We start from the raw sequence: 72,089 nt of genomic DNA, 5'->3' as shown, positions 1-72,089 counted from the left end.
GCTGTATCAATTTACATTCCCACCAACAGTGCAAGAGGGTTCCCTTTTCTCCACACCCTCTCCAGCATTTGTTGTTTGTAGATTTTCTGATGATGCCCATTCTAAATGGTGTCAGGTGATACTTCATTGTAGTTTTGATTTTCATTTCTCTAATAATTAGTGATGTTGACCAGCTTTTCATGTGCCTCTTGGCCATCTGTATGTCTTCCTTGGAGAAACGTTTATTTAGGATTTCTACCCATTTTGGGATTGGGTTGTTTGTTTCTTTAATATTGAGCTGCATGAGCTGTTTATATATTTTGGAGATTAATCATTTGCCTGTTGATTTGTTGGCAAATATTTTCTGCCATTTTGAGGGTTGTCTTTTCGACTTGTTTATGGTTTCCTTTGCTTTGCAAAAGCTTTTAAGTTTCATTACATTCCATTTATTTTTGTTTTTATTTCCATTACTGTAGGAGGTGGATCAAAAAATACCTTGCAGTGATTTATGTCAAAGAGTGTTCTTCCTATGTTTTCCTCTAAGAGTTTTACAGTTCCCAGTCTTACATTTAGGTCTCCAATTCATTTTGAGTTTATTTTTGTGTATGGTGTTAGGGAGTGTTCTAATTTCATTCTTTTATATGTAGCTGTCCAGTTTTCCCAGCCCAACTTATTGAAGAGATTGTCTTTTCTCCATTGTGTATCCTTGCCTCCTTTGTCATAGATTAGTTGACCAAAGGTTTGTGGGTTTATTTCTGGGCTTTATATCTTGTTCCATAGATCTATATTTCTGTTTTTATGCCAGTACCACACTATTTTGATACTGTAGCTTTGTAGTATAGTCTGAAGTCAAGGAGTCTGATTCCTCCAGCTCCATTTTTTCCCCTCAAGACTGCTTTTGTTATTTGGGGTCTTTTGTGTCTCCATACAAATTTTAAGATTTTTTGTTCTAGTTCCATAAAAAATGCCATTGGTAATTTGATAGGAATTGCATTGAATCTGTAGATTGCTTTGGGTAGTATAGGCATTTTCACAATGTTGATACTTCCAATGCCAGAACATGATCTATCTCTCCATCTGTTGGTATCATCTTTAATTTCTTTAATCAGTGTCTTATTGTTTCCTACATACAGGCCTTTTGTCTCCCTAGGTAGTTTTATTCCCAGGTATTTTATTCTTTTTGTTGCAATGGTAAATGGGAGTGTTTCCTTACTTTCTCTTTCAGATTTTTCATCATTAGTATATAGGAATGCAAGATATTTCTGTGCCTTAATTTTGTATCCTGCAACTTTACCAAATTCATTGATTAGCTCCAGTAGTTTTCTGGTAGCATCTTTAGGATTTTCTATGTATAGTATCATGTCATCTGCAAACAGTGACAGTTTTACTTCTTTTTGAATTTGTATTCCTATTATTTTTTTTCCTTCTCTGATACCTGTGGCCAGGACTTCCGAAATTATGTTGAATAATAGTGATGAGAGTGGACATCCTTGTGTTGTTCCTGATCTTAAAGGAAATGGTTTCAGTTTTTCCCTATTGAGAATGATGTTTGCTGTGGGTTTGTTGTATACCACCTTTATTATGTTGAGGGAGGTTCCCTCTATGCCCACCTTCTGGAGAGTTTTATCATAACTTGGTGTTGAATTGTGTCAAAAGCTTTTTCTGCATCTATTGAGATGATCATATAGTTTTTATTCTTCAATTTGTTAATATGGTGTACCACATTGATAGATTTGTGTATATTGAAGAATCCTTGCATCCCTGGGATAAATCCCATTTGATTATGTTGTATGATCCTTTTAATATGTTGTTGGATTGTGTTTGCTAGTATTTTTTTTGAGGATTGTTGCATCTATATTCAGTGATATTGTTCTGTAATTTTCTTTTTTTTGTAATATCTTTGTCTGGTTTTGGTATCAGGGTGATGGTGGCCTCATAGAATGTGTTTGGGAGTGTTCCTTACTTTGCAAATTTTGAGAGAGTTTGAGAAGGATGGGTGTTAGCTCTTCTCCAAATGTTTGATAGAATTCACCTGTGAAGTCATCTGGTCCTGGAGTTTTGTTTGTTGGAAGATTTTAAATCACAGTTTCAATTTCGTTACTTGTGATTGGTCTGTTCATATTTTTTATTTCTTCCTGGTTCAGTGTTGGAAGATTACACCTTTCTAAGAACTTGTCAGTTTCTTCCAGGTTGTCCATTTTCTTGGCATAGAATTGCTTGTAGTAGTCTCTTAGGATGCTTTGTATTTCTGCATGCCCATTGTAACTTCTCCTTTTTCATTTCTAATTTTACTGATTTGAGTCCTCTCCCTCTTTTTCTGGATGAGTCTGGCTAATTGTTTATTAATTTTGTTTATCTTCTCAAAGAACCAGTTTTTAGTTTTATTGTTCCTTTCTATTCTTTTCTTTATTTATATTTCATTTATTTCTTCTCTGATTTTTACGATTTCTTTTCATCTGTTAACTTTGGATTTTGTTTGTTCTTTTCTCTAGTTCCTTTAAGTGTAAGGTTAGATTTTTCATTTGAGATTTTTCTTGTTTCTTGAGGTAGGCTTGTATAGCTATAAATTTCTCTCTTAGAACTGCTTTTCCTTCATCCCCTAGTTTTTGAATCATCGTGTTTTCATTGTCATTTGTCACTAGGCATTTTTTTATTTCCTCTTTGATTTCTTCAGTGATCTCTTGGTTATTTAGTAACATATTGTTTAGCTTCCATGTGTTTATGTATTTTACTTTTTTCCCCCCTGTTATTAATTTCTAATCTCATAGCATTGTGGTCAGAAAAGATGCTTGATATGATTTCAATTTTCTCAAATTTACTGAGGCTTGATTTGTGAACCAAGATATGATCTCTCCTGGAGAATGTTCCAAGCGTGAGAAGAAAGTGTAATCTGCTGTTTTGGGATGGAATGTCCTATATATATCAATTAAATCTGCCTCGTCTTTTATGTCTTTTAAAGCTTGTGTTTCCTTATTGATTTTCTGTTTGGATGATCTGTCCATTGGTGTAAGTGAGGTAGTAAAGTCTCCCACTATTATTGTGTTACTGTCTGTTTCCTCTTTTATAGCTGCTGGCTGTTGCCTTATGTATTGAGGTACCCCTATGTTGGGTGCATATATATTTATAATTGTTATATCTTCTTCTGGGATTGATCCCTTGATCATTATGTAGTGTCCATCCTTGTCTCTTGTAACATTCTTATTTTAAAGTCTATCTTATCTTATATGAGCATTGCTACTCCAGCTTTCTTTTGATTTCGATCTGCATGGAATATATTTTTCCAACCCCACACTTTCAGTCTGTCTTGTCCCTTGGTCTGAATTGACTCTCTTGTAGACAACATATATATGGGTCTTGTTTTTGTATCCATTCAGCAAGCCTGTGTCTTTTGGTTGGAGCATTTTATCCATTCACATTTAAGGTAATTTTCCATATGTATGTTCATATTATAATTTTCTTAATTGTTTTGGTTTGGTTTTGCAGGTCCTTTTCTTGTCTTGTGTTTCCCACTTAGAGAAGTGCCTTTAGCATTTGTTGTAGAGCTGGTTTGGTGGTGCTGAATTCTCTTAGCTTTTGCTTGTCTGTAAAGCTTTTGATTTCTCCATCAAATCTGAATGAGATCCTTGCTGGGTAGAGGAATCTTGGTTGTAGGTTCTTCCCTTTCATCACTTTAATTATATCATGTCATTCCCTTCTGGCTTGTAAAGTTTCTGTTGAGAAATCAGCTGTTAACCTTATGGGAGTTCCCTTGTATATTATTTGTCATTTTTCCCTTGCTGTCCTCAATAATTTTTCTTTGTCTTTAATTTTTGCCAATTCGATTACTATGTGTTTGGGCATGTTTCTCCTTGGGTTTATCCTGTATGGCCTCTCTGTGCTTCCTGGACTTTGGTGACTATTTCCTTTCCCATGTTAGGGAAGTTTATAACTATAACCTCTTCAAATGTTTTCTTGGTTCCTTTCTCTCTCTCTTCTACTTCTGGAACCCCTATAATGTGAATGTTGTTATGTTTAACGTTGTCCCAGAGGTCTCTTAGGCTGTCTTCATTTATTTTCATTCTTTTTTCTTTAGTCTGTTCTGCAGCATTGAATTCCACCATTCTGTCTTCCAGATCACTTATTCATTCTTCTGCCTCAGTTATTCTGGTACTGGTTCCTTCTAGTGTGTTTTTCATTTCAGTTATTATATCATTCATCTCTGTTTGTTTGTTCTTTAATTCTTCTAATTCTTTGTTAAATTTTCTTGCATCTTCTCAATCATTGCCTCCATTATTTTTCTGAAGTCCTGGATCAACTTCAGTATCATTATTCTGAATTATTTTTCTGGAAGGTTGCCTATCTCCATTTCATTTAGTTGTTTTTCTAGGGTTTTATCTTGTTCCTTCATCTGGTACAAAACCCTCTGCCTTTTTATCTTCTCTATCTTTCTGTGAATGCATGTTTTTCCCCACAGGCTGCAGGATTATAGTTCTTCTACCACCAGGATGCTTTTAAACCATGAAGCAATTATTTTTAAATTGTTTATCCAATTACACATTTAAAAATTTATTTATACTACTTTTAAAAAAAGGCTTATTTCTCAAATGTAAAATAATGTCTTTGAATCACCACTATTCATTAGAATTTGGTTTGCTTGTATGTCATGGAAAAAGACTCATCAGTTTTTTCACTGTTCAACTCAACAGAGGCTGGAGAAAGACTTGAGTAAAGAAGAGACTGCTTTTACAATAATAAATATAATCAGTACCAGAATACCTGACCCGAGGCTGTAAAATAATGTATGCATAATGTGTGAAAGAAACCTCGGTACAGCTGAGATTGCTAACAGTAATTCCTGACCTCAGTGGAATTCTTTAGCACTTATAAAACAATGCTTACTTAATCCTGACTGTAGCAGAATGTCAGAACAAGTACCTCAAATGAAAAAAGTGGACAACTTAGATCAACAACTTGGTGCCCAGGTTCAAGAAGTGATCAAGACTGAGAATAGAAATAAAACCAAGATTTCTGGTTGGCAATAATGATGTTATTTCCATTGCCTGTACCATTTCCCTAAGTGATAGAATTAACATCTTTCTAAATTTATTTCAGAGGTTTAGGTATTCAAAGCATTTCTAAAAATAAAAGAAAGGGCTTTGTTTTTCAAATCTATTTAAGAAATATTAGTTATACTCTAATCTTTTAATTTCAAGTTTATATTATTTTCTTCAGAAAAACATTCCCTTACCCTTTCTTGCAAACTTTGGTCAACTTGTCTCTACTTTGATCATGGCATAATGGATATGTGTATACTACTGTACTTTTGTGATTGATGGACTGTGCAAATTCCATTTTTTATGCTCCACTTGTTTTTACTTTCACTATTTCAATTTCCTAAATTGTATTTAGTTTAGTAATATAGCATATTGTTTACTGTTCCTATGCCTTCTATTAGTTTTTCAACATTGTAACATTTGATTGTTTCCTCAGCTCTCATTTGGCTGGTTTCATCCTTGAAAAAGGAATTGCAGTTTCTGCAAATACTATATTAGAAACATAAAAAGATTGAAATTTTCACATAAATACCATATTTAGAGACAATATTTAAGAAAATAATAAAACAGTATAACAGTCTCATGGAGATTAAATTTACAGTCTACAATTATATTTGTATTAACTGTATGTATATTACTAAGTTCTACAAAACATAAGGATTGTTATTTAGTAATTTTTGCCATAGATGTTTAGTGACTACTTAACCAGTTGTAGGAAGCAAGAAAGGAGTTCTCTTAGAAGGTTTAGAGGTATTCAAACTGAACTTCAAAAGAGAAGGGGATATTAGACAGTAGAAGGCAGGAAATATTACAAGTAGAGAAGACCGCTTGAACAAAACATAGATATGGAAATTACAAGCCTCAGTCTTTAAAAAAAATAAATTTATTTAAAATATCTTTTTAAAAAGTAAAGTAATATCTTTTTGCCTCAGTTTCTTCATCTATGAAATAAGAATTATGATAGTCTGTAATATTATTGTCATGAATACTAAATAAGGCATTACATATAAACAACACAGAACAATGTTGGGTACATGAAAATTACTAAATAATTGTTGACTTTTATGTTGTCAGATCAAATGTATACAGATATTGCTATAATATCTCACATCAATTCCTGAAAAGAATTGTGTACAATCAAGTGCCAAAAATAACAGTGCTGATAGGAAAAATAGGGTTAGTGTAGAACCACTCTATACTTATGGACTTAGTAACAAAACAACACTATGCTAATAAAACAGAAGTGGAAGTTAAAATCTCCACTGACACTTGCATCCAGCATCCTAATCAGTAGGCCTTTGAATCCTTGATAAAAAGAGAGCTCTTGATTCTCTCTTTAAAAATGGTCAGCAAATACACTTGCTTCTTATATAAAGACAAATAAAATTTTAAATAAAATTAAAAATTTATTCTATCAACTTAAACTTGGACATGGATACAGGAAAAATAATACATATTCACTCTCATAGAGCTGAGAGTTAATGTAGTGGAAACTGTAGTTGATCTTAAAGCCACTAAATCAAACTTATATTATAAAATAACAGTACTATGAGATTTTCTTCTTTTTTTTCAAAATGTTGTTATGTATTTGTAAAATTCATAACAACTTTTAATTGTGAGGGAAAAAATCACCCCTAATCACTACAAAATAGTACATTGTGGGAAAATTGCGTATGAATCAACATAAGTTATGTATTACACACATATTATTCCATTTCTTATGAATAGGATGAGAGTCAATGTGCATTGAAGAAACATATCTTGTAGGAGAATAGACTGTACTTCCAAACTTAGATCTGTACTACCAGCAGATATTTATTACCTTAAATATTCAAAAGAGTTGACTATAATTATTTCTCCTATTCACTCTTCAACGCTGTGCAAACTGAAATACAAGCTTGATCTTACTAAAGTCATAATTAAACTCCATGCTCTTTAATCCAATGGATATATTTCACTCCTGCTCTTAAGGACTGTAGTAGCATTGGATATTGCTTACCTCTTCTTCTTTTATGATGCTTTGTCTTTTCAAGGCATCCATGATACAGTACTTAATTTATTTTATTTCTACATGACTAATTGCTCCTTCTTCATCTCCTTTGAAATTCTATATTATTTTATAAATTTTTCAAGTTTTAGAGTTCTTCAAAGACTTTCTTCTGTTGACCCCCTTTTCTTTCAATAAGATATTTCATAGGAAATAAGGCTTCAAAGTAGCAAATGTACAAGGATTTCCCAAAAAAGTGTGTGTGTGCATGCATATTTCAGACTTTCACCATGAAAATTAGACAATTAATTGTTCCTTAAAGCCTATTAATGGTTGGTCACTAGACCTCTGCTCAGCCTTACAGCATCTCATCTTCCCTCTCTCACTCCACAATGGCAGTCCTTGTACAGTCTATATACACTTTCTCAAGTCAAAGCATATTTATATTAGTTTTTCTCCATCTCTATAAGTTATATTTTAAGGAAAAATTACACAAAGACAAACATATAGTAAAGTTAGTAGAGCAACCACTTATTAGCTTTAGAAGAAATGATAAAATATACAAAAGTAGTAAAATAATTTATATTCACCGTGAGAAGATAAAAAAATATGTGAAACAAAATGATGTAAAATATGATATAAAAAACATTATACATTGGAAAAGATTAAAATGCAGAATTTTTAGAATGCCTTAGAAGTTAAGGGTACATCCACTTTAAATAATCATATTTATGGCTATATATAAACTTCATGGAAACCACAAACCAAAAGTCTATAATAGACACACACACACAAAAGAAAAATAAATCCAAACACATCACTAAGGATAATCATCAAATTACAAGGGAAGAAAGCAAAAGAAGAAGAAAAGAACAAAGAATGACTACATAAACAACCAGAAAATCAAATTTTTAAATGACAATAAATACATACTTCTCAATAATTATTTTAAATGTAAGTGGACTAAAATTTTGATCAAAAAGCACAATGTAGCTGAGTGGATAAAAATAATAGACCCATATATATGCTGCCTACAAAGGACTCATTTCAGATCTCAAGTCACACAGAGACTGAAAGTGAGGGATAGAGAAAAGTATTTCATGCAAATGTAAATGAAAAGAAAGCTGAGGTGGCAATACTTATGTCAGACAAAACAGACTTTAAAACAAAGACTGTAACAAGAGACAAAAAAGGACATTACATAAGGATTAAGGGATCAACATAACAAGAAGGTATAACAATTGTAAATATATGTGAACCCAAAGTAGAAGCAGTTAAATACGTAAAGCAAAGAATAACAAGCATAAGTGGAGAAATGTACAGTAACACAATAATAGGAGGGGAATTTAATCCCCCACTTAAATCAATGAACAAATTATTCAGAGAGAAAGTCAATAAGGAAATGCTGGTCTTACATAACACATTAGATCAGTTGAATGATCCATCCAAAAGCAGCAGAATAGACATTCTTGTAAAGTACATGTAGAACATTCTCCAGGATAGATCACAAGCTAGGCCACAAAATAACTCTCAATAAATTTTAGGAGGTTGAAATCATATTGAGCATATTTTCTGACCACAAAAGTATGAGACTATAATTTAACTACAAGAAAAAAAGCTGCAAAAAGTACAAACATGTGCAAGCTAAACAACAAAACTAAATCAGATACATAGATCAATGGAACAGAATAGGGAGTCCAAAAATAAACACACAATTACATGGTTAATTAATCTATGACAAAGGAAGAAAGACTACATAATGGGGAAATGACAGACTCTTCAAAAAATAATGTTGGGAAAACAGGACAGCTACATGAAAAAGAACCAAACTGGACTACTTTCTCACACCATATGCACAAATAAACTAAAAATGAATTTAAGCCTTAACTGTAATACCTGAAACCATAAAACTCCCAGAAGAAAACAGGCAGTTTTCTTTGACATTAATCTTAGTAATTTTTTTTGGATCTGTCTCCTCAGGCAAGGGGAAAAAAAGCAAAAATAAACAAATGGGAGTAAATCAACCTAAAAAAACCTTACACAGCAAAGGAAATTATCAACAAAATGAAAAGTTCACCCAATGAATTGCAAAATATATCTGCAAAAGATATATCTGATAAGGGGTTAAAATTTAAAACATACAAAGAACTCCTACAAATAAACATCAAAAAAAAAAAAAGAAAAGAAAAGAAAAAATGAAGAACTTAATAGACATTTTTCCAAGAAAGATACACAGATGGCCACCAGACTCATTAAGGGATGCTCTACTTCTCTAATCATGAGGAAAATTCAAATCAAAACCACAATGAGACATCACCTCACACCTCTCAGAATGACTATCATTAAAATGACAAGAGAAAAAAAAAGTGTTGGTAAGGATGTGGGAAGAATCTCTCTTGTACTGTTGATGGAAATATAAATTACTGTAATCACTATGGAAAATAATATGGGGGTTCCTCATAAAATGAAAAATAGAACTTCTACATGATCCAGCAATTCTATTTCTGTGTATTTTTTCAAAGAAAACAAAAAATATAATTTGAAAAGATATATGTATCCTTACAGTCATTCAACATTATTTACAATAGCCAAGATATGGAAGCAACCTATATGTCCATTGACAGATGAATGGTATATACACACACACACACACACACACACACACAATGGTATATTACTCAACCATTAAAAAGAATGAACTCTTGCTATTAGTGAAAATATGGATGGACCTAGAGGGTATTATGTTAAGTGAAATAAATCATACAAAGAAAACTACTTTATAATTTCACTTATATGTGGAATTTAAAAACATAATAAAACAGAAGCAGACTCATTGATACAGAGAACAATTGTGATTGAAGAGGGAAGAGGGGTGGAGGAATGCAAAGGAAAAAAGGCAAGTATGTAAGGTAATGAACGCTAATTAGCTTGATTGTGGTGATCACTTCACAATGTATATTCATATGAAATGATTGTGTTGTGTGACTAAAATATATACAATTTTTGTCAATTATATCTCAATAAAACCCACAAAGTCTTGTGCTGCTACACAACTTAAAGTCCTCACCAGCAATATATATGAGGGTTTTAATTTCTTCACAACCTGGGCAACTGTTGTTTGTTTTTTTTTGTTTGCTTTTTTTTTAATCTTCCAGATGGATGTGAAGTGTTATCACATTATGGCTTGATTTGCTTCTCTAAGTGAGGAGCTCTGCAAATGAGAATGCTTGTGGAGGAAGCCTGGAAGTGAAGTGCCATTGTTGAGTGACATGCAAAGGGAGGGGTTGCCATTGCAGCCCCTCCCCTCATTTGCTGGCCTTTACCACCACAGGCACTAGGGAGGGTTCCTGTTGTAGCAAGCACGCACACCACTGTCATCACCTCCTCTGCCCCTCTCAAGCCTGGGTGACATGCTCACACTGATCACTGCCTGATGGGCTCATGCATTCCAATTGCTACCCTGGCAACCTCCTGCCTGGGTGCCTTGCTTGCAATGATTGCTGCCTTGGCTTCTTCCTGCATGACTGGCTTGTGTACTCTGGAAAATTCTGGAGCAGACTCAAGTGAGAGAAACACATGGAGAGGTGGGACTGAAACCACTCTTGAGCCCCAGGGCCCATGTTACTAAGGAAGTATAGCTAATATCTCTCCTTGTGGCTGTGCAAACTGTGGAGTTACACCATCATTGATATCTTACTAAGTCCAGCACCTGAAAAACATCTGAAAGGCAAACAGGTGCTCCTGCAGCTGGGACATGTCTGGCTTTAGCAGCTGTGAGCTTTGTGAGCACATACACATGGGGGTTGGGCCAGGCCAGAGTCTGAGCTGCATCCATAACTTCCACAGCAGATCCAAGTGCACAACTACTGCAGTTCTGGGACCTGACCCCAGTGGATCTGCACCAGTGGCCTGGTGAAAACAATGCCTGAGAGTCACCAAGGCCAACTGCCAGCATACACACAGTTAAGGAAGTAATGAGAGCAGTGCCAACAAGAATGTACTTTGTCAGCCCACAAAATGGGTGAAAGGGGACACAACAGAGCACATTCACAGGTGAACACCTCCAGAGAAAGAATACTCAGTGACTTCTCTCTCAGTGAGAGTGCTCCAATCCTGTCTACCTTAACTGTAGATCAGAAACACAGTTAAGAAACAGATCTGGGAGCCTCTACTGCAACAAATAGGGAGCCAACCCCACCCCTGACAGTGCAGTGAAAACCACAGAGCAAAGGGGAGACCCCACTCAATATCCAGGGCAGAAACGAGAACACAAACACAGTAAGTTTGAAAAAAAGGAGATGATAAAGAAATATGTGGCAGACAACAGAACAAGATAAAAAAATATAAACAAATTAATGGAGGGGAGATAGGCAATCTACGTAAAAATAATTCAGAGTAATAATAACAAGGATGATACAAGATCTTGGAAAAAGAATGGAGGCATGGATCAAAAAGATAAAAGAAATGTTTAAAAAAGAAGTAGAAGAACTAAAGAACAAACAGTGATGAACAATAAAATAACTGAAATGAAAAATACACAAGAATGAAGCAGTAGCAGAATAACTGAGGTGAAGAACAGATAAGTGCCCTGGAAGACAGAATGTTGGAAATCACTGCCACAGAACAGAATAAAGAAAATAGAATGAAAAGAAATGAGAACAGTCTCAGAGACCTCTGGGACAGCATTAAATGCATCAACATTTGAATGATAAGTGTCCTAGAAGAAGAAGAAAAAAAGAAAGTGTCTGAGAAATTATTTGAAGAGATTATAGTCAAAATCTTCCCTAACATGGAAAAGGAAACACGCAAGTCTAGGAAACACAGAGAATCCCATACAGGATGAACCCAAAGAGGAATGTGTGAAGACACATGTTAATGAAACTAACAAAAATAAATACAAAGAAAAAATGTTAGGGGACTCCCTGGTGGTGCAGTGGTTAAGAAACCTGCCAATGCAGGGGACACAGGTTCGATCCCTGGTCCAGAATATCCCACAGGCCGTGGAGTAACTAAGCCTGTGTGCCACTACTGAAGCTGTGCTCTATAACCCACGTGCCTAGAGCCTGTGCTCCACAACAAGAGAAGCCACCCCAATGAGAAGTCCGTGCACCACAATGGAGAGTAGCCTCAACTCGCCACACCTAACCCACAAGCAGCAATGAAGACCTAATGCAGCGAAAAATAGATAAATAAATAAAAAGATAGATAAATAAATAAATGTTAAAAGCAGCAAGGGGAAAGCAACAAATAACATAAAAGGGAATCCCCATAAGGTTATCAGCTGATTTTTCAGCAGAAACTCTGCAGGCCAAAATGGAGTGGCATGATATTTTTATAGAGATGGAAAGGGAAAATCTACAACCAGGAATGTTCTACCCAGCAAGGCTCTCTTTCAGATTTGATGGAGAAATCAAAAGATTTACAGAGAAGCAAAGACTAAGAGAATTCATCACTGCCAAACCAGCTTTACAACAAATGATTAAGGAACTTACCTAGGCAGGAAACACAAGAAAAATGAATAAAAGAGGAAGGGAAGAAAAAAGACCTACAAAAACAAACCCAAAACAATTAAGAAAATGGCAATAGGAACATACCTATTGAGAATTTACCTTAAGTGTAAATGTATTAAATGTTCCCAAGAAAAGACATAGACTGGCAGAATGGATACAAAAACAAGAACAATATATAGGCCGTCTACAAGAGACCCACTTCAGACCTAGGGACACATACAGATTGAAAGTGAGTGGATGGAAAAAGATACTCCATGCAAATGGAAATCAAAAGAAAGCTGGAGTAGTAATACTCATATGAGGCAAAATAGACTTTAAAATAAAGACTGCTACAAGAGGCAAAGAAGGACATTACATAATGATAAAGTGATCAATCCAAGAAGATATAATAATTTTAAATATATATGCACCCAACATAGGAGAAATGCAATACATAAGGCAACTGCTAACAATGATAAAAGAGGAAATTGACAGTAACACAATAATAGTGGGAGACTTTAACACACTTACACCAATGGACAGATCATCCAGACAGAAAATTAATAAGGAAACACAAGCCTTAAATGATTCATTAGGCCAGATAGACGTAAATGATATTTATAGGACATTCCATCTGAAAGCAGCAGAACACACTTTCTTCTCAAGTACACATGGAACATTCTCCAGGATAGATCACATCTTGGGTCACAATCAAGTCTCAGTAAATTTAAGAAAATTGAAATCATATCAAGCATCTTTTCTGAACACAATGCTATGAGATTAGAAACTGATTACAGGAAATAAAAAAAACTGTAAAAAGCACAAATACATGGAGGCTAAACAACATGTCACTAAATAACCAGTGGATAACTGAAGAAATTAAAGAGGAAATAAAAAAGTACCTAGAGAGAAATGAAAACCAAAACATGATGATTCAAAACCTATGGGATGCAGCAATAGCAGCTCTAAGAGGGAAGTTCATAGGAATACAATCCTACTTCAAAAGCAAGAAAACTTTCAAATAAACAACCTAACTTTACATGTAGAGCAGCTAGAGAAAGAAGAGCAAACCAAACCCAAAGTTAGTAGAAGGAAAGAAATCATAAAGATCACAGCAGAAATAAATGAAATCAAGACAAAGAAAACATAACAAAGATCAATGAAACTAAAACCTGGTTCTTTAAGAAGATAAACAAAATTGATAAACGTTTTTAGCCAGATTTATTTAAAAAAAAAGGGAGAGGAATCAAATCAACAAAATTTGAAAGGAAAAAGAAGTTACCATAGACACCACAGGAATACAAAGGATCATAAGCAATTACTACAAACAACTGTACTCGAATAAATGGACAACGTGGAACAAATGGAAAAATACTTAGAAAGGTACAACCTTCCAAGACTGAACTAGAAAGAAATAGAAAATATGAACAGACCAACCACAAGTACTGAAAGTGAAACTGTGATTAAAAATCTTCCAACAGATAAAAAGTCCAAGATCAGAGGTCTTCACAGGTGAATTCTATGAAACATTTAGAGAAGAGCTAATACCTATCCTTCTCAAACTTTTCCAAAATATTGCAAAGGGAGGAGAACTCCAAAGCTCATTCTATAAGGCCACCATCACCCTGATACCAAAACCAGACAAAGACATCACAAAAAAAGAATATTAGAGGTCAATATCACTGATGAACATAGATGCAGAAATCCTCAACAAAATATTAACAAACTAAATCCAACAACACATTAAAAGGATCATACACTATGATCAAACAGGATTTACCCCAGGGATGCAAGGATTCTTCAATATATGCAAATCACTCAACATGGTATATCACATACACCAATTGAAGAATAAAAACAATATGATCATCTCAATAGATGAAAAAAAATCCTTTGACAAAATTCAACACCTGTTTATGATAAAAACTGTCCAGAAATTGGGCATAGAGGGAACCTACCTCAACATAAAGCCACAACAAATATCATTCTCAATGGTGAAAAACTGAAAGCATTTCCTTGAAAAACAGGAATAAGACAAGGACGTCCACTCTAGCTGCTTTTATTCTAAATAATTTTGAAAGTCCTGGCCACGAAAATCAGAGAAGAAATAAAAAGGATCCAAATTGCAAAAGAAGTAGTAAAACTGTCACTTTTTGCAGGTGACATGATACTATACATAGAAAATGCTAAAGATACCACCAGAAGACACCTAGAGCTGATCAGTGAATTTGGTAAAGTTGCAGATTACAAAATTAATGCACAGAAATCTCTTGCATTCCTGTACACTAACAACAAAAGATCAGAAAGAGAGATTAATGCAATCCCTATCAAACTACCAATGATATTTTTCACAGAATTAGAACCAAAAATTGTACACTTTGTATGGAAACACAAAGAAAGAGTCAAATGCAATCTTGAGAAAGAAAAACAGAGCTGGAGGAATCAGGGTCCCAGACTTCAGACTATATTACAAAGCTACGGTCATCAAGACATTATGGTAGTTATATTTTTAGTTTTTTAAGGAACCTCAATACTGTTCTCCATAGTGGCTGTATCAATTTACATTCCCACCAACACTGCAAGAGTGTTCCCTTTTCTCCACACCCTCTCCAGCATTTATTGTTTCTAGATTTTTTGATGATGGCCATTCTGACCGGTGTGAGATGATATCTTATTGTAGTTTTGATTTGCATTTCTCTAATGATTAATGATGTTGAGCATTCTTTAATGTGTTTGTTGGCAATCTGTATATTTTCTTTGGAGAAGAACTACCATACGACCCAGCAATCCCACTACTGGGCATATACCCTGAGAAAAACACAATTCAAAAAGAGTCATGTACCAAAATGTTCATTGCAGCTCTATTTACAATAGCCAGGACATGGAAACAACCTAAGTGTCCATCAACAGATGAATGGATAAAGAAGGTGTGGCACATATATGCAATGGAATATTACTCAGCCATAAAAAGAAACAAAATTGAGTTATTTGCAGTGAGGTTGATGGACCTAGAGTGTGTCATACAGAGTGAAGTAAGTCAGAAAGACAAAACAAAATACTGTATGCTAACACATATATATGAAATTTAAGAAAAAAAAAAGGCCATGAAGAACCTAGGGGTAAGATGGGAATAAAGACACAGACCTACTAGATAATGGATATGGGAAGGGGGAAGGGTAAGCTGTGACAAACTGAGAGAGTGGCATGGGCATAAATTTACTACCAAACGTAAAATAGATAGCTAGCGGGAAGCAGCAGTATAGCACAGGGAGATCAGCTCAGTGCTTTGTGACCACCTGGAGAGCTGGGATAGGGAGGGATGAGAGGGAGGGAGATGCAAGAGGGAAGAGATATGGGAACATATGTATATGTATAACTGATACACTTTGTTACAAAGCAGAAACTAACACACCATTGTAAAGCAATTATACTCCAATAAAGATGTTAAAATAAAAAAGACAGTATAGTACTGGCACAAAGACAGAAATATAGATCAATAGAACAGGATAGAAAACCCAGAGACAAACTCATACACCCATGGTCCCCTAATCTTTGACAAATGAGTCAAGAATATACAATGGAGAAAAGACAGTCTCTTCAATAAGTGATGCTGGGAAAATTGGACAGCTACATGTAAAAGAATGAAATTAGAATACTCCCTAACAGCATACAGAAAAGTAAACTCAAAGTGGATTAAAGACCTAAATGTAAGATGGGACAGTGTAAAACTCTTAGAGGAAAACATAAGAAAAACAGACTCTGACATAAACCACAGCAAGATCTTTATTGACCCACATCCTAGAGTAATGAAAATACAAACAAAAATAAACATATGGGACCTAATGAAACTTAAAAGCTTTTGGACAGCAAAGGAAACCATAAGCAAGATGAAAATACAACCCTTAGAATGGGAGAAAGTACTTGAAAATAAAGCAACGGACAAAGGATTAATCTCCAAAATATACAAACACCTCATGCAGCTTGATATCAAAAAAACAAACAACCGAATCAAAAAATGGGCAGAAGACGTAAATAGACATTTCTCCAAAGAATAAATACAGATGACCAACAAACAAATGAAAAGATGCTCAACGTCACTAATTATTAGAGAAACACAGTTCAAAACTGTAATGAGGTATCACCTCACACCAGTCAGAATGGCCATGATCAAAATATCTACAAACCATACATGCTGGAGAGGGTGTGGAGAAAAGGGAACACTCTTACACTGTTGGTGGGAATGTATATTGACACAGCCACTATGGAAAACAGTAAGAAGGTCCCTTTCCAATCTAAAAATCAAACCACAATATGACCCAATAATACTACTCCTGGGCATATACCCAGAGAAAACCATAATTCAAAAACATACATGAACCCCAATGTTCATTGCAGCACTATTTACAATAACCATGACATGGAAGCAACATAAATGTCCATCAACAGAGGAATGGATAAAGAAGATGTGCTACATATATATAATGGATTATTACTTAGTCTTAAAAAAGAATGAAATTGTGCCACTTGCAGAGGTGTGGATGAACCTACATACTGTCATACAGATTGAAGTTAGAAAGAGAAAAACAAATATCGTATGTTAACACATATATGTGGAATCTAGAAAAATGGTATAGATGAACTTATTTTCAAAGCAGAAATAGAAACAAAGACACAGAGAACAAACGTATGGATACCAAGATGGAAAGGGTGGGGTGGGATGGGTTGGGGGACTGGGATTGACATAAATACATTACTATGTATAAAATAGACAACTAATGAGAACAGACTGTATTTGACAGGGAACTCTACTCAATGCTCTGTGGTGACCTAAATGTGAAGTAAATCCAAGGAAGATGGGATATATGTATACTTGTGGCTGATTCACTTTGCTGTACAGCAGAAACTAACACAATATTGTAAAGCAACTATACTCCAATTAAAAAAAAATAGTAATGAATCTGCACATAACACATTTTTTTTCTTGTTTTTGCTGCAAGAATATCAGGTAAGTATGTTGATACCAGAGATAAAGAGAAAAAGATACAGAAAGAGATATGAGAGATGTATAAACAAATTAATAATGCATTATTAAATATGGTAATAATAAATCAATTTTCAAGCAACAGAAACAAAATCAATAAAATGTTTGTTGGCAATTTTGAAATCACTACAAATTAAAAAAATATTTTTTCCAATAATTAGATTTCTGATAATTAGATTATAGACTCAGAAACTTTTTGGCTGGTCCACTTATTAAAATTCCAAAATAACTCTAAAATATTTTTTAAGTAAGTAATTAATCTGGCAACAGTGATAACACAAAGGTTGAAACCAGGCACAAAAAAAGTAACATTCTTAAGTTGTCAGACATCTTTTGGTGTTAAATATTTGTCATGTTCACTTCCCATTCTGAAGTAGTTATTTCTGGAGATTCTCCATGTTAGAAAAAATAAATAAATAAATAAGGATCTATTTCCTATTTATCTTTGACTAGGTGATTGTGAACGGAACTCAGGTGACCTATTATAGTTCAAACAAAGCTTACTTTTGAAATAAAGAGAACATTTCAGAGAATCCTGGCTGGTCTCCCAGAGTACTGCATTACCTTGTTCAGTACAACACAGTCTAAAATCGGCCCTTAGTTTAAAGGCTAAGAAACCTGCTTTGCCATCAATTGGCCCTGGATTGTGAATCTGTCTGTGAGGGATGGATTCACGTTAGCTAAACTTACATGAAGGGGAATATTTCCTCAAGGGTGAGAAATACAGCTGACGTCAGGATTAGAGGAATGTGCTGTGACTAAGCTCACCTTTCCCTATCGCTTCTATGCAGAATCTAAAAAAAAAAAAAAAAAAGAGATACAAATAAATGACTTATTTACAAAACAGAGACAGACTCACAGACTTAGGAGACTAACTTACGGTTACCAAAGGGGAAATGTGGGGGGAATGGATAAATTGGGAGTTGGGATTGACATATATTATATGCACTACTATATTTAAAATGGATAATCAATAAGGACCTACTGTATAGCACAGGGAACTCTGCTCAGTAGTCAGCAATAACCTAAATGGGAAAATAATTTGAAAAAGAATAGACATATGTATAACTGAAGCAGTTTGCTGTACACCTGAAATTAACACAACACTGTAAATCAACTATAGTCCAATATAAAATTAAAATTAAAAAAAAATTCTATAGGAAAGTCAAATTACACCTAATATGTAAGCACATTTACATGTAAAACACTATTTTAAATGCTTTACCTGAATTCCCTAATTTGACCTTCCCAGTGAGGAAGCTATTGCTGGTAACCTCATTTCCCAGGTGAGGAAACTAAAAGTCAGAGAGATTAAGTGATTCTTAGTAAAATAGCTGGTAACTTGGAGGAGCCAGAGTTTGAATTCAAGTAATCAGGTTCAGGAATCAGTGCTTTTATACAACATACTGCATTGATATTCTTGAAAGAAAGCATGATTTGACCATTTTATTTTCAACTGCCTAATCTAGCTTGATATTCATTTCTCTGTAAAAGAGATATATTTGGAATTAGCAGGATCCAAGCTTTGGATAAGAACCCTGTATCGTTAAACAATTGTTAGTAGACGTTACAAAAATGTGTGACTGTGATTCTCCATTTTCTAAATATCAATCACAGGTATATTATTTTTAGATATTTAAATATAGATATATAAAATCAAGTTATATTTCAATTTTAAAGACTAAAGAGTCAATTTCTGGTGGTCTTGTGTATCTTTTGTTTGATTCATTGGACACTGGTTTATATTTTAACTTAGTTGTAAATCATTAGGAGAAAAACCTTTGTGGAATTCTCCTGGTAACTGCTAAGTCAAGATGCCTTTAACAGTTTGTATTTGCAAGGAAAGATGGCTAGGTCATTCTTTACTCTTTACCTGCCTTAGGGAGATAGAAAGTTGAATAGGAGGACATTTCTTTCTTGTTCATTTTCCCATTTTCCATATTCTATAGTGATAATGAAACCAAAATAAACATATAAAATTTCAGTCTTATTCATTATTATAAACTCTAAGGAATATTCTGCTTGAGGTATTTTAATTTTGCAACTAACAAAGAAAAATTCCACTTTGTCTGATATTGTACCCTATTGCTGAAATTCTAATTTAAAACACAATCTTTAAGGATTTGTACACCAGGTCCCTCCCTTCTGCTCACAAATGATCTCCTGCTGCTACTGCAACCTCAAAGTATGCTGAGAGAGATTCAAGGATAAATTATGAATCTATATTGATTCTCCCTTCACAGTATTATTTCACATCATTATTTCTCCTTTTTTCTATATCAGGAGGTGTTATTCTTACATTCTTAAATTAAATGTGCAAAAACTAAAGTATACAGGAGTGAAAGGGTTTGGATAATAAATATACAGTTTCAGGCCTTAAAAATATTAAGTATATCTCATTTAATATTTAAATTGGCCTTCTAGTTTGACATTAGAAATTTAAATAAATGAGATGTTATATTCAAGGTATAAGTGCAAAAACTGAGATTCAGTTATATTGTGATTGACTTAAAACCATAAATTTCAAAAGTAAGAAATCAGGAGTTTAAAACAATGTCTTTCTGATTTCCTCACTTCTATTACCTCAACATCACACATCTATTCAATGGCATAGCCAGCAATAGACTTGTCAGAAAAAAAAAAAAAAACCTGAAGTTTTCAACTCTGATACCTGATTAGCTCTTCATTCAATTTTTTCATGAGTCATTTATTTTGTGATTATGAAAAAGTTTTTTAAACTAGTTTTATATATGATTCAGAAATTTCCTCCAAGACTACAGAACAAAAAACTATCATGATAAAATATGAAAATGTAAGAATAAAATTACACAGAAACCTTTTATTACTATTCATGTGATCTACATATTTAGGGAAACATCTACAAACCAAGAAGGCAATATCTACTTCTGGAAAGTGAAGATCCTCAGTCAGTTTTTATGTGAACTCTGGGCATTTAGTGACTGTGGAGGAAAGGCATAAAAGAGATTGCTTAAAATACTGGGTCAGATTTATTTATTTATTTTTAATTTAATTTTTTATTTAAATATAACTGACTCCTAATAATATATTAGTTTTAAGTGTACAACATAGAGATTTCATAATTGTATACATTACATAATGATCACTGTGATAACATCTGTTACCATACAAAGTTGTTATAATATTATTGACTATATTCTCTGTGCTGTAAATTTTATTATCTTGACTCATAACTTTATTTTATAAGTGGTAGTTTTACCTCTTAATCCCCTTTACCTATCATATTCATCCCCTCCTCCCAAGTCCCCTACACTCTGGCAAAACCAACTTGTCTCTGTATCTGTGCATCTGTTTCTATTATATTATTTTGGTTTGTTTGTTTTGTTTTCTAGATTCAAATATAAGGGTAATCATATGGCATTTGTCTTTCTCTGTCTCAATTATTTCTCTTACCATAATAACCTCTAGGTCCACCCATGTTATCACAAATGGCAAAATTTCATTATTTATGGCTGAGTAATATTCCATTGTGTGTGTGTGTGTGTGTGTGTGTATATATATATATATCACATCTTCTTTATCCATTCATCTATTAATGGACACTTTTGTTTCCATATCTTGGCTATTGTAAATAAAGCTGCAATGAACATAGGGTGCATATATCTTTTCAAATTAGAGTGTTGTTTTTTTCTGAAAAATACTCAGGAGTGGAATTGCTGATATGATATGTTCTAGTTTTAATGATAGTTAAAGTTTTAATCTTTTGAAGAAACTACATACTGTTTTAGATAGTGGCTGCATCAATTTACATCCCACCAACAGTACACAAGTGTTCTCTTTTCTCCACTTCCTCACCAACACTTGTTATTCTTTGCATTTTTAATGATAGTCATTCTGAAACATGTTAGGTAATATCTCACTGTGTTTTTTTAATTGTAATAATGTATTTTATTTAATCCAGGATAAATGAACATGTAGTCAATATAGGACATTATTAATGAGATACTTTACATTCTTGTTTTGTATTAAGCTTTTGAAATTTGGTCTGGATTTTATACTTATATCACATCTCAATTTGGACTCGTCCCATACTAAGCACTCTATAGGCACATATGGCTAGCTCACTGTGGTTTTGATTTGTATTTCCCTGATGGTTAGTGTTGTTGACAATTTTTCATGTGTATGTCAGCCAACTGCATGTCTTCTTGGGGAAAATTTCTATTCAGATCCTCTGAACACTTTTTAATCAGGGTGCTTGTGGATTTTTTGATGTTGAGTTATGAGTTCTTCATATATTTTGGATATTAACCCCTTATCATATATATTGTTTGCAAATATCTTCTCCCATTCAGCAGACAGCCTTTTAATTTTGTTGATAGTTTCCTTCACTGTGCAAAAGCTTTTGATTTTGGTGTAATCCCATTTGTTTATTTTTGCTTTTTTAAATTTCCTTTCTGAGGAGACATTTTCCCTCCCCCCCTCCCCACAAAAATATGTATATTGCTAAGATCAATGTCAAAGAAATTACTGCCTAAGTTTTCTTCTGGGAGTTTTATGGTTTCAGGTCTTACATTTAAGTTTTCAGCCCATTTCAAGTTTATTTTTGTATATGATGTGAGAAAGTAGTCCAGGTTTATTCTTAGGTATGTAGCTGTCTGGTGTCCAACACCATTTATTGAAGAAGCTGTCTTTTCCCCAGTGTATATTCTTGCATTTTGTGTCAGAAAGCAATTCACCATATAACTGTGGGTTTATTTCTGGGCTCTCTATTCTGTTCCTTTGATCTATGTGCCTGTTTTTTGTTACTAGTACCATACTGTTTTGATTACTGTAGATTTGTAGTATACTTTAAATAAAGGAATGTGACAACTCCAGCTTTATTCTTCTTTCTCAAGCATGTTTTGACTACTCAAGTTCTTTGTGCTTCCATACAAATTTTAGAATTGTTTGTTTTAGCTCAGTGAAAAATACCATGGACATTTTGATAGTGATTACATGGAATCTGTAGATTACCTTGGGTAGTAAGGTCCTTTTAAAAATATCAACTCTTCCATTGAAGGAGCACTGGATATCTTTTCATTTTTTATTCACCTTCACTTTCTTTCAACAACGTTACAGTTTTCACAGTACAGGCAGGTCTTTTACTTCCTGGTTAAATTTATTCCTAGCTATTTTATTCTTTTAGATACAATTGTAAATTGGATTGTTTTCTTTGTTTCTTTTTTTCTGTTAGTTTGTTTTTAGTGTATAGAATTGTAACAGATTTCTGTATATTAATTTTGTATCCTGTAATTTTACTGTTCACTTATTAGTTCTAATAGATTTTTGGTGGCATCTTTAGTATATTCTATGTATAATATCCTGTCATCTGCAAACAGTGACAGTTTTACTTCTTCCTTTCCAATTCGGATTCTTTTTTTTTTTTTTTTTAGTAATTTATTTATTTATTTTTGCTGTGTTGGGTCTTCATTTCTGTGCAAGGGCTTTCTCTAATTGTGGAGAGCAGGGGCCACTCTTCATCGCAGTGCACAGGCGTCTCACTATCACGGCCTCTCTTGTTGCAGAGCACAAGCTCCAGATGCGCAGGCTCAGTAGTTGTGGCTCATGGACCTAGTTGCTCCGTGGCATGTGGGATCCTCCCAGACCAGCACTCGAACCCCTGTCCCCTGCATTAGTAGGCAGATTCTCAACCACTGCACCATGAGGGAAGCCCCTCAATTTGGATTCATTATGAACGCTTTTGATCAATCCTACATTTTAACCTCCCCACAAACACTTAATTTTTGTATATCATATTTTACATCTTTTTGTTTTGTGTAGCATTTAACTATTTTTTTTGTGCATATAAATGATTTTACTACTTTTCTTTTAGCATTTCTAATAGCTTTATAAGTGGTTGCTCTATTATCTTTACAGTTTGCCTTTACCAATGAGCCTTTTTTTTTTTTTTTTCTTTTGTAATTCTTATATTTCTAGTTGTGGTCTTTTTTCTGTTTAAAGAAATCCCTTTAACATTTCTTGCAAAGTCATTTCAGTGGTGCTGAACTCTTTTACCTTTTGCTTGTCTGTTAACTTTTTATCTCTCCTTCAAATCTGAATGATAATCTTGTTGGGTAGATTATTCTCGATTGTAGGTATTTTCCTTTCATCATTTTGAACATATTGTGTCACTCCCTCCAGATGGCAATTTTTCTGCTGAAAAGTCAGCTTAGAGTTATGGGATTTCCTTTATATGGTACTAATTGCATTTCCCTTGCTATTTTTAAGATTCTCTCTTTATCTTTAATTTTTACCATTTTAATTATGATACATCTTAGTGTGAACCTCTTTGGGTTTATCTTGTTTGGGACTCTCTATGTTTCCTGGATGTGTCTGTTTTCCTTCCCAGGTTAAGGTAGTTTTCAGCCATTATTTCTTCAAATGGATTCTCTTCCCTTTTCTCTCTCTCTTCTTCTTTTGGGATTCCTATAATGTGAATGTTAGTACAATTGCTGTAGTCCCAGATTTCTCTTAATCTATCCTTACTTTCAAAAATTCTTTTTTTCTGTTCATCTTGGGTGATTTTCACTACTTTTTCTTCCAATTTGTTGGTCCATTTGTCTGTATCATCTAATCTACTGTCGATTTCTTATAATGTATTTTTTATTTCAATTATTATATTCTTCATTTCTGTTTGATTCATCTTTATATTTTCTAACTCTTTGTTAAAATCTTCACTGTGTTCCTCCATTCTTCTCCTGAGTTCATTGAGCATCCTTATGATCATTACCTTGAACTCTTTATTCATTAGATTGCTTATCTCCATGACACATCTTCTGGGGTTTTATCTTATTCTTTATTTGGTACATATTCCTCCATCTCCTCATGTTACCTAATCCTCTGCTTTTATTTGTATGTATTAGGTTTGTTGGTTATGTTTCCCAATCTTGGAGAAATGGCACTATGTAGGAAATGTCCTATAGGGTGCAGAAGCTTACTCCCTCTGGTCACCTGAGCTATATACCCTCTTTGTGGTCTACATGGGCCTTTATGTTATGACAGGGCTGAGTACAGTGGGCATGCTGGCAGGCAGGGCTGGTTTCTGGCCCAGCTGTCTGCCAGTCCCTGTCTTTTGCTGTGCCTGATGACTTGCTGGTATGTTGGGCCTTGTCCCAGCATGGCAGGCTCTGCAGCCTGGGGGACCTGGGCTGGTTCTTGTCCACTGGTGGTCCAGTAAGCTCTTGGGACTAATAGTCAAGAAGGAGGAATGCAAAATGGCTACCACTGGTGTTTAAGTACCTTTTGAATCCCAGTTGCCTCCTGCCTATCTAGGAGGCTCTCCTTGATCAGTAAGTGGGTATGACTAGGCTTATTTCAAATTACTGCCTCTGTGCTAAGATCTTGTGAGATTTTGTCAGTGTCCTTTCATAGTGAAGTCTGTTTCCTAAAGCCTTGAACTTGCCTATCCACAAAGCCCTCTGTCCTTCAAAGCTGGATGTTCTGGGCTTATCATGCCAGTGCAGGACATCCAGGCTGGGAAGCCCAATGTTTGTTTGGACCATGTGCTCCTTGGGGAGAACCTTTGCAATTATAATTATCTTCTTATTTGTGGGTTTCCACCCTGGGGCATTGGGTCTTGAATATACCTCATATTTGCCCTTCCTACCCATCTTGTAGTTCCTTCTTTATAACTTTAGTTTTGGAAAATATTTTCTGCCAGTCTCATCTTGTTTTCATACACAGTTGCTCTGTAAATAGTTGTAATTTTGGTGTGCCCATGAATAAGTTGATCACAGAGTCTTCCTACTCCACCATATTGGCCATACCTCACCCCTGGGTCAGATATTAAAAGTTTTCAAGGGATAACATACTTATAGTACATTTTTGATATGAAAACAAGTGAAAAATTTATTCTGGACTTTAAAAAACTATATATTTTTGTCTGTGTTTACACTAAAACTTTTAAGTTAAGAAGAAGAGCATGGTGAAGATGAAGAAAACTTGGTGGTTTTTCAAATTAGAAACATCCAGATAGTTGCAAAGATTTTTAGAAGTTTCCTCTTCACTTTAGATGTCAGTTTATCTTTTCCAATGGCAGGAATAGATAATCTCAACAGTCTCTTCCTTCTCTGAATTAATTATTTCCCTCTTTTTAAAATCAACTATCATGAAATCAAATAAATCATGTTCACCAATGCTAGCCCTGGATTACTGCACGCAGATAATTAAGTCACCCCTGCTCTACTTCATTTGCCACAGTAGTAGATCAAATTATTTTAATATTGTTCCAGTACCAGGCATTATACTAAATATTTTACATATTTTTTTCCTACTATTATTAAAAAATACATGACTGATGTATAATTGCTAAACCCCAATTTATGGAAGAGTAACGTATGTTTTAGAAAGTTTTAGCAACTAAACTTATTTTGCTGATGGTAAGAATCTCCTGGGCTTTCATCCATAGAAATCTGACTCCCAATTTTTGTGATGAATCTCCTAGAGTCAGCTTATTTTCTATGCATTCAATAGGACTCTGATCTTACCCCACAGAGCCAGAAATGAAAATGACAAGAGAACTTGCTTCAGACTCACTTGGAAGATGGCGGAAGAGTAAGACGTGGAGATCACCTTCCTCCCCACAGGTACTTCAGAAATACATCTACACATGGAACAACTCCTACAGAACACCTACTGAACGCTGGCAGAAGATCTCAGACCACCCCAAAGGCAAGAAACTCTCCATGTATGTGGGTAGGGCAAAAGAAAAAAGAATAAACAGAGACAAAAGAATAGGGACGGGACCTGCACCAGTGGGAGGCAGCTGTGAAGAAGGAAAGGATTCCACACATTAGGCAGCCATTTCACAGGTGGAGACTGTGGGTGGTGGAGGGGGAAGCTGTGGAGCCACAGAGGAGAGCACAGCAACAGGGGTGCAGAGGGAAAAGCGGAGAGATTCCCTTACAAAGGATCGGTGCCAACCAGCATTCACCAGTGAGAGAGGCTTGTCTGCTCACCTGATGGGGTGGGCGGGGCTGGGAGCTGAGGCTCTCAGGCTTCGGTTGGAGCACAGGGAGAGCACTGGGGTTGGCAGTGTGAACACAGACTGCAGGGGGTTAGTGCCTCGTGGCTAGCCAGGAGGGAGTCCAAGGAAAAGACTGGACCTGCCGAAGAGGCAAAAAACTATTTCTTCCCTCTTTGTTCCCTGATGCACGAGGAGAGGTTAATAAAAGCGCTGCTTAAATGAGCTCCAGAGATGGGCGCGAGCCGAGGCTAACAGCATGGTCCCCAGAGACGGGCATGAGACACTAAGGCTGCTGCTGCTGCCACCTAGAAACCTGTGTGCAAGCACAGGTTACTACCCACACCTCCCTCCCGAGGAGGCTGTACAGCTCGCCACTGCCAGGGTCCCAAGATCCAGGAACAACTTCCCTGGGAGAACGCATGACACACCTCAGGTTGGTGCAGTGTTCTGCCAGGCTCTGCGGGCGCAGGCTCACTGCACATTGTGCCCCTCCCTCCCCCCGGCATCAGTGAGCCAGAGCCATCAAATGAGCTGCTTCTTTAACACCGTCTTGTCTGAGCGAAGAAAAGATAGCTTCTGGTGACCTACACACAGAGGCGGGGCCAAATCCAAAGCTGAGCCCCAGTAGCTGTGCGAACAAAGAAGAGAAACGAAATCTCTCCCAGCAGCCTCAAGAGCAGCGGATTAAATCTGTACAATCAACCTGATGTACCCTGCATCTGTGGAATACCTGAATAGACAACAAATCATCCCAAATTGAGGAGGTGGACTTTGAGGGCAAGATTTATTATTTTTCCCCTTTCCCTCTTTTTGTGAGTGTGTATGTGTATGCTTCTGTTTGAGATTTTGCCTGTATAGCTTTGCTTTCACCATTTGTCCAAAAGTTCTATCCATTTTTTTTTTTACTTTTAAAACAAATTTTTCTTCTTAATAACTATTTATTATTTAAATAACTTTATTTTATCTTACTTTATTTTATTTTCTTTTATCCTCTTTCTTTCTTTCTTTCTTTCTACTTTTTCTCCCTTTTATTCAGAGCCATGTGGATGAAAGGCTCTTGATGCTGCAGCCAGGAGTCAGTGCTGTGCCTCTGAGGTGGGAGAGACAACTTCAGGACACTGGTCCACAAGAGACCTCCCAGCTACACGTAATATCAAATGGAGAAAATCTCCCAGAGACCTCCATCTCAACACCAACACCCAACTTCACTCAACGACCAGCAAGTTCCAGTGCTGGACACACTATGCCAAACAACTAGCAAGACAGGAACAAAACCCCACCCATTAGCAGAGAGGCTGCCTAAAATCATAATAAGTCCACAGACACCCCAAAACACACCACCAGACATGGACCTGTCCACCAGAAAGACAAGCCCAGCCTCATCCACCAGAACACAGGCAATAGTCCCCTCTACCAGGAATCCTACACAACACACTGAACCAACATTAGACACTGGCGACAGACACCAAAAGCAACGGGAACCACAAACCTGCAGCCTGCAAAAAGGAGATGCTAAACACAGAAAGATAAGCCAAATGAGAAGACAGAAAAACACACAGCAGATAAAGGAGCAAGATAAAAACCCACCAGACCTAACTAATGAAGAAGAAATAGGCAGTCTACCTGAAAAAGAATACAGAATAATGATAGTAAAGATGATCCAAAATCTTGGAAATAGAATAGAGAAAATGCAAGAAACATTTAACAATGACATAGAAGAACTAAAGAGGGAACAAGCAATGATGAACAACACAATAAATGAAATTAAAAATACTCTATAAGGGATCAATAGCAGAATAACTGAGGCAGAAGAACGGATAAGTGACCTGGAAGATAAAATAGTGAAAATAACTACTGCAGAGCAGAATAAAGAAAAAAGAATGAAAAGAACTGAGGACAGCCTCAAAGACCTCTGAGACAACATTAAATGCACCAACATTAGAATTATAGGGGTTCCAGAAGAAGAAGAGAAAAAGAAAGGGACTGAGAAAATATTTGAAGAGATTAGAGTTGAAAACTTCCCTAATATGGGAGAGGAAATAGTTAATAAAGTCCAGGAAGCACAGAGAGTTCCATACAGGATAAATCCAAGGAGAAACACACCAAGACACATATTAATCAAACTGTCAAAAATTAAATACAAAGAACATATATTAAAAGCAGCAAGGGAAAAACAACAAATAACACACAAGGAAATCCCCATAAGGCTAACAGCTGAGCTTTCAGCAGAGCTATGCAAGCCAGAAGGGACTGGCAGGACATATTTAAAGTGATGAAGGCATAAAAACTACAACCAAGATTACTGTACCCAGCAAGGATCTCATTCAGATTTGATGGAGAAATTAAAACCTTTACAAAAAAGCAAAACCTGAGAGAGTTCAGCACCACCAAAGAAGCTTTACAACAAATGCTAAAGGATCTTCTCTAGGCAAGAAACACAAGAGAAGGAAAAGACCTATAATAACAAACCAAAAACAATTAAGAAAATGGGAATAGGAGCATACATATCAAAAATCACCTTAAATGTAAATGGATTAAATACTCTCACCAGAAGACACAGACTGGCTGAATGGATACAAAAACAAGACCCATATATATGCGGTCTACAAGAGACCCACTTCAGACCTAGAGACACATACAGACTGAAAGTGAGGGGATGGAAAAAGATATTCTATGCAAATGGAAAACAAAATAAAGCTGGATTAGCAATTCTCATACCAGACAAAATAGACTTTAAAATAAAGAGTATTACAAGAGACAAAGAAGGACACTACATAATGATCAAGGGATCAATCCAAGAAGAAGATATAACAATTGTAAATATTTATGCACCCAACAAAGAAGCACCACAATACATAAGGCAAATACTAACAGCCACAAAAAGGGTATTCAACAGTAACACATTCAGAGTAGGGAACTTTAACACCCCGCTTTCACCAATGGACATATCACCCAAAATGAAAAAAAATAAGGGAATGCAAGCTTTAAATGATACATTAAACAAGATGGCCTTAATTGATATTTATAGGACATTCTATCCAGAAACAACAGATTACACATTTTTCTCAAGTTCTCATGAAACCTTCTGCAGGATAGATCATATCTTGGGTCACAAATCAAGCCTTGGTAAATTTAAGAAAATTGAAATTGTATCAAGTATCTTTTCTGACCACAACGCTATAAGACTAGATATCAATTACAGGAAAAGATCTGTAAAAAATACAAACACATGGAGGCTAAACAATACATTACTTAATCATGAAGTGATCAATGAAGAAATCAAAGAGGAAATTTAAAAATACCTAGAAACAAATACAATGGAGACACGATGACCCAAATCCTTTGGGATGCAGCAAAAACTTTTCAAAGAGGGAAGTTTATAGCAAGACAATCCTACTTTAAGAAATAGGAAACATCTCAAATAAACAACCTAACCTTGCACCTAAAGCAGTTAGAGAAAAAAGAATTTTAAAAAACCGAAAGTTAGCAGAGGGAAAGAAATCATAAAGATCAGATCAGAAATAAATGAAAAAGAAATGAAGGAAATGACAGCAAAGATCATTAAAACTAAAAGCTGGTTCTTTGAGAAGATAAACAAAATTGATAAACCATTAGCCAGACTCATCAAGAAAAAAAGGGAGAAGACTCAAATCAGTAGAATTAGAAATGAAAAATGAGAAGTAACAACTGACACTGCAGTAATAAAAAAGATCATGAGAGATTACTACAAACAACTCTATGCCAATAAAATGGACAACCTGGAAGAAATGGACAAATTCTTAGAAAAGCACAACCTGCAAAGACTGAATCAGGAAGAAATAGAAAATATGAACAGACCAATCACAAGCATTTAAATTGAAGCTGTGATTAAAAATCTTCCAACAAACAAAGGCACAGGACCAGATGGCTTCACAGGCGAATTCCATCAAACATTTGGAGAAGAGCTAACACCTATCCCTCTCAAACTCTTCCAAAACATAGCAGAGGGAGGCACACTCCCAAACTCATTCTATGAAGCCACCATCATCCTGATACCAAAACCAGACAAAGATGTCACAAAGCATGAAAACTACAGGCCAATAACAGTGATGAACATCGATGAAAATATCCTCAACAAAATACGAGCAAACAGAATCCAACAGCACATTAAAAGGATCACACACCATGGTCAAATGGAGTTTATTCCAGGAATGCAAGTATTCTTCAAAGTACGTAAATCAATCAACGTGATACACCATATTAACAAATTGAAGGAGAAAACCCATATGATCATCTCAGTAGATGCAGAGAAAGCTTTCGAAAAAATTCAACACCAATTTATGATAAAAACCCAGCAGAAAGTAGGCATAGAGGGAACTTTCTTCAACATAATAAAGGCCATATATGACAAACCCACAGCCAACATCGTCCTCAATGGTGAAAAACTGAAAGCATTTCCACTAAGATCAAGAACAAGACAAGGTTACCCACTCTCACCATTCTTATTCTACATAGTTTTGGAAGTTTTAGCCACAGCAATCACAGAAAAAAGGAAATAAAAGGAATCCAAATCAGAAAAGAAGTAAAGCTGTCACTGTTTGCAGATGACATGATACTATACATAGAGAATCCTAAAGATGCTACCAGAAAACTACTAGAAGTAATCAATGAATTTGGTAAAGTAGCAGGATACAAAATTAATGCACAGAAATCATTGTCATTCCTATACACTAATGATGAAAAATCTGAAAGTGAAATCAAGAAAACACTCCCATTTACCACTGCAACAAAAAGAATAAAATATCTAGGGATAAACCCACCTAAGGAGAAAAAAGACGTGTATGCAGAAAATTATAAGACACTGATGAAAGAAATTAAAGATGATGCAAATAGATGGAGAGATATACCATGTTCTTGGATTGGAAGAATCAACATTGTGAAAATGACTCTACTACCCAAAGCAATCTACAGATTCAAAGCAATCCCTATCAAACTACCACTGGCATTTTTTACAGAACTAGAACAAAAAATTTCACAATTTGTATAGAAACACAGAAGACCCCGAGTAGCCAAAGCAATCTTGAGAACAAAAAATGGAGCTGGAGGAATCAGGCTTCTTGACTTCAGACTATACTACAAAGCTACAGTAATCAAGACAGTATGGTACTGTCACAAAAACAGAATTATAGAACAATGGACAGGATAGGGAGACCAGAGATAAACGCATGCAGTTTTTGTCACCTAATCTTTGATAAAGGAGGCAGGAATGTACAGTGGAGAAGGACAGCCTCCTCAATAAGTGGTGCTGGGAAAACTGGACAGGTACATGTAAAAGTATGAGATTAGATCTCTTGCTAACACCATACACAAAAATAAGCTCAAACTGTATTAAAGACCTAAATGTAAGACCAGAAACTATCAAACTCTCAGAGGAAAACATAGGCAGAACACTCTATGACATAAATCACAGCAAGTTTGTGTTTGACCCACCTCCTAGAGAAATGGAACTAGAAACATAAATAAACAAATGGGACCTAATGAAAGTTCAAAACTTTTGCACAGCAAAGGAAACCATAAATAAGACCAAAAGATAGCCCTGAGAATGGGAGAATATATTTGCAAATGAAGCAACTGACAAAGGATAAATCTCCAAAATTTACAAGCAGTTCATGCAGCTCAATAACAAAACACAAACAACCCAATCCAAAAATGGGCAGAAGACCTAAATAGACATTTCTCCAAAGAAGACATACAGATTTCCAACAAACACATGAAAGAATGCTCAACATCATTAATCATTAGAGAAATGCAAATCAAAACTACAATGAGATATCATCTCACACTGGTCAGAATGGTCATCATCAAAAAATCTAGAAACAGTAAATGCTGGAGAGGGTGTGGAGAAAAGGGAACACTCTTGCACTGCTGGTGGGAATGTGAATTGATACAGCCACTATGGAGAACAGTATGGAGGTCCCTTAAAAACTACCATATGACCCATCAATCCCACTACTGGGCACATACCCTGAGAAAACCATAATTCAAAGAGTCATGTACCAAAATGTTCATTGCAGCTCTATTTACAAGAGCCAGGAGATGGAAACAACCTAAGTGTCCATCATCAGATGAATGGGTGAAGAAGATGTGGCACATATATACAGTGGAATATTACTCAGCCATATAAAGAAATGAAATTGAGTTATTTGTAGTGAGGTGCATGGACCTAGAGTCTGTCATACAGAATGAAGTAAGTCAGAAAGAGAAAGACAAATACTGTATGCTAACACGTATATATGGAATCTAAGAAAAAATAAATGTCATGAGGAACCTAGGGGTAAGACAGGAATAAAGACACAGACCTACTAGACAATGGACTTGAGTATTTGAGGAGGAGGAAGGGTAAGCTTGGACAAAGTGAGAGAGTGTCATGGACATATATACACTACCAAACGTAAAATAGATAGCTAGTGGGAAGCAGCCGCATAGCACAGGGAGATCAGCTTGGTGCTTTGTGACCACCTAGAGGGGTGGTATAAGGAGGGTGGGTGGGAGGGAGATGCAAGAGGTAAGGGATATGGGAACATATGTATATGTATAACTGATTCACTTTGTTATAAAGCAGAAACTAACACACTATTGTAAAGCAATTATACTCCAATAAAGATATAAAAAAATAAAAATTAAAAAATTAAAAAAGAGAACTTGCTTCAAAGTTAGACACATCTGGGTTTCAATTACATATCTGTTATTTAAATAACTTAAATAACATATTTTCACATGTATGAGATAGAAAATTACATTCTACTGTGTAAGGTTTCTTGGGGGCCAGTTGGGGAATTAATGACATAATATATAAAATATTAGTAACAGTAACTAAAGCAAAATAGATACACTGTATACTGGTAGCAAAAAGGATTGAGTTCATGTTGTCACCTATGTTGCTAAAAATTTCCTATTAGTACCTTAACAATTTTGTGGGACACAGATGCTTTTTCAAAGAAACATTGAATTGGAAATGTCAAAGTTAGAGAGGTATTATTTTGCCTGGCCCACCATAGTGTGATACAGTATAAATATTATTTTTAAATTATAATTTTCATTTTGTCTGTTAGCTGTTTAATTGAGAAAATATGCTCAGCTCCTTCACTCAATAGAATAATAGCTATATTACTGAATCATTATGGATCAAGATGTTTATATAATAAGAAAATTACACTAAACTCAAACTGATTGCAACCCTTTCATCATCTACCACAAACTGAGAGACAGAAGTGCTGTTTGAATTCATAAACATAGAAAATCCTTCTAATTTTATGTAAAAAAAAAAAAAATATATATATATATATATATATGGGGTTAGTGAATAAATATACACACTGAAGATAATGAATAAATTGGTTTGAGCTTTAAGGGAAGAGACTCTTCAGGCCAAATTTGATTACTCTGTATTTTTATGTTTATATGCATGGTATTTAGGAGACATTTTTAACGTTTCTACTCAACATAAGAAGTTTTTATGAATATAATTAAATACACAATAATCTTAATTATTTGCATGGAATGCAAATTATAGTTTGAAGCAGTTCAAATCAATGTACTTTTGGAAAAGTCATAAAGAGAATCAACATTAAACTATATTTGCTTTCAATTAAGAATTCGTATCTTTCTTAGAGCTGATCATTTGAAAATATAATTTGCAAACTAACTGTAAATTGCAAAGTCACCCTCCAATTACACTGATTCTTAGTCCTTATTTTTTTGCGTTAATTTTAACGTTTCATCTCTAGATGGTGCTCTAGACCTGCATTGCAGCCAGGCATGTTACTGTCAGTATAAAAAACAAAAGCCAAAAAAAGTAAAAAGCAATCTTATAACCAAATCAATTAAGTTAGAAAAATTCTTGGAACTTTTTGCTTTAGGCCAGAAAAGTATATGTTGCAAGGTGATTAAGCCCATGACAAAGATGTTGAGTGCTGTTCTTTTTAGGATTAGGAAAACAACAACTGTAGGGAAATACTTTAAATCTAGTTAGAAAATTTAGAATTGATATTTCTCCAACTAACTTATATTCCTTGTTTAACATCTATGTATTGTAATTTTAAATCCTTGGTAGAAGAAGAAACAATTATACTCAAATAAATTATTTAACAAATTATTATTTAACAATTATTTAACAAATCAACTTATTCAAGTCTTTTACAGTATCTTGGGAATAAAGCCATATTCAAATAAATAGATAAAAGCAGTTAATTGAGGTTTTATTTAACTATCAGTAACTGGCAAAATATGGCCTGAAAGACAAATCCAGCTTTCTGCCTTTTTTTGTGTGTTCCATGAGCTAAGAATAGTTCTGAAATGTTTAATTTTGATTTTAAATTAAAAAAAAAAAGTATATTTTGAGACACATGGAAATTCACAAGAAATTTGAGATATAATGTTTATAAATAAATTTTTATTGGAACATAGCAATGCTCACTTAAGCATTGTCTACAGCTGCTATTGTCAGAGTCTAATACTGTGACAGAGACCATATGGCCCTCAAAGCCTAAAATATTTACTATCTGGCCTTTTACAGAAAATGATTGGTCAATTCTGGACTAAATGAAAGTTGCAGACTGTTGCATGATCTAGTTATCTGGTAATATTGTTATCAGGAATACAGTCAAACAGATAAACTGAGCTACAACCTCCTACCTTAGATTAAAATAACACAGCCAAATCAATAGAAAATATCTATAATTGTTAAATTTAGAGTTTAACAGAATCTCTCACTTAAGGAAATTCTGAATCTTATATCTACCCAGGAACAAAATACTATATTAAAAGATTAAAAATTCATCTAAAGTCATAATTTGGCATCACGTAGCCAAGACAACTCTAATGCAAACTTGATAGAATATTAATTAGTTTAAATAAGTTATGAATCTGCTATCTGGACTATATTCTATAGGTTTCCCCAATGTGACATTTACATATTAATGAGAATTGTGACTCTCTTAAGTATGTTAGTTTCCATGAGTTGTTCCAACCAAGTATTTCTTTTGAAAGAATCATGAGAATATGGTTTCTGCTGTTACAATTCAGTGCCTTACCATCCCCCTCTTTTAAAATCCCTGTAGCCTTTGTAAATAAAAAGAATTTGTTGGAAGGACACTTAATCATTTCATGTAATAGAAATGGAAATGAATGGAAAAATCAACATTATTCTCCCAATGCCATTATCTCTACTTGTCAGATATGTGCTCTCTTATAGTGTAAATAAACAAAATTTAGGAGTGGTTAAAACATTAGAAACACTGAGTAGAAAAAGTCATATCAAAAGAAAACATACTCTATTCCCAGCCTATCCTTTGTAAAATGAGGTCTGGGTAGTACAGTGAATGGTGAAGCAATTATAGGAATAACTAAGACATTCCAATTGTCATAGTCTCAATTCACCACTCCATTTTGTTAAAACAGGTCAGTATATTGACATTTAAATTGCCTAAATTATAGAAGCACCAACTGGAAATTATGACAATAGACATTAAACTATTGAGACTCCTTTGATTTGTTCATCTCTTCAACATATAGTATTTTTTTTAAAACAGATTTTGGAAGCTACATCTAGTGCCATTTGGTTTGTGGTAGAATTCTACTAGAAGTAGAAATTCTACTCCTATTACTAATACGATTTATATTAAAGTAATATATAGAAATATTTGTAATAAATAAAAATTATTAACTCAGCTCATTTCTAGATTATGTAAATAATCAGAACACAAGACTTCTATTCAGGATATTTTCTCTGGCTAAATGGCCAATTCAGGTTGCCACACATTCAATGTGATTGACTAGGTAGTAATTAATTGGCAATTAACATAGACCCTAACACAAACAACCATGAACTAATTTGATGAGTGAGTACAGAAATGACCACAAATCTGAACAACATGTTATCAAGTAGAAATGTATGACTACCCTATTGTAAGCATTCTATTAATCTATACTCATACAAAAATGTATCCTGTAATATTTTCATGAGGTATTTTTAATGCACTTTTTATTATGTAGTTCTGATTAAACTCTTGACATTATGAAAAGGAAAGTCCAATTCCTTTTTCTTATAACAGCATTTCTAGTAGATGAACCTAAGGTAATACATTTTCCTGATTTTTCTCTTTCCTAGAGTAAAAACCTCAATTTCTAGGTCAATTTCTATCATATCATGATTTCTTTTACCATTCTTATTATCTACTGTACAAATTCTAGTTTGTCTATATCTCTTTTAATATGTGGTGCCTAGGAATTAAAGTACAGAAGGGTTATCAACATCTCATTTTAGATACTATAATTCTATTAATACTGTATCTTGGCAGCTACATTATACTTTGTCTTCCCTTTAGTGCCAACTAAATTCCCAAACTATGTTTCATGCTTGCTTCAACTAAATCCTTACTTTCATGTCCTCATTTCTGCATTATTTTCAGTATAAAAGCAAGTGAGAAAAGTGATCTCTAATAAAATATGTTGCAGATATTTTATGTACTCTTTGAACATGTTTCTAAGTGACCTTATTTTGTAATGCACTGGGCAAAATCACTCCTGAAAGCATTCTGTATTTTACTTAACTATAATAACCTCAAACTATGTAGCAACAATTGTGTTCATTTCAAGTCCAAAACACAATTAACAATCCACATGCAAAGAGTGAAATTGGACCCTTATCTACATCATACTTAAAAATTAACTCAAATGGATTAAAGCCTTAAATATAACACCTGAAACTATAAAACACCTAGAAAAAATTTGGAAGAAAGTTTCACAACATTGGTTTTGTCAATAATTTCTTGAATATGACACCAAAAGCATGGGCCACAAAAGCAAAAATAGACAATTGGGACTCATGAAACAGAAAGTCCTGTGCAACAAATGCAACACTCAACAGAGTGAAAAGGTAATCTACAGAATGAGAGAAAATCTTTTCAAGCCATAAATCTGATAAGGGGATAATATCAATAGTTTGATAAAATTATTTTTATCAATGATTTGAAATCATTTGATTTTTATCAGTTGATTTTTATAAATTTTATTAGATATCAATATTATGATTTTAATAAAATCAATAGTTTGATTTTCAAAAATGAAAAGAACTTAAAAAGACATTTCTCCAATGAAAGCAAACAAATGGCCAACAAGTATATAAAAAGATGTTCACCATCACTAATCATCACAGAAATGAGGTCAAAACCGCAATGAGATATCACCTCACACCTTTTGGGATGGCCATGGTAAAACAAAAAATAATAAACAAACAAACAAAAAACAGAAAATAAGCATTGGTAAGGATGTGGAGAAATTGGAAATGTTGGTGAGAATGTAAAATGGTGCAGCTGCTACTAAAAACAGTGTAAGTTTCCTCAAATTATTAAAAACAGAGTTAACATACGGTACTGCAATCCCATTACTGAGTACTTATCCAGAAGAATTTAAAACAAGATCTCAAAAGATATTTGCACTTTCATGTTCATTCTGGCATTCTTCACATTAACCAAGAGGGTGAAACAACCTAAATGGCCATGAACAGATGAATAAGTAAAGGAAATGAGATATATACATACAATAGAATATTATCCAGCCTTTAATAAGAAGAAAATCTTGTCGTATACTACAACATGGATGGAATTTGAGAACATGATAAAGAAACAATCCAGTCACAGAAGGACAAATACTGTATGGTTCCATTTATGTTGAGATATCTAAATTAGGCAAACTCATAGAAAGAGTGGAAAGTAAAATGGCAGTTTCCAGGGGCTGGGGAGAAAGGGGAATAGGGAATAGTGAATGTTTAATGGGAATAAATTTGCAGTTATGAACATGAAATATTTTTCGAGATCTGCTGTGTCATATGTGCATATAATTTATAATACTGTACAGTACACATACAAAATTGTGTTAAGAGGATAGATTTCACATTATGTGTTTTTACATAAATAAATAAATAAATAAACAAAAGAAACATTTGGAGAAACTAAGGAAAGTTGAGATTTTGCTTTACAAAATTTGACAAATAAGTCTTAATTTAAAAGATAAATGAAATATGCCTAATTAGTCTCCCTAAAATTGTACTCAAATGATTTGATGCAACTTTCAATAGAGTAACTTCAAGTGTGAAATCATTCAAACAGAATAGATAAGATATTAGGAAAACAAGCTTCAATCTTAACATGTCAAATTACTACCTGTGAAACAGTGGAAAAATTACTTAACTTCTAGCTTTCTCCTGTCAAATGAGCCAGAAGGATATTGCCTTACTTGCCATTTCCCAGATAATCATGTCTTTCTCCAGTCCCTAAAATTTGTCACACTACCCTTTCTCCCTGAACTCTTATTCCCAACTCTGCTTAAAATATTTTATCTTATCCTTCAAGACCTCTCATGATAATTTTCACATGTGCCCTCTGTAACATATACAAGCATAATGATTCTATGATTCCTATGATGCTAATTTCAAAGACAAGTGAACTCTGAGTAAAAGAAGAAAGAAAATACGATATACATCTTGGCTGACAGATATTTGTATAGTGATCTTCTGTAGTCTTTATAGTTCAGCTCTCTAAGACAAACTTTCACAAAATACTTTACTACTGCTCTGCACACAAAACTTTCCAAGTATTTATCATTTGCATAGTATTTATGCCTTGTTATACATCTTAAGAAATCTTAACCCCAAGTCAACTAGATATTAGATGTAGAATTATAAGATGAGTAACAAAATTCATTAGTCTGCCTGGTTTTTAAATGTGCCTTTAATATCCTATTTTAGAGGTAATTTCACACACCCTAAGTGAATACATATAATATATGAATTGTAGGGTTACTAATTCAGGTTAATTAAATACATGGCAATTTTGTTCTGGTTTTATTTTATTTTATTTTGATATTCAAAGTATTTTATGACTTTAGGTGTGTCAGCTGTGAAGTATTGGCTAAGAGCAAAAGCACTGTACTCATTGCCAGCAGTCTGGGTTCTGGACCTAAATCAGCTGATCACTAGCTGAAAAATCTTAATAAAGATTCCCCTGATAGCTTTATTCTGAATCAAGAACCCCATTCCACTTTTTGATAATTCTATACTTTAGTTTCCTTGTGTGAAAAATGAGTTTATTGAATTAGACCATTCCTAAAGTATAGTGAGTTTACGTAAGAATGATTATGACTTTATTCAGAATTCCCCATGGGCAATTTTTTTTGCTCACTTAAGATTAAATATCAAAATGTAAACAGAATAACCATTAACTAACATGAAATCATTGAAATGTGTAACAAATGATGAAGGCTAAAATCAAAAGTATCTTCTGTAGTAGAAAAAAAGCTGTTTGTTTTCAATTTAATAAAAGTAATGGAATACTATTCAGTCCTATGCTAATAAATTGAAAATTAATTCTGTATATTTCATGGGTATAAGTTATTTAATGTACAAACTTGGATTGAATGAAGTTTCCTCCATTTTTATAGCACCTGGTAGTATAAAGCACTCTCGCCTGGATGCAATTACATTAGTTCCCCATGATTACACTGAGGGTTATGGAGGGAGATGGAAGGGAGTCAAGGAGCTGGTTTAGACTGAGTGAGAACTGGTTCAGTGCCTGACACTTTAGCAATAGGTGTGGTTTTAGCTCTCTCCACCCAAGAGAAAACCACAGCTGTGAGAGCCTAACACTTTCCCAAGAGTGCAAATTAAAAAACTGGAGGAGTTTGCTTTGTTTAAAATTAGGCATTCAGACCCCATGTTCTGTTTCTTCCTCTAAAAGATATTGGATCTCACATGCACATGTAATTCTAATTCCATTCCTGTAGCTCAAATAATTGGAAATTATTTTTGGAACAAGAGGAAAAAATACATTTCTCATCAATAACTAATGTTCCAAGGTCTTATTTTAAATAATTTACAATATAGGAACAAACAGCAAATGTCTGCTTCCATTTAAAACATTGTTTTAAATGAGGTGATAGGGACATATCACATGTAAAACAATTACTTAATATAGTTCTTAAAATGTAATTCCTGATGCATTTCAGAATAGAATATGATTTAATTTGCTAAAAACACTGGGTCTGGGCTTCCCTGGTGGTGCAGTGGTTGAGAATCTGCCTGTCAATGCAGAGGACACCGGTTCGAACCCTGGTCTGGGAAGATCCCACACGCCGCGGAGCAACTGGGCCCTTGAGCCACAACTACTGAGCCTGCGTGTCTGGAGCCTGTGCTCTGCAACAAGAGAGGTCGCGATAGTGAGAGGCCTGTGCACCGTGATGAAGAGTGGCCCCTGCTTGCCGCAACTAGAGAGCCCTCGCACAGAAACGAGGTCTCAACACAGCCAAAAATAAATAAATTAATTAATTTAAAAAAAAACTATTAAATACACGTAGTTTATTGAGGACGTGTGTGAAAGTACTGAGAGGTATATCCTTAAAAACAAAACAAAAAAAACACTGGGTCTACCACTTGTTATTCTTACTAAAGAGAAATACAAATATATCTCCGAGGAGCATGACCAAAAATTTGACATACTGTCAGGGACTATCATTTTCACCCCAAATATGAGCAGTTTCTCCAGTGATTTTGATTGGCATTTTGAAATGTGCTTGTGAATAAAACAGAAAGAAAATGGCATTACTCACATTCAAATGCCCACACAAAGGTAATAATGGAAGCAATGTTTTATGGGTCATTGGGGAAGACAATGCCATCTGAATGTTTGTTCCTGAAGATGAGTAGAGTTTTATTCTTCTGCATCTTGTAACCCAGACTAGAGGAAGCTGATGGATAATGATTGATTTAATACAAAAAAGCTGAGCCACAGAGCGTGGAAGACATAGGAAAACAAACAAACAAACAAAAAAACAAAAACCCAACTGAACAGGAGTTATTCTAAATTCGTGGGTATTATAATAAATTCAAAGTCCCAGAATCCTGAACTCAGTCCTGAGACTACATCTATAACTTTATCCCCTCTCATGACTGTAGGTGTGAAAAGATAATGGAATTATAGAGTCAAAGCAGACAAAATTTTAAGAGACACAAGGTGTATTTTTATACCCCATGAGTAGAATAAGTATTTTCCCCTAAACTTTCTAAAACCAATAGTTGTCCATTTACTAGTGAAGGAAATTCCTCAACCTTGCTCAAAAGCACACAGTCTGTGTTGGCAAGCAGTAATCAGAAACAAAGTGCCCCTTTGAAGCAATGTTTTCAAGAAGGCTTAAATTTGAGAGGTGGTGTGGTAGATAGGATCATTCTGTTTCTTACTGTTCTCCCACCCTCTGAAAACTGCCTCCCAGCCCCCTCCCTTATCAGTAGTAAACCAAATTTACTTGTAAATCCTTCTGTATCCCAGAGGTCACTTGGAAAAATTATGTCTTTCAATTTTCATGTACAGAGTGCAAAAACAAGATAAGCCAATATGTGTGCATAATATGTATGCATCACAATTGTTATCTGATGGTCAGCTATACATTTACTAAGAAATGGAGGAGGAATTATACATAATCTTATATAAGCATATAGTTAACAATAGTTTAAGTTTAGTGAATATTGTGTTTACATCACTGGGAGGAAAAGAGTATTTAGCACAATAATTATTTAGAGCATAAGAAGGAATTTGTTAGATGATACTTCCTCCATCAATAAACACGTGCACACACAAACATACACAAATGATTTTATGAGATAAAATACTTTTATGGGATTGTAAAATTTGATGATGTGGTATGTTCATTCCACTTAAGAGTTAAGGCCCACAATTGCATAATACTCTTGCTCAACCTTTGTATATGGGGCTTCCATATGAACTATTAATGCATTAATTATCAGTCACTTTGAGTTATACATTTCATGCTTTCAATAGACAAGTGTTTACAGTCCAATTTTTATGCCTTTGAGCAGAACTTCTGGAAACAGAGAAGATACCCAAATAAAACTATAAAACTAAGGAAGATGGACCAAGATATAAAAACTCGGTCAAATAAAAAAGCAGACAAAAATGATTTCTTGTACCAAGCTATAGTTAATTTTATATTCTCATATTTTTGCCTAATAAAGAAGTATCCACAATGGTAAGATGAATTTGGCTTAGCTTCATGCTGTATGGAAATTTAGAGTGAGCTGAATGGAACGCAGAAAAATAGGCTGTTTGAAAGGATAGCATAAAAGGCAGGATTGTATATTTCTTTGGTTGGAGAATATGTGGTTATCACTGTCACACCAGAGTGTACTTAAAATACCAATTTTTACAATATTGTGTAATCTGTGCCATTATGCTTATTTTATCTGTCTTGGTTTTTGTTTGTTTTGTTTTTGTTTTCAGAAAATTAGAATGATCATTCTAAGAGAATCAGCAGTATGACAATAAAAATGTGACCCATCTAAATGTGTCACTGTGGTTTTGAAATGACATATTTTAATTTTTTTCTCCTGAAGTAGTATTAACACTACATTCAGTTAAGTAAGTAAACTGGTAGTAACTTTACTAGCATTTTTGAAATACTGAATGATATTTTTATTAACCCTCACCCTGATCTTCTTTACTCTAGATTAAACAATTGAAAGCTGTGCTAGTCTTTGACAGACATTACATTTCCTGTTTTAAAATTTGTTTCCAGTACTTTTACAATTTCACTACAACCTCCTTAAAGAAGTAAAAAGATTTTGTTCAAAGATATACTGTGCATGATTCTAAACCCTTTGTTTTACTTTATTAAGACATCAGAAATTTGAGAAAACTTTGACCAGACTAGGGAGTTTTGGGCATTTATTTAGAGTAACTGCTTCATTAAATATTTTTCAATTCAAGAACAAAATATTTTCTTTCTTTTATTTTTTTGGGTTGAGTTAATCAGAGACAAGTATAACATCTTGATTATACCTATTTACACACTACTCTTTAGCATAGCTATAAAGAAAAAGCAAGAAACAATTACATTGAGAGAGACAAAATAAAATCAAAGACAGAATTTCAGAGATATCAAAGTTGAGAGGTCATGAAGACAAGAGCACTAAGTGTACAAAACATAGAGCATCGGCAAAAGCCCATGCTTTTTTTTTTTTTTTTTAACTTGAAAACCCCCAAAACTGGAAAACTTGCTGGCTAGACTTTTATTATTTTAATCTTCAATTTCTTCAGCTGTTCATTTATAGCTCTCATATGATACAAAAGGTGCAAATTTGTGCCAGGTTTACCTTGTACCTGCTCAAATGGAAATTACTGACCAAATGTAATTCCCTATTTTGCATGCTTAAGTGGCTTCCATTCTTCCTTAGCAAGACAGATGTAAACCGTTTCACTTATTTTATATAATATTCAACCAAACATAATGAATACAAATAAAGAGTCCTTACACTTTAAAGTTTCACATCCCAGGGAGGCATATAGATAAAGTAATAATAAGAACAACAACAAAATAACAATAATAATACTGATACATAATGGGATAATAAAAAAAGCTGTAGAGGCATTATTTCTCATTGAACCTAGACCAAGACCAAAGAGCTCAGTAATTTTCCCTAAATTTTATCTATTTCTAAAAGCGCTGTCTCACTTTCATAAAGAATGCCCATTTGTTGGACACACTGTGAGTATGTTTTATAGAAAGTACCTGTGAGAATAACAAGGTTCATTGGAAGAAAACTTTGGAGTAATTTAGAAAGGAGGACTTGTAGATGATTAAGGAGAAAAGTTTATAATACATAGCCAGATATCAGTAATTGACTCAAATTTGTTTGTTTGTTTGCCTGTTTAATTGTTACTGTTCCTGAGCAACAGAGAGTTAAACATTTCTGGATTCCTGATACCAGCAGATATTTTTGAAGGTTAATATTTCATTTTGTTCCTTCTTCATTATATCTATTTCACTATTTGTGAACAACAAAACCTCCCATTCCACCTGCTCTTCTAAAACTTGGCCTTGACACTGTTCCCATTGAGCATGTGTATTTGCAGTGGTGGAGGAGAATGTTATAGGTCCCTCTTCTTGAATCTAGATAAGTCTGTGATTCATTCACGTGTAATTGAATGCTGCAGAAGTGACGCTGCATGACTTCTGAGGTGAGGCCATTCCAGGTGGTGCACATTCTCTTCAGTTAGTTGAACACCTATACTTGGAGCCTTGAGCAAAGGAGCTAGTGTCCTGAAGCGTCAATTCTCTAAGGAAGCTTCCACAAGCTCAAGCTGAGAGAACACATGTAGAGGCCTTGAAATTCCATAGAGAGATATTTTAGCTACTCACGAGCTGCTCCAGCCCCCTTCTCTTTCAGTTCTGACCACAGCCTAACTGCAACAACCTGAGACATGTGGAAGTTATACCCGTGAGTTGAATCTTTCCGGAATTACTGACCTACAAATTGTTGCATTTTTAAGCCCCTATATTTGGGGATGATTTGCAACACAGAAATAGCCATCCATAACAGATTTAATATTTATAAATGGGACTGCAGCAGAATGGAGAGGTCTAATGCCAGGATAGTGATAAAGTGAGTTCGTATTTTTAATTTCTCACCATTTTAACATTTTTATTTTAATATGTTTATTTACTTTTGGCCAATAGTTTTGTTTCTGTGATGAAATTTAAACTATTCAACTGTTAGATTTAATTTGATTTTAAAGAATGACAAAATATATCATGCATTGACTTTACATTTTTCTTTATTTTATGGATCATTATGGTGTCAGGGCTTAGGATGCATTAAGTGAGGTATGATACTCTTATAGTATACTGTCTAATATACTAAGATATTAATTTATCAAAAAGGAAAATAAACGTATTTACTGAAAGCCAAAATAACAGATTTTATATGAAGATATAAGATGAAAATGATACTATGGTTCTTCATAAGCCTCATAGTCATTTCCAAGAAAAAAGCTTTATATATATATATATAATTATATATTATAAATTAATGATATACTATATATATAATATATTAATATATTACATATACTATATATCATATGTAATATGTTAGCATTGTAAACATATACTATGTTATTACATATTATTGTATACTATATATAATATATTGTATACATTAGTATTATATATAATACATATTTATATATATGTATATAAGATATATATGTATTATAAAAATTCAAGTAAGTTTTTTTAACATTTTTATTGTAGTATAATTGCTTTACAATAGTGTGTTATTTTCTGCTTTATAACAAAGTGAATCAGCTATACATATACATATATCCCTATATCTCCTCTCTCTTGCATCTCCCTCCCATCCTCCATATTCCACCCCTCTAGGTGGTTGCAAAGCACCGAGCTGATTTCCCTGTGCCATGCGGCTGCTTCCCACTAGCTATCTATTTTACATTTGATAGTATATATATATGTCCATGCCACTCTCTCACTTCGTCCTAGCTTACCCTTTCCCCTCCTCATGTCCTCAAGTCCATTCTCTATGTCTGCGTCTTTATTCCTGTCATTCTCCGAGGTTCCTCAGAACCATTTCTTTTTTTTTTTTTTTTTTTAGATTCCATATATATGTGTTAGCATACGGTATTTGTTTTTCTCTTTCTGACTTACTTCACTCTGTATGACAGACTCTAGGTCCATCCACCTCACTACAAATAACTCAATTTCATTTCTTTTTATGACTAAGTAATATTCCATTGTATATATGTGCCACAACTTCTTTATCCATTCATCTGTTGATGGACACTTAGGTTGCTTCCATGTCCTGGCTTTTGCAAATAGAGCTTCAATGAACATTGTGGTACGTGACTCTTTTTGAATTATGGTTTTCTCAGGGTATATACCCAGTCAAGTAAGTTTTAACATAGAAAATAAATACAGAGGATTCACAGAGCAGAGGAGACTTGTGGGGAAGGTTGTTAGTGTGAGGAACCTTGTAGAGCCACAGGAGAGAAAGCATGACTGTTTTACAAATCAGTGTCAGAGTAGAACAAGATTAAAAGAGTTCAGAAAGAGTTGTCAAGAGTTTGAGGACAAACTTCATCTATTTTACAAATTTTTCTAGAGCTGGTTCTTCATTTCCTGATGATCTTGATTTTAACTGTTATTGAAATTAATAGCAACACACAGTGTCCAATTTACATGAATTTTCATTAATTTATTTGCTTTAACTTTACCATTTGAAGTCATGCATATTTAGCTTGATATTTCATGTTCAGCCAAGCCCAAGTGAACTTCCAAGTTAAATATAAAATTGGTGAGCTTCAGCCAACTCTTTTGGGTTCACAGGTTTTTGACAGGTTTTGTCATATTTTACAAAGAAATCTGGTGAGGAACTCAAAAGTAATCATAAAACCCTATGAATTCTCAAGAATTTGCTATAAAAACTGGATGGCTAAACTAAATTGAAATAGTGAACCTAGGTCTCATCTAATTCAGAAACAATGCAATATGTCATTTAGAAACCTAAGCAGGTTCTAGACAAATTTGAATTTTTTCTAAAATTGAACTCCCAAATAGCTGAGTTTGCATGCTACTGGATTTGAAATGAAATCTCCTTTTGACATTTGTTGAGACTAAAAGTATGAATTTTTAAAAGTTACGGGAAGAGAAAAAGAAATATTTCTTAATTGCCTTATTAAATATGAAAGGAAACTTGAAGAACGTTTGAACAAGGGATTAAAACTTGTTATTATTGGAGTAAAGATAGCCAAATATTCTTTGATACTCTTCTCTTCAAAAGCTGGTTTCTATTTCTCTACTAACAGAGTACCATGGAAGTAATGCTATACCAGTTCTTGTAGGTCTAGCCTTTACAACAACTGGCAGGTCCTGTGTCCTATATTTTGGAAGATTTATTTTTAGAGCCTTGGACTCTTATGAAAGTATTTCACTATTGAGGGACCACTAGTCCTAAAAGAAGGTTGTACTTAAGCTAGTCTTCCAGAGGCCCCTGCCAATGTAAGAATAAAGATGTTCTTATATCTCTAGACCATCAAGAAACCAAGTGAATAGCTTGAGTGACGATAGGCACAACCACATGAAGTACTGCCTTCTAAAATCCTGACTACATTCCTGACCCAAGGTTTTAGACCACAAAATTTGGGGGTGTTCTCTTATGTGGCATAGATAGAATAGGTTATACTATTAAATTAGCCTCCTTATTTACTCCCTAGAAGGTCAATGAAATATCCTGACTGCTAAAAATAGGTGTTTCAGCAACATGTCCCCACAGTAATTTGATCAGTTTTACAAAGTTTTCACTGCAAATGTGAATTTTTTTCAAGGAAGCAATGACGCTGCTTAACCAAACAATTTTTTTCAAGCTAAATCATCTCTTAAGAGTAGCTCTGCCATATAACCAAAATGTAACATCAGAATTTAAAATCAGTTTACATAGAAACCAAACAAAAGTTGTATGAAACAATGATAAAAAACACAACAGTATTAAGTGTGTAAATTATTGCTTAGTGTTTCTTCTAGAGGTTATAACAAGCCAACTTAATCTGATATGTGTTCTCTCACAAAACTAACATTCACAGAGTTAACAGTTTTTCAATTGATTCTGATTTTTGCAATATAAATGACCAATTTCTGCACCATTGATTCAACTAGCCATGCAGTCAATAGCATAACTGAAGACAACATGAAGAACAGACTATTTTTGAATGTTTTATTGTAAAAGCTTGGCAATAATGTTTAAGAACATAAAGTATATTGATGTTTAGTCTTTGTAAAAGCTCATCCAAAGCTTTGAGAACAACTAAGAACAACTTTAATATCCCAACAGAGAAATTACTTTAAGCCTTTATACTTTTTACTTTTTTTAACTTATTTCTACAGTAAAGTTACTTGATAAACTGTAAAAAAGTGTTAATACAAAGCAATATATTATAAAGTCATAAGAACACAGAGGAAACAAATTTAACTGAAATATGAACAAACTGTTATCTCTGTATGACATATATTTACAGAGTTGGAAGGATGATAGCAAAACATTTGAGTCATTCTGTTTAATATTATGCTGTAATTTATCTCAATAATAATAAGAAAGATAATAAATTTGTTGACATTCTGCAAGTTCCAATCACAAAACATAGAAATCAAACTTTTTTCTTGTCTCTAAGTCTAAAAATTTTTACCTCTGTAGATCTACACCTTCAATATATTAACATTCATTTTCCATAGAATTTTCAGGGAATCCAGATTGAATGTTTTTGTGTCTTCCAGTTTAATCTCTAATTCATGTTTAATCACTTTTATAACACCCCTGGGAAGAGACGGTGCAGATGACACTTAGAAAAACAACTTCCTAAATCCTGGGACAGCTCTTTTTGTTTTTGGACAACTCTGAATGTTAAAACCTTCTTTATTATTTTGAGCAAAAGTGAAATTATTTATTTTATTTATTTGTTCATATTTTCAACCCTTGGAAATATATAGAGTATTTTATCCATATCTTTATTTGACCAATTCTATCATATTCTTTGCATTAGATTATTTCTTGAATAAAGCTAATAATGTGCTTCAAACTTTCTTTACATGACATAAGACACTTCACCATCTTGATATGGCTATTCTGAATATGACTTTCTTGAAACATAGAGCTCAGAATTAAGAATAATATATTAATTCTGACCTGAATAGCATATGGTAGAACAGAACTATACCATCTTATTTTAGTACTCTACTTTAATTACCTAATTCATACAATAAACATTTTTTGAGCAGTGATTCTTACCTAATGGTATCTTGAGACTGGGAATGTAGTAGTTTAAATAAAAGAGAAGATATCAGAAGTTCTGCTTTGATGAAACATACATTTAGTGTGCACCTGTGTATGTAAGGAAAGTATTGTGGAGAAAATACAATAAAATTAAAACTGAATGAACCACGTACTGTGTTAGAGAATGAAAAGTGCTGCAGAAAAAGAAATGAGAAATGTGAGTAGAGAATGATAGAGATGGTAAATGCAAAGCTATTATAAAACAGTCATCATAAAAGTCCTCTTATGATAAGAAGTTATTTAAGCAATGACCTCAAGAGAATGACAGAATCCTGTAGAGATTCAGAGTACAGTAGTCCAGGCAAGGAAACAAGTACAAAGCCAGTGAAGAGGAAGCAAGTGTGGTATGTGGGAAAAATAACAGGATGTCTGGTAAGTGCAATAAGGCTGGAGAGGGAGATTCTACTGTGTAGTTTTTCATACACTCTCTCCTTATTCTTCACTTTCTTTTACCTTACTAGATTTGGACTAGCACAGCAAATACTGTCCAATACATTTAATATTTCTCTCAGAATTTTATCATTTGTAAATATGCTTTCTATGATGTGATTCACATAATTGATTATGTTATTAAACATAGCACAACCCAGGTCAGACTTCTGAATTATGGCACTAGAAAATCCTTTCCACTTATTAAAGAGTTATAATTATCACATGAAGATCATGGAAACAATTGTATTTCAAAAGGTTTAAATTTTTTTAAATTAAATAGATTAGAAAAAAATTATTTTATATTTATATATAATCAAACCTGTCTAAAATTGAATATTAAAGCAATCAGTAAAATCTTTGTATAAAATTATATATATGATATTCATACTATTTATAATTTCATATATGTAATATATATTTCAGAGCTAGGTGAAATCACTTCTAGTTCAGATACTTAAGTAGAAACTTCATGAGGATTATGGACTCCATTGATTATGAACAATAACTGAAATATGAAGAGGATGACAATGACTATAAATGGAGTGCAGAACAAGGATCAGAGACTCAAAATGGGAAAAAAAATGTCTATTCAGTTGTTGGAAAGGAGAGACGTTTGAAGCAAAAATGTTACACAGGCAGCTCTGAGACTAGATAGAAGATATTTCAAGGACACACTGTCCTTAAAAACAACTCTAAGGCATTACAACCTGAATAAGCAACTAGGAGGTTTTGAGTTGGATCCTGACACCACCATCACTTAATTTTTCTAGAATTAAGAATATGCACTAACAAACGTAAGGTAGATAGCTAGTGGGAAGCAGCTGCATGGCACAGGGATATCAGCTCCGTGCTTTGTGACCGCCTGGAGGGGTGGGATAGGGAGGGTGGGAGGGAGGGAGACGCAAGAGGGAAGAAATATGGGAACATATGTATATGTATAACTGATTCACTTTGTTATAAAGCAGAAACTAACACACCATTGTAAAGCAATTATACCCCAATAAAGATGTTAAAAAAAATGAATATGCAGAAGAGTTTAGAAAGTGTAGATTATAATGATAAGAAATGTCTACAGCCAATCTCAAAGGAAGAGACAAATGTCACAAATTGGGAGAGTGAAAAGTTATAATCTCAGAAGACCAGTGCCTATGACTGTCCCTCAGTGTTAGTAGATGTCTATGAAAAATATTGAATAAATTAATTAACCTGACTTAATTCATCTTGGTTAAAGTGAAAAGCAAAAGATGAAATATAATGAGGATAAATTAAATTTCTATGTAAATAAATCAAAACTATACAAGTACATAGTGATAAAAATGATAAGATTTTAAAATAAGAAATACCCAGGAGACTTATTTCCTGTGTGTTCTGTGTCAGCCAAGTATAGGACATGCCAGCCTGGACAGCTAATAGACTTCATTATTATAAATATAGTACACAGATCAAGAAAGTTACAGTCTCTCTGGTTATTGGTCAGAGAGCATCTGGCAAACCACGTATAGTGTTTCCTCCCAAAAGACACACCTCTACTTCCTCTAAGATAAAGTTTAAAGGCATGCTTAAGGCTTTGTCCAATTTAACTCCAACAGTTATTTGGAGCCTTACCTTTAGCTGCCAATGTCTTCCACTTCGTCATCTGCAAACATCCTCAACACTTTCTTACTTAAGCCCACAGGGGTGGATAAGAAAGTGAAAAAACGAGAGGGTTCTGAATGACAAAAGAATGAACACTCCATCTAAAGACAATTATGTTTACTGTATGAACCAGAGTCTGCCTGCCCATTTACTTTACCAAGTTCGTACTTAGCAGCATTCAGGATTCCAAAAAATTTCCTCTCTTTCTCTTATTTTGTTTATAGTTTTCTCTTATACAGGTTTTAATTACCTTCTCAACATTCAAATTCTGGTGAAAATTGCAACTATTCTGAGAAGATTCCCCCAGTGTGGCATCCCTCCTGATATTATGTTACCATAGCAGTTCATAGATACATTTTCTTAAAGGATCACAATATTGTATTATAGTAGTTTTATTTTTTAAATCTGTTAATGTTTTCACACTACAGTTGCACAAGCACACACACAAATACATGCATACACACACAGACACACACATCCCAAATCAAATCTTAAATTCAATTAAAAAAACTAAGACTAAAACATCCAATTGTGAACAACCATTACAAAGGTTTATGTTCTTTATGATTTTTTGGTTAGGAATAAAGAAGAATAAAATAAGTTATTTCAATTTTGGAAATAAAATTTACTTTCTTTAGTAACAAATCATCTAATATAGTCCAGGGTTTATATGAGTATTATAAATAACTCTCGGGCCTAACACTTTATTAGCACTTTTATAAAAATAACCCAGAAGAACACATGTAGAATTGGTTTCACAGGGAGGAGAACAGACCCACCACAAGATCCCTCCTGAGTTAAAAAAAAAAAAGTTATATGGGGCTTATGGGCTTTGAATAAATGGAAGGACTTTAGTAACATGACTATCAGATGGATGTAGTGGAAGTGAGGTAAAGATCAGCTGAAAAAATAAGAGTTTATAATTAGAAAGAGAAATGTTAGAGGTAAATCAAATTTTGATTAGCACGGAGTAGTTGCAGATAGTGACAAAATCTAAGATGGTGACTTGGTTATTGAAAGCTACCAATAAGTACAGAGAAAGACATATGAGGTTGAAGATACTTATAAATTCTGAGATTTTGGTGTTGTATTGTCAATCACATAACCAACGATATCAACAGAGAGAATGGCATAACTTTAAGCAAAGCAGAAATAATGAGCTTATTTCAGTTAATTCTGGGGAGTGCTAATGAGAATCAGTAGATTTAGCAATGATAAAAGGCAGTGGGACTGGGCATATATCCTGAGAAAACCATAATTCAAAAAGAGTCATGTACCACAGTGTTCATTGCAGCTCTATTTACAATGGCCAGGACATGGAAGCAACCTAAGTGTCCATCGACAGATGAATAGATAAAGAAGATGTGGCATGTATATACAATGGAATATTACTCAGCTATAAAAAGAAATGAAATTGAGTTATTTGTAGTGAGGTGGATGGACCTAGAGTCTGTCATACAAAGTGAAGTAATAAGTCAGAAATAGAAAGACAAATACCATATGTTAACACATATATATGAAATCTAAAAAAAAAAAAAAAATCATGAATAACCTAGGTCAAGACGGGAATAAAGATGCAGACCTACTAGAGAATGGACTTGAGGACACAGGGAAGGGGAAGTGTAAGCTAGGACAAAGTGAGAAAGTGCTAGTGTATATATTGACATATATACACTACCAAAGGTAAAATAGATAGCTATTGGGAAGCAGTCGCATAGCACAGGGAGATCAGCTCCATGCTTTATGACCAGCTAGAAGGGTGGGATAGGGAGTGTGGGAAGGAGGAAGACGCAAGAGGGAAAAGATATGGGGATATATATATATGAATAAATGATTCACTTCGTTATAAAGCAGAAACTAACACACCATTGTAAAGCAATTATACTCCAATAAAAAGGTTATAAAAACAAACAAACAAACAAACAAACAAACATGTATTGAATGAAAAAAGAAAAAAGACAGTGGGTACTTGAGCCAGTTATCGTGAACCTCAAATGAGGGTGTTATTTACACAGGTGTGGAAGATAATGAGTTTAAACCTTTTAATATTGAGTCAAGTAAATGCTGAACCACATATACATGAGACTTGGGAAAATAAGCAAACTTATTTGAGTGGAAGCAGAACGGAATAAGACTTGTTTCAGTGGAGGCAAGGATCAGAAGAGTCAGGATTTTAATATTTTTAAATTGTAAGTATAATCATTTAGTATAAAATGGATAGTCTACAATGTACCATGTTGTCATTTGGCATAAGATGAAGAGGTACAATTTTAATTTTGGTAATGAAAGTCACAGAACATTTTACAGACAAAACTCATAAAATGAGACAGGACTAGGACCCTCCATTTTTAATAGCAGTACGAATGGAATGGATACTTGTATGTTGGCATTAAGCAGACCTTAAATTCCAAATGAAGCATGGTCAAATTATGACGAAATTTGGAACAGATTTCCTTACATTTAGGTAGGAAGGTTAGAATGCTGTGATTTTTAACAGTCTCTTCATAGAAATAGTTTATTAAATATTCTTCACGCTAGTTGAGTCAGTTTCAGTAAATGAGTTCACACTTGCAATATTTTAATACTTTTTCTTATGCATAGATATAGCAAAATATTTTCTTGAAACTTTTATCTTCTCTAAAAGTCCTTTTTGAGAAAATTTTCCTATTTATTGAGATATGTTTATGACCTTGATATAAAATAGGTTCCTTATAATAGGAATGGATAAAAAAAAGAAACAATGTCCAGCTTTGTACCTCCAAATTAGGCACTTGAAGTTCATGTCAAATCCAACAAAGATATCTCACAACATCTTTAATTTGCCAGTATAAACACATGGAATGAAAGCAAAGATACACAAGCCATCTGTGGTCATACTTAACCTATGATGAGGACCCATATTAGCTGTTTCTCTGGATTCCCCTGTCCCCTTCTATTTCTATATAATTCACATGAAATATATAGTAACATTGAACCATGGTCCAAGATCACCTGAGCCCAAACTACACTGACTTATAAGGAAATCTTCCTTTTCAATGTTGTGGGATGCTCAGAATTTGGATACTTATTCATTATACTCACAGTTTCTGCCTGTGTTTTTGGTTTTCTTGCATTTTGAAGTGGGACTCAATTTGAACAATAAATTATATATTCATCCTACTCATAAAAAACCCCACCCCAAATCCCTCTGCCTTCAAGTGAGAATCAAGTTCTTGGTGCCCAGAGGGGTAATGATGAGCAAAGAACTATACTTGGTGGGACTAGGTGGTGATAAGGCTTACCTTACATCCAAGGGCATGGCCTAATAAAAAGTTTTTTTATTTGTTAGAAACCTAGGAGATTATATTTCTTCCTGGCTGTTCTTCTTATTTCTTCCTCCCCTCCTCTATCTTCTTCTTCTTCTCCTTCTTGTCATTCTCCTAAAAACTGATACATATTTTACTGTGCAGGAGTATTATAATTTATATAAGTAAACACATGCTGATGGACATTTTATTTAGTTATTGCAAACAATGTCACAATGAACTGTATCAACCATATGCTATTTCACAAAACTGAGTATATCTGTGATAAAATTACCAAAATTAAATTTTCAAAGGAAATATGCATTTATATTTGTATAGATATTTTCTACATAGAATGCAGTTTGTGCTAATTCACACTCCCATTAATTTCTCCAAGTCTTTGTCAATGTAATATTTAATGAAACATTTTGCTTTTCCAATTTCGTAGAGAAAAAAATTGTTTTGATTTTTATTTTTCAGTTTAATTTACATTACCATGAATGAAATTGACTATATCTGAATACATTTAAGATTCATTCTTGTTACTTTTCCTGGATATTCCTAGTCATGACTTCTGCCCAATTTTCTAATGGCTTTTAGAGTATTTCTTACTCATTTTTACAAACTCTTTATATAGTAAAGTCAGTTGGTAATTCTTTATTTTGTAAGCATTTTTAAACATTTTTGTTTATCAGTTTTATAAGGATTCAGAGTTTTCAGTCATCTAAGGAAACCATTATTTGATAAATTGTAAAGATTATTTTATAAATATATTGGCATTTTTATAATACTATTACTATGTCACATTTTTTAATTAGATTCTTGACCCATCTAGAATTTGTTTTCATGTAAAGTGTGAATTTGAAATTAAACTTTTTTTTCCCCTCCACAGGGTTACCCAGATGCCTGAAAAACATTTCTTCAGTGATCCATCTTTTCCTTAATGGTTCTTCTTAATTAAATGGTTCTTCCTAATCATCAGTGGCTTTTCAGTTATTTTTAGTGAAAAGTATAGAAAGTTGGGGAAAAAAAGGACAAAGAAAACAAAAACAAGTATTCAAATAATCGCAGCCTCTTATAATATGATTAGCCATGAGCAAATTAATTAAGCTCTTCCAACATCAGTTTTTCCTCCTAAAAATGTGCATAGTTACTTTTTAAAATTGTAAGGACTAAGTTAGATACCATTTTTATGAGCTTCTTTATACTTTGCATGTTATAAGCCTTTTATGAGCACTAAGCCCTCTTGTTTCACTAATTATATGCCAATATACTCACCAGTGGGCTCCCAGACCAGCAGCCTCATCATCACCTGAGAATTTGTTAGAAATGTAAAAAAGACAGTGGTGAGACAGTGGTCTAGTTTCATATTTTTGCATGTGACTGTCAAGTTTTTCCAGCATCATTTATCAAAGAGACAGCCTATCCTTTCTCCACTGTGTGCGCTTTTCTTTTTGTCATAAATTAATTGTCTATATTATGTGGGTTTATTTCTGGACTCTCAGTTCTGTTTCATGATCTATTTATCTGTTTTTCTACCAATACCATGATGTTTTGATTACTTAAGCTTTGCAATATAGTTTGAAATCAGGGAATGTGATATCTCCAGCTCTGCTCTTTTTTCTCAGGATTGTTTGCCTGTTCATGGTCTTTTGTTGTTCCATATAAATTTTAAGATTATTTTTTTCTATGAAAAATGCCATTAGAATTTTAATAAGGATTGCATTGAATCTGTAGATTGCTTTAAGTAGTATGAACATTTTGACAATATTAATTCTTCCAATTCATGAACATGAAATATCTTTCTATTATTTGTGTCTTCTTCAATTTCTTTCATTAATTTCTTATAGTTCTCAGAATACAGGTTTTTCCCTCCTTGATTAAATTTATTCCTACATATTTTATTTTTTGTTACAATTATCCCATATCATACACAAAAATCAACTCAAAATGGATTAAAGAATGTAAAACATGAAATCATGAAACTCCTAGAATTCCTAGAAGAAAATATAAGCAGTATTCTCTTTGACATTGGTCTTAGTAATATCTTTCTAGATATGTCTCCTTAGGCAAGGAAGAGAAATGCAAAAATAAACAGACTACATCAAACTAAATGTTGTACATCAAAGAAAACAATCAATAAAATGAAAAGGCAACCTACTGAATGGGAGAATATATTTGCAAATCATATGTCCAAAAAGTGGTTAATATCTCAAATATGTAAAAAACTCATACAACTCAACAACAACAACAAAACAACCCAGTTACAAAGTGGGAAGAGGACTTGAATAGAGCTTTTTTTTTCAAAGAAGACAGAGAAATGGCCAACAGGCACATGAAAAGATGTTCAACATCACGAATTATTTATTAGGGAAATGCAAATCAAAGCCACAATTAGATATCACCTCATTCCTGTTAAAGTGGCTATTATAAAAAAGCAAGAATAACAAGTGTTGGTGAAGTTGTGAAGAAAAGGGGAACCTCCATACATTGTTGGTGGGAATGTCAACATACCATACCATATGTTCCATATAGTATCCCATATGGTTTGTTCCAAACATACCATATGTTCCAGGTATCCCACTTCTGGGTATTTATCCAAAGAATATGAAAACACTAATTTTAAAAGTTATACACCCCCTATGTTCCTTTAAGCATTATTTAGATATGGAAACAATCTAGTACCCATCATTGGATGAATGGAGAAAAAAGATGTGATATATATATATATCACATTTTAGCCACTAAAAAAAGATGAAATATTGCCAATTTTGCAACAACATGGAAGGACCTTGAGTGTCCCATACAGGGAGGGGTGAGGGGAAGGGTGAAATAGGTAAAGGGGATCAACTGTATGGTGACAGATGGAAACTAAATTTTTGGTGATGAGCATGCTGTGGAGTATACAGAAATATAAATATAATGTTGTATACACGAAACATAATGTTATAAACCAATGTTACCTTAGTAAAAAGTAAAATAAGTAAAGGTAAATACAGTGGTCCTAATCCAAATTAATAAAAGTAAAGTTTGAGAACTACTGTTCTATACCATTAAACTGAATTAATTGATAGCTACCTTAAGAAAGGAGCCACTTTAGAGAAGAAAGATACAAGTGGTTCAAGGACAAAGACTATTCCATGTTGTAACTACGTACCTAAAACCTTCTATCTGCTTTATAAGTTTGCTTAGGGCTTACTGTGTTTACATCAATGTTTCAACAAGGAGGAATTTTTCAGTATGATGGAAAATGATCACACAGATTGTATAGGAGTTCCCAAAGGTGAACTAGGTCTAACTATCTTCCTAGCAGTGTTGATAGCCAAACACAAATGAGCCTTTGCATTAGCTATTAATCTTAGCTAACTTAATGGGACTATGTATTATTAGTCTCTTTTAATTTGCATGTCTAAATTTGTTCTTGGAGTATATCTCTCTCTCTTTGCTTGATTCCAACTGTCTTAACCTTTTAGGGTTTTATATTTTAATTGCTTAATCTCAAATATTTATGTAATTTAAAATACATTCATTGTAGAATGAATGTAAAAAACTTATATTAAATAAATTGTAAAAACAATTTATTTAATTGTAAAAACTTATATTAAATAAACAACAAAGCAATATTAAATAAACAACTTAATTTATATTAAATAAACAACAAATCAATTTTCAAAAATATAAATTGATATCATCTCCACTTGATTACTGTGATACAATGATCTTTAAATTGTAGATTTGGAGTTATGATAATGTAGATTGTAGTGTCAGTGATATAATTCTTAAAATGTTTAATGTCAAGTTTCCCCCTCAATGAGTAAAGTCTGTATTGGGAAATGAGTATAAAGTTAGGGAGGTCAAAGCATAAGTACAGCAGTTCAGTCATACCTATTAACTTATACCCTCAGTTGGCTGATAGGTAATAGGTAGGAATATTTAAAACTGGGAAAACTTAGATCTTCAACTTTGAGGCTGAGGTACACCCACAGATTCCTAGTCTGACTGCTTCTTAAAAATCTGCATTTGTACTGACTAAAAATAATATATATATAATATATATGGAAAAATACATTTAAAAATTCACATATTTAGATAATGCTGTATCTAGCACTTAGAATATTGTGTAGGATATAGAACACAAAATAAATAATATGTAATTCATCAATAATTTTTTGTGATTTTTATTTATCTATAAAATTTTAATTGATACTAGAAGTAAAAGATAGAAAGAGGATAATGGTTAAGGCTTGTATCCACCTGAATAAATAACCATGGCAGCAGTAGCAATAAGAAGTGATGGTACAGAAAAAGAAAGAGAAATAGAAAGAGAGGAAAGATTTATTTTTCTGAAAAGTTCCACAATATCCTGCAAATTAAAAACTGTTTGACTTGGAAATACTTATACTGAGACAAAACTAACTTGAAATGGATACTGCGGACAACAACAAATTAAAGTGGAAATTGATCAAAGGAGCAGAAATTATCAAGTTAAATGAGACAATCTGAACTAGGCCAACAAGTGTTGCATTTAATTTTGAGGATACAAGACTAGGAATTTTGAGTCCAAAATAAATGTAATGACTGCTTTGGAAACATAGAAGAAAAAGTCTGGAAAATCTCACTAGAAGATAGGTTTAGCTGCTAAAAGATAGAGAAAAAGAAAGTAGATTTTTTTACAAAATGAAATTATAGCATGAGAACACATTGATTAGTCAATTTCAAGTTAAATTTTTTTCAAAAATATTGGATTTATCAATAATGCTTAGACTTTTCAGATGGGTAGAATACATTATCTGGAGCCTAGATAAAAGTAATTGATATTTCATGTTCTATTCATCAAAGGACTATAAAGTAGAAATGTCTTATGAAATTAAAGAAGACATTTCAATGATTTTTAACAACCTCTTGCATCAAGCTCAACATAAGATGTAGAAGGTTTTTATTCTTAAATAGCATACTGCCCCTCAAATAAGGAGTTTTATATAAATAATTTAATGTGTCTGAGTGCTAGACTCTTGGAAACATAGTGTCAATAAAATTCATTACTTAAATTTTCATTAGTCTTTGACCATAGAACTGAAATTAATTTGCTCCAACAGTACAAGATATCATCTTTACATATTACTCCATGTAATTTTGTCTTATCATTTAATTAATCTTTTCAAACACATAGCAGCAAGATGATAAAAATGTCTTGCTGATTCTCTTTAACTGTAAAATTCAAAGAAGTTTGTGCTTGATGTGTAATTGAATCATATTAAACTAAACATAGATAATAAGATTTTCATTTGATTTTAAAGTCAAGAAAATGCAGGTTAAAAATACTCGAACAAAACAAAATGGAAAGATATCAGAGTCTTGGTTTTCTTTGGTTCTTTTCATCATATTTTGGTTGCATAAGAATATAAGTAGCTGACTTAGGGTCATCTCCTCTTGAGATAAACCTTTCCATATTGCAAAAAAGTAAAACAAAACAAAACAACAACCAAAAAAACCCCAAATTCTGCAACATTTATGTGATTTAAAACTTTTAAATTCAGATTTTAGATCTTAAAGGAAAGAGAACATTAGTTTATGATATATGATGATGTATGATAACTTAATCACTAAACTTATTCCTGTGATATACTTTCTAACGGAAATTAGCAGAGTATTCCATTTCTGTAATGTTGTCATCCACTGGTTACTCATATATTTTACATAAAAACTACAAAACAACCTCCTGTAGGATACACAGTCTGGTTTCACATTGGTCATAGCATTCCTATTAAAGTTAAATAAATTTAAAAGAATAACAGTTTGGTCTGATGGCAATTTATTAGAGTAGACTTCCTAGCACCTCAATTAAAAATAGCATTTTTTACTCAAGATGTTTAAAACTGTCCCTTTTGTCTCAAGTATTTTGCATAGAAAGATCTCCTAGTTTATGTCTGTCATAGAAATCAAGTCTGTTTGTTGCAGTGAGGCATTGACAATTTCCTTAGAAACAGTCTCAGCACCTGCAGTAGATACTATGTAATAGTAGTAAACTGTGAGCATGTTTATTCACTGTGAGATCTTTTATTTTATTTTTTGTTTATTTGTTTAGTTTGGGTAGAGTCAGACCAAACTAATACTTGGCAGTGATATCAAAAAGCAGAAGCAAGGAAGCTCATCTGGACTGAAGACAAGGTGACACACAAGTCATCTCCATTGACACTGGCTTGACCACATAGTAACATCACTGCAGTTTTTAAGACTACAGGGAATGTGTCTGCAGCAACAAATACTCTCTGCACACAGGGTTCAGACAACTTCCACTCTCCATAAAAACCCAGAGATATGCCAAAAGTACATCCATAATGTAATAATGAACTATCACACAGAGATTACTGTGAAAAAGTCCAGAAAGACTTTTGAGGGAATATGATTTTTGAGTCATTAATGAAGAACAGGTGTTAGTCACATTAAGTTAGGAGGTATTGGGTGAGAAAATTACCTTAACAAAGACTCATAAATTAAAAAATAATAATATAAGGATTGTCATGAGAGTTGATGAGACTGACAATGTGCCTAGGTGTTGGAATGCAAACCTTGAAGGAAAGTATCAGTCTTAAGGAATTGAGGTTTTACAGATAAGATAAGGAATAATTGCAGAATTTTGTCTAGAATGTGAAAGAATCAGATTTTTTTTAAGGTGGTTAACTCAGCAGTTATGAAGAAAATCTGTGTGATAAAAACAATAATGCAGAAAATAAAGAAAATTGAGACCTTGTAGTCATCCAATTAAGATAAGTGAATATCCTGGTCTATGGCATTGATAGAGGTATAAAGTTGCAGTGAATTTGGAAGATTTTTCATATTGATTGAATGTTGTGAATATAAAAGTGGGAATAGTCTAAGATAAGTGTCAGTTTTCTCACTTGCATAACTAGATTGATGGAGATGTCTCCTATAAAGATGCAGAGTAAGAATAAATTAAGAAAAGAAGATGAAAATAAAGTTTATAAATGTTGATTGTAAGATATCCATGGAAAATCCACACATAGGTATAGAAGCCAATCATATAAATGTGTCTCTGGTTCAAGAAATGATTATGAGGTGAAGTACTGAATTGAGATATTGGTAGCGTATATGTGGTGGTTGAAAGAAATAAGAATGCATGAAATCATCTGGTAAAAATATATGGCAAAGAAGAATGGGGGTAAAATAAAATGTGGTGTGATAACATTATTGAATGGGTCAAGAAGGAAAACAATCTCATCAAGATAAAATGATGGATAAATCAAAGAAGTCCAAGGAGAGTGAGGATAATGTGGCAACATAATAGTTATGAGAGTAGAGATTTGAAGTAAGTATTCACCAAGGCAGAAGAAGGCAAGAAAAAAAAACTGACAAATCGCATATGATTTATAATATTAGGGTGTTATTGGCAAAATTTAAATGGATAAAAACCCAGTTTAGGTGGTAGATGAGTAAAGCAGGGAGACAGCAAGAACATACCACTCTTTTAAAAATTTTGGATATGCATTTCTCTAATAGTTAGTGATGTTGAGCATCTATTAATGTGCCTCTTTTTCATCTGCATGTCTTATTTGGTGAAATATCTATTTATGTCTTCCACCCATTTTTTGATTGGGTTGTTTTTTTGATATTGAGTTCCATGAGCTGTTTGTATAGTTTGGAGATTAATCCTTTGCCTGTTGCTTCATTTGCAAATATTTTCTCCCATTCTGAGGGCTGTCTTTTCTTCTTGTTTATAGTTTCATTTGCTGTGCAAAAGCTTTTAAGTTTCATTAGGTCCTATTTATTTATTTTTATTTTCATTACTCTAGGAGGTGGGTCATAAAAGATCTTGCTGTGATTTATGTCAAAGAGTATTTTTTCTATGTTTTCCTCTAAGAGTTTTTTAGTGTCTAGTCTTACATTTAGGTCTTTAATCCATTTTGATTTTATATTTGTGTATGGTGTTAGGTAGTGTTCTAATTTCATTCTTTAACACATATCTGTCCAATTTCCCAGCACCACTTATTGAAGAGGCTATCTTTTCTCCATTGTATGTTCTTGCTTCCTTTGTCATAAATTAGGTGACCATATGTGCATGGGTTTATCTCTGGGCTTTCTATCCTGTATCTTGAATGGCCATCATCAAAAAATCTACTAACAATAAATGCTGGAGAGGATGTGGAACCCTCTTGCACTGTTGGTGGGAATGTAAATTGATACAGAAACTATGCAGAACAGTATAGAGGTTCCTTAAAAAACTAAAAACAGAACTACCATATGACCCAGAAATCCCACTACTGGGCATACACCCTGAGAAAACCATATTTCAAAAGGACACATGTACCCCAATATTCATTGCAACACTATTTCCAATAGTCAGGACATGGAAACAATCTAAATGTCCAACAATAGATAAATGGATAAAGAAGATGTTGTGCATATATAAATGAAATATTTCTCAGCCATAAAAAGGAACAAAATTTGATCATTTGTAGAGATGTCGATGGACCTAGAGTCTGTCATACAGAGTGAAGTAAGTCAGAAAGAGAAAAACAAATATCTTATATTAATGCATATATGTGGAATATAGAAAATTGGTACAGATGAACCTATTTGCTGGGCAGAAATAGAGACTTAGATGTAGAGAATGGACATGTGGATGTGGGGGTGAAGGGGAGGGTGGGATGAATTGGGAGATCAGGGTTGACATATATACACTACCATGTATAAATAGATAACTAGTAGAAACATGGTATAAAGCACAGGAAACTCAGTTTGGTGCTCTGTGATGACCTAGATGGGTGGGATGGGGGCAGAGGGAGGGAGGTCCAAGAGGGAGGGGATATATGTATACATATAGCTGATTCAGTTCAATGTACAGCAGGAACTAAAACAACATTGTAAAGCAATTATACTCTAATAAAAAATAATAAAAAAATAAAAACTTTGGATAAAAAAAGACAGAGGTAGATTGGACCTACAGATTAATACAAGGTCAAAGCAAAACCATGAATCAGTAATGGATGAGCCAAAGGTTGGTAAGCACAGAAGAGGAAAGAGAATGGGCATATCAGAAAGACCAACAGGGAGATAAAATTATTAAATCACTTAATGGGATTTCTGAGAATAAAACGAAAGGCATACACTCCATTTACATTTAAGCTTTTATATTTTATTTGTTTATGATGTCATGTATCCATATATCAGTTTTTATAGTCAACCTCATCTATCATATTCATTCAAAGTTATAATTTTGGTCAATAATTCTAATCTTAGAAATATAATGAACAAAAAATTATATTCTAATTATTTCTAAGCAGTTCTTTAAAATGTGAAAAGAAAAGAGAAGAGGCTTAAACCATGCTCAGAGAAAAATATCTTTTTTTTTTGTAATTCCAAAGTTGGTGAGATATTATGTTCAAAAAACTAGTAAAATATTACAAGTTCACATAAATATTTAACAAACCAGCTGATATATTCTGTTCAAGTTTAACCAGCAGCTTCACATCCCTCCAGTCTTTCTGCTCCTGACTGAACTAACACCTGGGCTAGTCAATTACGAAATTAAACGTACATCAGATTTTCTTAGTGGATTACAAACATGCTTAAAGGCAGTCAGGGACGAGGATGTGTGCATGGTGAAAATTGCTTTTTAATATTTCTAGACATATAAACTGCCTCTTTAACCATACTTCTCACACAACTTCATATTAACCTAATGATCTGACTACAACAAATTTTAGAATGGCATTTTCCTGCCAAACTGTTTTACAGTTAAGCTATTGTTTTGTACATGCCCCTTTTTGTTCGGCCAAATAATTTGCTACTCATTTTCATGGCACAGTAAAGAGTGATGCACAGGGATTTGGAATAGATGTAATCATGTATGCAGCAAGATAAATACCATCAATTTGTTTCCAATGTATTGGAAATCTGAATATTTTGTATTAAGCAGTAGAATTGGAGCTTTATTGAGAAAACATAATATAATATAGCATAATATAGGGAGATTTATTTTATTGTCACTTACCATTCAAAAATATTTGTAAGTATATCATTATAATTCATAATAATAAATATTGAATAGCATTTCCCTGTTCAAGAAATGTGTGAAAACTCTTAATTCCACTGTTAGGTGAACAGCTTATAATTTTATAGTAATAAAGTTTGTCATCTATGTATCTCAGGTTTAACTTTTAACTTTGATTTAAGTGTCTTTTGATCACCAAAATAATTTAGTATTCCTCCTCTGAGAAGGAACTCTGTAAGCCACAGGTGCAATGTTACAGTTGCAGAATAAAACATAAGTAATGGCAATTAGTTGATTTTTTTCAGCATTTGTTTTATGAGTTTCTTATTCTTTTTGTTTGTTTGTTTGTTTTGCGGTATGCGGGCCTCTCACCGCCGTGGTCTTTCCCGCTGCAGAGCACAGGCTCCAGATGCACAGGCTCAGCGGCCATGGCTTACGCGTCCAGCCGCCCTGTGGCACGCAGGATCCTCCTGGACCAGGGCATGAACCCGCGTACCCCGCATTGGCAGGCGGACTCCCAACCACTGTGCCACCAGGGAACCCCCATGAGTTTCTTATTCTTAAGATCACTATAGCTATTCAATTATTTTGTATTTCATTCAATATTATGTAAACTTCCTCTACGTTTTAACCACTTAGGATATCACATTTGCTAAATTATGTTTAGGTTAACTTCTCTTACCCTTGTAATCCTTATAACTCAAATTTGAATGCAGAGACAGTTTTCAATTTATTGACTTTAAAAAATATATTGTCTGATTTTTCCCAATAATTTTGATATCGAATTGGATGGTTATAACTCTATGATTTGGGTGATTTCTGAAAAATGTGGTGCCTAAAAATACACTAGCAGTTTTCAGGAGGGTTTGTTTTATGTTGTGTATTCCTTTGGTCAGTAAGTGTTTACTGAAGTGTTAATTTGTTCTTGGCACTATTTTAGAACACATTCACTGTTCTCAAGGAGCTAATCCTTTAAAATGTTCTCACCAGGTGATGAAACTCAATACAATTGCTTTTAAATTAGACAGCCTGCCTTCAAAATACATATTATAATAATATAAATATAATACATGAATAAAAATATTTAATGAGAAATATGAAATAATCTTAATGAGAATAAAAATTTAGACACAACAGATTCCCCACTTCCTGATTAATTACCTTATCAGTTGCATTTTCTTAATCTGATAAGCTAAAATTCTGTCACTGTCTTCAGTCAGAAGGTATTTTTAAGAGTAATTTGTTTGACATGACCACACTAATATTGTAACTAGTTTGCTCTCTCATCAGTAGATTTTTTTCTGATTAGCAAGTTCATGATTAATTTGCTAATCAGAAATTTCCACAGCATTTCTTCATTTCTTTCCACTTCATCATTTACAACACTGACACTTGACCAACCTCCACTCATCAAACTCTCTTCTCTTCACACCTGTAGCCCTGAACTAGCTTTTATTTGATTTGTTCTGTTTGTTCTTATTCTCTCCCTCAGTCAGTTGGTCACTCAGTATGATCATAACAAGGTATAATCAGAAATAAACTTTGGCTTCAAGGAATTCAAAGAAATATAATGCAATTTTCCAAACCCTCTCTCTTTCTATTTATTTAAGGAGGACTCCCATCCATTTTCAAAACACCTCAAATTCTTAGAAGACTTGAAAATATTTCTTTGTAGTTTCAACCTCAACCTGAAATTCCTAAATGTCCCCAAGACTCGACTTTTAACAAAATCATTGAGAATTTAAGACATGAGTCAGATGCTAAGAACTTGTTGAAGCTTTAGTCAAATCGTGTAACACTTTAGTCCTGTTTTCTTCAGTCCTCTAAAAATGAAATTAGATTACCATTGAGGTCTTTTATAATTCCAGTATTTTATAATGCTACAAATTATTTGTACTTGGATGTCCTAGATATTCCATCTCCCTTTCACCATAAATCAGTTTCTTCGATTGTCTGCCAACTAAGTTTACCATGATTTCCATTATAACTATATATGTATACACACACACACACACACATATATATAATCTCTTTCTTTTCCTTTCCTAATCTTGAAAACTAATTAGTTTTCTGAATAAAAGAATAAGGGGTTCTATTTCCTTTAGCATTTGGAGCATAATTCAAGATTTTATTCAAGATATAAAACAAAAATATATTTATGTGAGTCATATTTATGTGAAGTTTCAGATTAGAGTTGTATTTAATATATTATAGTATTCAAGAATGCAAGATTCAGTTATCTCTGAAAGAAAATGCGATTTCTGGTGTTTAAGTTTTCAAGAGTTTTTCAACCATATGATTCTATATAGAATGAGTCTAAGTCTGGAAAGAAAGGTGTGACAAGAAATGAGAATAGAGAGCAACGTAGAAGTAAGATACTGAAGGACTTTATGTATCAAACTAAGGGGGTTGAATTTTATTTTAATGGTAAGGGTAACTCACTGAACTAGTTTACATAGAATTGTGGTATGATTATTTTTATTTTAAAAGATCAACTTTTACATCAGTTAAAAATTGAATTGAAGAAATGAAACTAGAAGCAGGAGGACCATTTATGAAGCTTTTGCTAAAACTCAGATATGAAATGACAAAGGCCTATCCAGGGCCATGTCAGGAGAAATAGACAAAATGACAATATTGGAGAAATTTTATGGATCTGAAATTGACAGGGCATTTTATATGAATATAAAGGCAGACAGGAGTCACCATTGACAGCCAATATTATGGCTTAAGCAGCATTATGATAGATAATGCTACTACTCACAGAACTAGGGTGTAGAAGAAGAGGAGATGTCATTGGAGAAATAAGCAGCTTGTAGATTCTGAGATGACTATGGAACATGTAAATGGAGAACTAGAATAGGTAGTTAATGGCATGGTTGTTGAATTGAGACTCCCACCTCCACTTCAATAAGAACAGCTCCATTTTTATAGCTTATATTTCCATGTAGCATTTCATATGTACAGATGTTTGCAAGGCTTAAATAAAAAACGATGAGATAAATTAACAAGTTTTGACTTTCCTCTGTAGACACATTTTTTTAATTAATAGAAGAAAGAATAAAAGCAAAGTAAGTTCTTCTGTCTTCTGGTCAAATTATCTCAAAATTTTCTACATATATTCATATGTTTTAGAGAACTATACCTAACCACTATGATATGACTTTCAGAAATATGTCCCTGGAAGAAAATATTCTATGGCAGAGATTGAGAAACATTTTCTATAAAGAATCAGAGAGTAGATATTTTAGATGTTTTTCAGGGCAGGTGATCTCTTCACAGCTACTCAAATCTGCCGATTTAGATAGTACACAAGTAAATGGTTGTTCCAATAAAATTTTATTTTGAATAACAGGCACCATCAAGTTAAGGCCCATAGACTATAGTCTGCTGACCTCTGTACTATATGTTTCGTTCATGGACTCATAGAGACTGTCGGACTCACTTGAGAGTATTTGGGAGTGATAAGAAGTATTAGGAAGTAAAGCAATCTCTATTTTAATCTATAGATTACCAGAATGTAAAATCATTATAATAGCACAAAAAGAGATCTGCTTTCTCAAAGCAGAAAACACAAGTGGTTATGGAAAAAATAGGATAATATTCTATTTGTCACCAAAACAATGTGACCATTACACTTCTTAATCCTAGAAAATACTCTAACAGATTCAATGAGAGGTATTAAAACCTTGGTTCACAACTTCTTGGAAGGGTAAAGAGAGAATAATTGTCTATAAGTGACTAGCATGGGGAAAAGAACAGTGTACTCTTAATAGATAATTCAGAGCCACGTTTGATTCATACAAATGAGTTAGATGATGGAAATCATCTGTAATTGTACATTTCAGAAGAAATTTGTCTTGAATTCATGAAAATTAAAATTATTTTTTGACACTACAATGAGAGCATTTGGTGCTTTTTGTCATTGTGTTGAGAGATTTAAATATATTTGAACACATAATTCTTATTAAAATTCAGAACTAGGTACTTAGCATTCTCTTCTACTACAATGGATTCATTATACAATGAAAAGAAATATGAGGATGCTGAGGTATATTTTCTATGCACTTTTAAGCCGTTTTTCATGTTTTTTCTAACCAGGGAAGTGATTCCTTGGCCCTCTCTATTTGGTTTGTTGGCTCTTTTCTGATGCTTTTCAGGGCAATGAATAATGTGTCAAAATGTGAGGTGCATATGGATTGAACCCAAAAAAGGAGACTTATTATTAATATTCAATTGTTAAGTTTTGCATTGTATTTATTGGATTGGAAGGGGGAAGGAGATATTTAAAATTTGGCTCATACCCAAGTGGTTGAATACACTTTTCTTTTTACTTAATACTCTAACATTTTAGACACTCTCTCAAATATAAAAATGTGCATTTAAAAAAATAATAAAAAAATTCTTCTAAATTTTCCCATTAAACATAATTATGATGAGTTTCTTTTAGGCATTATATAAACTTAAAATGAAATTTGCATATGTGTAATCTCTTATAGTGTTTTAATTTAAAGAAAGATATACCTTTGAAAAGATGGTAAAATTGTTTTCTAACTTCACTAATAATACTGTTTTGAAGATTTAAAAAGTAGAAACTTTAGATTTTTTTCTTCATTTTTATGATATAGCAAGTAACACAAAATTCACCACAGAAACGGTAAAATGCTAAAAAGTCCTAATGTATCACTTGTGAGGGTAAGGTGTATCCTATTGTTATTAAGTATTTAATATAGCCTTGGGCAGGTATATATAATGAGTTATATCTCAAGTGTGGGATATTGCTAACATAACTATTTCTCATTCACCTGTTATAAAGTGTGGAAATCATTCTTACTGTTGAAAACCCATCACAACATCATTTTCTTATAGTTAAGATCATTTGTGTCATACAGTGGCTTCTTTAAGATTTTTTTCAATTTTATTTGCTTTGAATAAAATAATGGATATTTTCCTTTGTTAAGGAAAATAACACAGCCTCTAGGATATTTTACTGAATATAAGAGGAGTTTGACTGTTAAAGTTCAAATGCATTAGAGGGTACTTTTTATTTCATCAAACTTTATAGGGCCTATTTATGTCTAAGAAGTCTCTCTAATGAAGTTATATGTTGAGTATACCTTATTAAATTGTTTCATTTTATTTTGACCATCTTTAGATCTACTTGATTTAATTCCCTCAAATAAATGATGTTTGACCAATTCAAATTATACTCAGATAAAATTAATAAAATAAATATTAGGAATTGAGTCTTTGTTGGGGCTAATGGCAGACTCTGGGTGGGCTCACTCTAAGGAGTAATTCCAGAAGTTCTGCTGCCAGTGTTCTTGTCCCCACAGTGAGCTACAGCCAACCCCTGCCTCTACAGGGGACCCTCCAACACTAGCAGGAAATTCCAAGAGGCTGTGGAAACACCTTCTATTTAGCTACTGCTGATTGGAAATCTGGAACCCTCACAAAGTTCTCTGAGGTCCTTGGCAGGAAAAAAAAAAGCCGTTTAAAATCAAGATGCATCAGAAATACATCTACACGTGAAACAACTCCTACAGAACACCTACTGAACACTGGCAGAAGACCTCAGACCTCCCAAAAGGCAAGAAAGTCCCCACGTACCTGGGTAGGGAAAAAAAAAAAAAGAATAAACAGAGACAAAAGAATAGGGACGGGACCTGCACCAGTGGGAGGGAGCCATGAAAGAAGAAAGGTTTCCACACACTAGAAGACCCTTCGTGGGCTGAGACTGTGGGTGGCAGAGGGGCGGAGCTTCAGAGCCACAGAGGAGAGCACAGAAACAGGGCTGCAGAGGGCAAAGCGGAGAGATTTCCGCAGGGAGAATCGGTGCTGACCAGCACTCACCAGCCCGAGAGGCTTTTCTGCTCACCCGCTGGGGTAGGCGGGGCTGGGAGCTGAGGCTAGGGCTTTGGTTGGAGCACAGGGAAAGGACTGGCAGCATGAACACAGCCTGAAGGGGTTAGTGCAACATGGCTAGCCGGGAGGGAGTCCGGGAAAAAGTCTGGAGCTGCCAAAGAGACAAGAGACTTTTTCTTCCCTATTTGTTTCCTGGTGCACGAGGAGAGGGGATTAAGAGTGCTGCTTAAAGGAGCTCCAGAGATGGGCATGAGCCACGGCTAACAGCGTGGACCACAGAGACGGGCATGAGTACCTAAGCCTGCTGCTGCTGCCACCAAGAAGCCTGTATGTGAGCACAGGTCACTCTCCACACATTCCTTCCGGGGAGGCTGTGCAGCTCGCCACTGCCAGGGTCCCTAGATCCAGGGACAACTTCCCCGGGAGAACGCACGGCATGCCTCAGGCTGGAACAACATCAGGCCGCCCTCTGCCACTGCAGGCTCACCCCGCAAACCATAACCATACCTCCCCACGGCCTGAGTGAGCCAGAGCCCCCGAGTCAGTTACTCCTTTAACCCTGCCCCATCTGAAAGAAGACACACCCTCCAGCGAACTACACGCAGAGGCGGGGGCAAATCCAAAGCTGAACACCAGGAGCTGTGCGAACAAAGAAGAGAAACGAAATCTCTCCCAGCAGCCTCAGGAGCAGTAGATTACATCTCCACAATCAACTTGATGTACCCTGCATCTGTGGAATACCTGAATAGATAATGAATCATCCCAAATTGAGGAGGTGGACTTTGAGAGCAAGGTTTATTATTTTTCCTGCTTTTCCTCTTTTTGTGAGTGTGTATGTGTATGCTTCTATGTGAGATTTTGTCTGTATAGCTTTGCTTTCACCATTTGTCCTAGGGTTCTATCTGTCCATTTTTTTGTTTCTGTTTTTTAACTTTATAAAAATTATTTTTCTTAATGAATATTTCTTTGATTTTAATAACTTTATTTTCTTTTACCTTACTTAACTTTATTTGCTTTTATCCTCTTTCTTTCTTTATTTCTACTATTTTTTCCTTTTATTCTGAGCTGTGTGGATGAAAGGCTCTTTGTGCTGCAGCCAGGAGTCAGTGCTGTGCCTCTGAGGTGGGAGAGCCAACTTCAGGACACTGGTCCCCAAGAGACCTCCCAGCTCCACGTAATATCAAACGGTGAAAATCTCCCAGAGATCTCCATCTCAACACCAACACCCAGTTCCACTCAATGACCAGCAAGCTACAGTGCTGGACACACTATGCCAAACAACTAGCAAGACAGGAACACAACAACACCCATTAGCAGAGAGGCTGCCTAAAATCATAAAAAGTCCACAGACACCCCAAAACACACCACCAGGTATGGAACTGCCCACCAGAAAGACAAGATGCAGTCGCAACTACCAGAACACAGGCATTAGTCCCCTCCACCAGGAAGCCTACACAACCCACTGACCCAGCTTTACTCACTGGGGACAGACACCAAAAACAATGGGAACTACAAACATGCAACCTGCAAAAAGGAAACCCCAAACACAGTAAGATAAGCAAAATAAAAAGACAGAAAACCACATGGCAGATGAAGGAGCAAGATAAAAACCCACCAGACCTAACA

This window comes from Monodon monoceros, unplaced genomic scaffold (genome assembly GCF_005190385.1).
Source record: "Monodon monoceros isolate NGI ecotype Baffin Bay Population unplaced genomic scaffold, NGI_Narwhal_1 Contig661_ctg1, whole genome shotgun sequence".
NCBI classification, from domain to species: domain Eukaryota; kingdom Metazoa; phylum Chordata; class Mammalia; order Artiodactyla; family Monodontidae; genus Monodon; species Monodon monoceros.
The sequence above is the reverse complement of the archived record's forward strand: the minus strand, read 5'-3'. Positions refer to the sequence as shown.